Below are 71,820 nucleotides of genomic sequence, written 5' to 3'. Positions count from 1 at the left end.
AGGTACACAACTTCTGGAGGCTGTAGAAAGAGCGTTCAGGGTGCCCAAGGATGCCGTCAGGATGTGGTTGAACGCTGCTTTACTGTCTGCATAGCTGTTCTTGTCATACACCAGTGCGTCTGGATGGAGCAGTGGGAATGGGGGGGAAAAAAAGAAAGGGGAATACTTCACAGACAAAAAAAAAAAAAAAAAAGCCTTGACGGAGTGAATGCATTTGGGGGTGGAGTGCCAAGCCGATGATTACTCTCTGATTGGTGCTTTAGCGAAGAGAAACGCCTCCTGAAACTTGTGCAGGAGGGACTGATTAAGCCCAGATGTCACTTGTGGAGTCAACCCTCAAAAAAAGTGGGACGTGCGATACGCCACAAAGCCCTAATTGCATAAAATTCTCAAAGTGAGCAAGTGTCTCCAAATCTTCACGTCTTGCAGAGTCAATGAAACGTAAATCTCAGGTTCAAGTTATGTGTCAGTAATGTGACATCTGTTGGCTGAAGTTGTTTTCCCCATTTGAACGTGTTCCTGCACTGACCCTTTTGAAGCACCACAGAGGCGCATAAATCAGCGTTTAAACTGTGCTCGTTTGAAAGGAAGTGTCACCCGCACACAAAAAACTCTAGCTTCTGGTGGAGATTTAGGGGTTGGCCTGTGACAGCTCGGAGGATCTCCATGGGAACCCGCTCGGTTTAATCACCGAGCGAGGGAAACACACAGCGGGTCTTGCTGCATGGAATGAAGGCGCCTTTCGGGTCTGGTCACAGAGCAGATCAACAGATTGTGAAGAACTTTCAGTGACAAAAGTAGAAACTTTTATTTACATTTTTTTAATAAAAATAATTTTTTTAAAGAAAATTTACATTTACATTTAGTCATTTAGCAGACGCTTTTGTCCAAAGCGACTTACAAATTGGGACTAAATTAAGCAAGTCATCATGAAGAGGCAAAAAACAACGCAAGAAGTGCTCAAAATACGAAGTTCAGGCATTATTCGGAGTAGCATAAGCCCGATAAGTGAGAATTTACAGGAAAATATATATATATATATATATATATATATATATATATATATATATATATATTTTTTTTATTTTTTATTTTATTTTTTTATGTAAGTGTAAGTGGCTTGCCTTTGCAGAATTCGTTACTATGATGCTAGGGTGTTATGGCCTGTTGCCATGGTGTTGCCATGGCATTGCTAAGGTGTTCTGCACTGTAAAAAAAAAAACGATTATATTTTATTTTCACAGATACCTTGAATCTATAAAAAGAAATACATTAGACCAACGGTATTGCGCCAAATGTTGTTCCAACTACACCGAAAAAAATTGTGTACAATTTACGTTAAACAGTTTTTACTCAATAAATAGTACATAGTAAATTTCAAAAATATTAAATAATTACTCAAATAAGAAAGAAAGAAACAACATTAAACATAACATTTTGAAGTTGAAAGACTAAAATAGCGTTGTCTTGTAAAAAAGTACTCCACTAATCTTTTTAATGTTTTATTGATCATAATTTTTCCAGTATACTCGAACCCGTTCAATTTCTTATTAAACAATGTTGCAGGGTTAGCATGCATTGCAGCATGAATAAATTATGCGGCTGCTGTTTTGCTATTTGCTGACTTAAATTATACGGTTGTTGTTGTTGATTTATGTCATTTTTTTATTTTTTTACATTAATTTTGTTGATTGTCACCATTATTGAGGTTTGCGGGTTGAATGTGCAGCCATGTAAAACTACTTACCAGAAATTCTTGGTTTACAAGATTTCGGTATTTCTCTTTCAAAGGAAAAAAATTGCAGAGTTCAAATACTGAGTGTCACTTGAAACTATGGGTAGTCAGAGCAAAACTCATGTTCATTTCCTAAGTATTGGTAAAACAATCATTAAGACACTTGTTGAGAAAATAAAAATAAAAAACCTTAAAGTGCAATGTCAAGTTGTTCAAAACCTGTATGAGTTTCTTTCTTTTGTTAAACATTATAGAAGATATTTTAAAGAACCAAACTTGAGAAACTTGACCTTGACAATTCAACATAAATTGTTTAGTTTTTTTCAATTACGCGTTTATTTTATTTATTTTTTGGATTTACTGATCACTTTTTTACAGTGTACAGGTTTGAAACAACATTGAAACAAAATGATGACAGAATTTAAAATGTTTGGGTGGACTATCTTTTTAATTCATGTTGCATTGATTTATACATTTCTCAACATTTTTTTTTGTACAGATTGCTGACTGGCCCAAGTCAAGAGTCCACTGCCAAGGATCAATATAAAAGCACACCTCTCTTCAACAAGTCACATGAATTTGAGGTATCCTTCATGTATGTAGCATGAATGTTGTAGAAAGAGTTACACACCTAAGTTTGGGGTTAGTGGTTTTGTCCAAATTCCACTAAGAATGAGTAATAGCAATAGTGACGCTTGCCTTATTATCAAACACCACTAATAGTAAAGCATATACAGCAGAGAGAAAGAACACAATTCACTGTCCTACATATTTGGCAATCACAGAGCTAAAGCTACATCAACAAAAACCTCATAAAATACTCCAGACCACAAACTGCAATCAACTTTTGGACTGATTTAAATTAGATAATTAATCTGGCGTCTAAAAACTTGTAGATAGCCATTGCACAACGCTGTTGAACAAGGACTTATGAAAAACAAGTCATTATTTCATTGACCTCAGAGAGGTGGGGCAGTTCTGTGTTTTCCAAAACGTCTCATTAGGTTTTTCTTTGAAGCATCCTCTCGAAACAGGATTAGCCCCCACAGTCCATCCCCACATGGAGTCAGGGGTCGAATACGCACTCGGGGGCCCCTGGGATTGGTGTTATTACAAGGAGAGGGGTTAATTATCTAGATAGCAATGAACCTTCTTTTTTTTTTCCAGAGACCACAAGACTGCCTGATCCATTCCTTCTTTCCATTCATCCACAACCCGTCCCATACGTGTCACACACATACACAAGGATGAATTCACTATCCCTGCCCCCATCCCATGCACCGATCACCCCAGAGTTGCTGTTTACATTTGAGTGGGTCTCACTGAACTATGTAGCTCAGACAAGCCCTTTTACAAACAGCTCATCAGCCCATGTTTCTGCATGGATTAAAATACCATATAACCATGCTTGTATGCGGCTACACCAAACCCATCACGGGTAACAAGACAGATCCACTGTTCACGGGGGTCAGCGTAGGAGATAAATAGACAGATAGATAGAGTAAATTAACTTGAACTGCATGCTTCATTGATATTGTGTCAATGTGAATAATGTTGTAGTCCTAATTTGCATAGGCCATGGAAACAATCTAGTCTGTAGGCACGATGTGTGTCAAATGTCTATCAACATTTATCTCTATTGATTGATTGGTTATTTAAGTCATATGACTGAACTTTAGATTCCATTGACAATGTATCTTATACTGGGGGGTGTGATTTAATGTGGGGAAGAACAAATACATATCGTTTATTCCTGTTGGAATAGTTAAGCATTTCCAAAAGATTTGGGCATTTTTAGAAAGAAAAATATGCTTAAAATGATTGATAAGTAAGTTAATTTAGTCTGATGGCATTGTTTCCCCCAACAGAAATGATGCGTTGCTGATTACTGTATCAAACTGGAATAACTTGATGTATTGTTTCTCATTGTTCTCAGCCTGGCCTTTACAAAAAGCTCTATTATACTATTATAAACTTAAAAAAAAAAGTTTTTTTTTTTTTCTATTATTTTTGTTGTTTTGTTTTACAAATTTAAGCCTTGTAAAATGTTTTTGTAAAGCTGGAATATCATTTACTGTATAATTTACTTCAGCCATCAGGAGCTTCAGCCATTGAGTACGTCAAGGCAGTTTTTGAAGAATACTTCACTGCTTATGATGGGTAAAACAACATGGAGAACAATACCAGTGTCTTTCAGTCTATGACAGGCAAGTGCTATTCTGTTGATTCTCTCCAGAGACTTTTACAGTTTCAGATAAAGGCACAATTAACACTGCGTGGAACAAATAATACAAATAGTAAAAAGCATCATTTGAGACGGATTGTAAATTGAGCAAATTTGAGCTATAATGGCATTCATCATCTACGTGCAAGGCAAAAAGCAGTATAGATACAGATGGAGGTAGAGGAGAAACTGAAGTGTATTGTAGTGAAAGTCCCCCCTCCTTCACAGGTCCAAACTTCAGCGGCTTAGAAGCTCTCTGGGAAACTCTGACCATTGAAAAGACCATCTGGTCAAGTTCACTGCTGGCTAATTAGCAATGAGACATTCAAAGGTTTTCTTTTCACCTCTGTAGACAGCAGACTTGTAAAAAAAGAAAGTTACTTGCAGTTCAGACAAAATAGATGGAACAAATAAGAGAAGAGGTGCACAAATGACAATCTGAGAATTCTGTTTTTATGTGAATGCTAACAACATGGACTACAGGATTCATGTTATTTGACTCCAACAATACACATGTAGAATTATGTGTTGTTCAGTGTGTTCAAGGTTGAAATGCCCCAAAAAAGTACAATATTATAGTCAACTGCCAAGCTAATGTATTGCCAATATTAGGAAATTCACACAGTTACTGGTTACACTTTTATTTTTAATTTTTTTTATTAAAATGTGTCCAAATTAGCCATCACCTCTCAAAAAGCAAAATCTGGACTTGAATATGGTGATTGGTAAGTATTAGTTCTTTGTAGGAAATGAAGAAATAAATATACCATAGATACGCACATTATCCAGCATGCTTTAGGGTCAAATCAGAGTAAATTTGATATGAATACTCGCTAGGACTCTGAAAGTGTATTCAGAATGTAATACAATACATATGATTTTGTAAATGGTTACAGAGAAAAACTGGGCATCCCACACTAAACTATTGAGGATCACACACTACCAGACTTCATCATTTCGAAACACAACAAACTCACACAGAAACATTTGTCTTGTTGCTAAGAGACTCATGAAAAATGAAAACAATGTGTTTACTAAAATAAGCTCAATATATAAAACATTTGATATTGATAAATAATCTGTGATTTTCCAGTGAAATTTGTCAACTCCTACTGCCCAAAATGTGCAGACTAGCTTTGGCTTTCAGCAACTATGACGACTTCAGACTGTTAATCAGAGAACAAAGTAGTGTAGAGTGTTCCTGCCTTTACAAATATCGAATACAACAGAAGGGTTGTTTTCATTTTGTGCAACAGTTTGTAAATCACATGACGAACTGTCTTCTCAAGAAACTGCGTAATGAAGTTGATGAACTAAACAAATTAGGGCATTATCAAATTGTACAGTCTACTCAGGCACTTATGTTCATGTGGTTAGAAGGGTGGGAATCTTGCGATGTTGTCTATCTCGAAAATTTAATTTAATTCTGTACAAAGAGGGACACAGTATGGCAGAAGTTCTAGATGTGTTTGGTTGACACAATATATTGAGGCATTGAGCTGTCAGGATATTTCTAGTACTAAGAGTATTTCCCTATCCAAAAGGCAAGCTGTCAAGACAGTTCGTAGTTATCTGGAGTTGTCACTTTGATTAAAGGCAGTGAAACTGGCCAAAATCAAAAGCTCTCTGTGATGTTGGATGTAGATTGGGGGGGGGTACAATGAGTAAATGGGAACTGCTGTACTGGAAACAATTGTCAATGAAACATTAACAGTGTTATTGAAAAGAGGAAAGAGCGTTTTGAGCATGATCAAAGAAGCCATCTCATGTGACAGTGCCTCTCCTCGTCATCGTTCTGAAACTCTCCCATATGTGGCCGTATGACCCCGTTCCAGATTTGCCGTTGTCATACACCGAGCGCAAAATCCATCCTTGCATTAGGGAAGGTGGTCAGATCCTGTCCCGTTTTTCCACTCCTCTTTTTCCAGGCCCTTACAACACTAAGCTGAGCTTAAAAGTCAGCTGACATGATCAAAGATACCAAGTCATATTCCAGCTAACGAGACCAGAGTGTTCCCGATGCATGGAGGAGACCTCCCAGAGGACGGGAACCTGCGGCGTGCTCTCCGACATGGGAAAGGACCGACTTTTGTGGCTCGAGCCCCATTACCGTTCACATAATTGCTTTTTCCATTGTAGTCGCCCACTCTTCCTCCTTTTGCCTTTATTGTACGCATACAGCTAAGGGAAGCCTCTTGCATTCATCCCACTGAGATAGAGAGATCTTTTCTTTCACCCCCCTTCTATAATGTACATTTGGAGGGTTCGTGTTGAGCGCGCTTCTGAAGACATCAGAGTGCACTCAACGGCAGCGACGTTTGGAAAGGAATGAGAACAACGGGGGTCCCTTTTATTTGGCTATGCACTTATCTTGGTCCGGATGGGCTCTTTGTTGCCCATGGCCAGTGAATTGCCACTTCCACCTGACCGACAGAAAAACATCAGGCTGGAGTGGTGCCTATAGAAAGTTGTACTCGAGAGTTTCCACCTGGGCTGAAGGGAGGGAGATAGCCAATTCGGTCCCTGCGAATGAAGAGAGCGAGAGTAGCCAACGTCAACATGCCCTTCAAGGGGGCCAAGCCCTGGGGCAGAGCAGCTGAGTTGGACGAAGAGGTTTGAAAATGGGGGATTAGAAGGGGAATGTGTTGGGCTAATCCACCATTATGCCACGGGCCTCAGGTCTTTAGTGACCTCAAAGAGTAGAAGGGCATTCTGCCGCCCAGAGAAAACCAGAAAACTGTCCGAGCAATGCCTAAAGGTGCATCACATTTAACAACCTGTGAAAAAGGTCAGTAGTGTAGAGATGTATGAAGCACAAGTCACTTTCAAACCAATCAGCTTTCTGTTGGTCAGTGCAGCAAATTCGTGTGACCAACTTGAACACGAGTGAAACTTGCATGAGGAACTTTATCACCCTCGTATGAAACTCCCAGTCGTGCAAATTCTTAGGCCCTGTCCCAAATAGCACACTTCATATGCACTTAAGGTCTTGTGGACTTATAATGGCTGCCACATGCGTGTGTCCATTAGGGTGTCCCATTTGTCATTTTAGGTTTCAGTAGAGTGTTCACGAGCGCCCCCTTTCTGGCCGATATGTGCCCTCGATGCACACTTTTGCACTGAAGCAAGCTCTGCAGAAGACTTCTACCCGACAGTCAAGCGGCATTACGTCACAAGAGTTCGTAGCCGGAGGAAGATCGTAAAGGGCTTAGGGCTTAATTTGGGACAGGGCCTTAGGTGGAATAAAGGGTTTTCACTCACAACATTTCGCCTAGCAACTGTAAATGTGACTTAATGCAGTGATAGTATTTAATTTCTCCTTTTTTTTTCTGTCTTTAACACAAGACAAGTGATGCTAGACCTTCCTGTTGTATCCATGACAATCCAACATCTTTGTTTGACAGATCATCATCCAACATAGACGATTCACAAGAAATTCCTCATGGCATCTTTCGTGTAAAGTTTTTGCTTTACCTAAATTACCTGTAAATTGATTTCCAGCCAGTTTCCAAACAAGGGCACCCGATTAATTCTCATCTCATCCAATTCAGTGCACTGCGGGGTTTTTTTTTTTTTTTTAGCAAAAAAAAAAAAAAGCATTCTGTGTGAACTTCATTCATTCTGTGTGAACACCTGACCTATAAATGCTAACTCTACCATTGCCAGCGCAGCACCCACTGCTTTCACAGGCAGATGGACTTAGTAGATGGACTGCATTGTTAAATGATAGACTCTCACAAAACTTTATTATTACATTCTCATTAAATCGCTGGAAAAACAACCATGGTGAGGAAAAAAGTCACACGCAGTTAAAAAAAAAAAATATTGTTGCCACACATGATTACTGACATCCATTGCTTAGAAATGACATTACATAGTTGATATTGAGATGGGGGGCCACTGTTTTCAAAGGCAATCTCAATGACACCATGACTTTTCCCTTCTACCTCTTATCACAGGTCACTTCTTCTCATATACCTGCACCTCCTACTGTTTGAAGACATTCCCTCCTCCAGCCAGTAAGGATGAGCTTTATGGTTCCCCAAGCACAATCACACTCACTTGGAGACTGTCCCAGCCCGGCACCGGAGTGATCCAAGTCTTAGGGGAAATAAGACGACAGTTCATTGCAGCAACCACTGAAGTCATCATTCAGGCATCCATCAAAATATACCAACAATGCCACCCTCTGTCTCCATTTAGACAAGATTTGGTTAAGATTTGAAGCAACTTGGTTAAAAAATATGAGAATACATTTATGTGGATTTATGATTTATGATTTTAGAAAATGTGAGCTGTCAAGGGTTTAGGGCCTTTGCAGTTGAGATTTTCAGCTAGTGTTAACTACAGAAGCCCTATAGTCCATGCGTTATAATGTTTTGTCATTATCTTTTCTTAATTTTCTTGTGATTACAACTCAATCCGACTTGACTTGTCGACATATTGTTTATTTAACTTTTTCAATCGTTTTTTCTTGGTCTCGTGGTAAATTGAACTGTCAAGCAGGATTTATCTAGTTAACTTTTATAATAATTTTCATTGGCTCAAATAACTACTTAAAGTGATAATTCACTTTTTCAAATGAAAATTCTGTCATCATTTACTCACCCTCAACACTGTAAAAATGTATATGATCAATAAGTTATTAAAACATTAGTTTTTTTATCTTCAAAATAAGTTAAGCAATTTTCAACAAGTTGTACAAGATTCCACTAATTTAATAGCCTGGCAAACGTCAGACCGGGAACCACATGTCCATTTTCTCGTATTTGAGGCGTGGTTTACGAATGCCCAGAGCCGTTTATTGGGCGCTACGAATGTCTATCAAATGCGCCTGTGCGTAGCTCATAGCCAATCGTTTCAATTATACCAGATGACGTATGTAGAGCGACAGAAATTCGACGAGGAAGAAGACGAAATAAACTTGCGTTCTAAACTACTTAGAACACTATCTAAGGCTGCATCGAAAGGTAACTTCGCGTCTGCTGCCATGTTGGATCCATAGATATAAACAAACTGCTTCGGTGTGTTGCATAAACTTCGTCATCGTCTTGCTGCTCCCTCCCCGTTCTGTGATTGGTTCCCTTTTTGAGGGGAAAATCTGGTCCATGGTGTCCAGGCTGCCTAGCAGCGTGAATAAAATCGCGCTGCGCACAAGGCAGCATGGGGAAACCCAGGCTACTAATTTAAGTCAGTTTAATGTAATTTAAGTTGAAATGACTTAAACATCCAAGTTGATTGTACTTAAAAATTTAAAACAGCAACTTTTTTTTTACTGTGAAGTTGTTCCAAACCTGTATGAATTTCTTCTGCTGAAAACAAAAGAAGATATTTTGAAGAATATGGGTAACCAAACAGTTGATGGGCTAAAATTACTATGGAAGTCATCGGGCCCCATCAACTGTTTGGTTACCCATATTCTTCAAAATATCTTCTTTTGTGGTTACCAGAGGAAAGAAATTCATACAGGTTTGGAAAACCTTGAAGGTGAGTAAATGATGACAGAATATTCATTTTTGGGTGAACTATCCCTTTAAAACTTCCCTGTGTGTTTAGAGTCACTGCATTGCAACTAATTGGCGCTATTAATAGAAATATTAAGAAAGTGATGTGATTATAATGAAAAGGATCAAATTAATGTCTAACTTTTGTCCTGTTGCTCTAGCTTCATGGAAACACTGGCCGATTCCATGTCAGATCTTGTTAAGTCTGATGTTTTTCTTTTCCCGGCTACCTTTTCAAGCCGTAGAGTTGGAATTAATTTCGTCAGGACGTGTCCTGCTGTGTCCGGCTAAATCCTGTCCTGGGAGAGACGTGCTGAGTCTGTCTCCGGGGAAACAACCACTAATGGATACTTTCAACCTCCTCACTTTCAGCTAACGTTTCTTCTGTGAAGAGAAAACAAGAGAAACGTTGCCTATTTAGTCTCAGCTGACACTTTTTTTTAAAGGCCACATCATTGACTTCTCAGAATTGGTTGTGTTTCTTTCACTTTTACTCCTCTCTTTACAGGAAGGAGCAGTTGTCAACAGATTACCATATTATGAGACCTGGTTTAGACATTTACTGCAGTGCCCTACACCTCACCTTACTGTAAAAATGTATATTGGCAGCGGGTTCCTGTGATTTCACTGACTCTGGGGACAATTAACTCTAAATGAATTGTGCCCGCTAATATTGTTGTTTATTTGCATGTGCTGTTTGCATTTGATTCACTATACAAATATGCAAATCAGGTAACGTCAGAATATGTGCTTAACGTAATTGTTGCAGGTGTTGTGTGCTAGGTGAATGGCGCTGACATTTGTGTGTAAGGCGTAATCATTAATAAGCCTGCATAGAAATTTAAATATTTAATTTAAACACTAATGATTCAGTGCTATTTCAGCTCATTTAGTGCTTAGTTAAGATAAATTGAAGGTGGTTATTGAATAGGGATGGGTCATGACGGTCGACTAATCATCCAGCAAGTTGAGTAGTTGTGTCAACTAGTTTTGTTTTTGTTTTTCAGCTGGGGAAAGATTTTATTTTAATTTTTTTTATCCCCTTTAAAGTCCTTGCACATTCAAATAGACATATTTTGCTGTTGCATTTCATACAGCTTTGGAGGGAGTTTTTTTAGTCACTCCATCTATTTTCTAAATGGAGTTATTGATCTTATTGGAGTGTTATTTTAGTGAGATACTATTACAGTTTTTAATTATTTTATATTTTCTGTTTTCATTTAAAATTTCACTCAGATGTACTGTACGTTACAATATGCAAGAAAAGACCTGTTGCTACTTCCTTTAAGATTATCATGGTAAAAATAATCACTTTTTTGCCACACTTGATCCATTTTTGAATGCAACAACATGTCTTATGTGAAGTCTTCCTGAAAGTTGTCCAGTCGTACCAGCCTAATGGTTTCCTAAAAACCAATTACTCAACTGATCGGTCAGACAACCCAACAACTAATCGATGCTAAAAAAAATTTGTTCTGCACATCCCTTTTAGTGAATAAGACACAGGTTGTTTAGTGAATTCACCCCTCTGTGTCCCATAAGGCTTAGGGACAATTGCCATTATAAACGTCTCATACTTACATACTCCATGTAAGACAAAAGAGCTTGTATATGAACACAACAGAACAAGTTTCATACCGCTTAGTATACGCACCACAGATTACTTCTGAGTGAAAAGGCGTAAATCCATGTAGTACTGTATTGTATGCCAGTCACAGTGTTAAGGCTTTGCTTTTCTATTCTGTCCGAACAATAGCTTGCCACATTCGCCACAATCCCTGAAGCAGACAATGTGGTCTGTGTCTGCTAGAGTTTGTATGACACGGCGGGCAGCCCAACACAAAGACGGCATACAGTGAAGACACACGCCCGAGAAAAGGATGGTAAATGCTCTCGTTCCGCCGTCAAACATGTCAGAATGCAAACGAACTTCATGTGACGGTTCCTTCATGGAAGTCTCTACATAAGTCATGCATTTTGGTATAAAGTGGCATGCGTCACAGTTTGAACTGACCGACAACAATGCTAATTGACCCCAACCCTTATGCACACAAAGTCAATGTCCTCATGTAAAGGTCAGATGGACACGTGTGGGGTGTGTAAATGACAAAAGAAAAAGAGGCAAGACTACAGAAAGTGCTTCCAAAGCCATTACCATGGAACTCTGAATTATTTTGCATTTGTTTTACATCTCATCAGCTCAAACAAAAGACAATGGATGTGTGGTAACAGTAAAGGTCTGCACCAAGCATCTGAACACCCAGCAATCACAATACTGTAAAGTCCTAAGGTATGTAAAATCAAACATATTTCAAACCATGAATGCATGAGAGTGTGTGATCATTACTAATGGCTAGCCTTTTTGCCAATTTCAGGGTGGCTTCCCATAGTCGCTGCCAACAAACGCTGTTACACAAGACTACCAACATCATCATACCCTATGTGCAAGGGGCAATGCAATGTCTATGTATATTTTATAAATAAATACAAATTAAATTACAGTTTTAGTTATTTTAGTACATCAATGTAAATGAAAATGAGAAGTGATACTTTATAGCTGAAATAAAATAAGTTCTGCATTATATACTGCATTATATTAGCAGATACTACCTTTTACATGTTTGAAAATCCAACTAACACCATGTAGTTTAAGGTGATAGTTGTGCTTTAAAACATGGTAGCTTGTCTATAACTGGTCCAAACTGATTTAGTTGGTCTGTGGCATCAACAAACCAACTATCGAGCCCTATTTTAACGATCTAAGCGCATGGTCTAAAGCTCACGGCACTAGTTTAAACAACGGGAAAATATTCGGCGCACCCACCTCATGGTCTAAAAGGGTTGTCCCTATTCTCTTAATGAGTAATGGGTGTGTTTTGGGCGTTATGTGCAATAAACCAATCAGAGTCTCATCTCCCATTCCCTTTAAAAGCCAGTTGCGCTCGCGCCTTGGCGGATTGCTATTTACATGGCGAAATTTGCAAGTGGAAAAACTGAACGCTTCTCTAGCGAGGGAAACGGATCGGCTTGTGTGCGAGGTTGAAGTGTGCGAGCAGACCATCTACGGGACAAAGTGTACGCGCGTTGTGGACCCGCCTATAGGCGAACATTACTAACACACTCTTTATATAACAAAAAAATTATAATTGCCTCAGTCAGTTGCCTCAAAATAGCAACGCTCCAACAATGCGCCTGAACACACCTCGTTTTCAGACCAGCACGCCCATGAGCGCACGTATTTAAACAACGTGGTGCAGGACGTGAAAATGATAACTACGTCGGGCTGAAACTGGCAAAACACTTCAGCCTGGCGCTGCATTGTATCATGTTACAAAACACATCTTGACCACCTTAAGCTGCCATGACCTGTTTTTCCAGCAGAAACCTTGACCTATAGGTCCTCGTGGCATCCTAAATGGATGGTCATCCCCCTAAACCACTTCAGACCAGCTAGAAACCAGATAACTGTTCCAATGGAGATCTGCTAACTGAAATACACAACAGAATGAAGTCTTCTACCATAAAACTTATACTGACACTAATATCATTGGTGTTACAGACATCTAAAGTGAAAATAGACCATTGTACCCATCGGTCCCTGGCATTCTGCTCATGGCTAGTTCTGCCCACTCCTCAGCAGTGGGAGGTACACAAGAGGAACTGTTTGTACCACTAACAAGGGGAGGTAAATGGACATGAGGGGTCTCATTGCTGCCACAGGTCACCTTTCACGTTCACCTCCACTATTCAGCTGCCAGCACGCTCCAGGTGGACTATTCAATGCCTCTTTGCAAGCTGTGGCCTAATATGTAAGAACAAACCACATTAGAATGAATTGTAACAGTTGCACTCATGCTGTAAAACTTTGTGCATTGCACATTATATAAGAACTCAGGCCTTGCTCCAAAACAGCTAAAACCAGCCTATGCTAATTGGTTGGTCTTAGTTGGTTTAAGCTGGATTTAGCTGGTTTAGGCTGCTCAAGCTGATCTCCCAGCCTGCTCAAGCTGGTGTTTAGCTGTTTTTAGCTGGTCGGTCAAGCTGGTCTCCTAGCTTAACTAGCTAGAAGTGGTCAAAACCCCTTTAAAACCAGCTTGCTAAACCAGCTATATGACCAGGCTAGAAGGCCAGCTTAAACTAGGCTGGTTTGTGCATGTTTTCTTCTAAGCTTTTAAGATGCAAATGACTGCGGTGATCTGCAAGAACATGACGTATTTCCTCAAAAAAGATTGAGTAAACCACCAAAACAATGGGGTTTGGTTTACTAGCCAATTCCTTACCACAAAACTTTAATATTGGTTAATGGTTAGCATGGAAATGCTAAGTATGCTAAATAGCCTTTGCTAAAAATGCTTACATAATGTCCTAGTAAGATTTGTTTAGCTACGAACCATGATTTGATAATTGCTATTGCTATTTAGGTGGAAGGACATCCTCATTTCAGAGAGGTTTTTATCACACACAAAAATTAGATACGAGTCAAGATCATCAATATTTTTTATTGTTTTCCTCAAAGCGAAAGGCTGTAAATTTGAAATGCTGAAAGCTTAATGCTAAAAGGAAATTTTGTTAACTTTGAAGAGATGATGACCGCTAACAGACACGAAAGATTTCACATAAATAAATGACTGATCACTCCAACACCATGATCGACTCACTTGATTCATATGGAAATACCTGATTGCCGATATTGCTAATAGCTTTTTGTGATCTTGGTGGTTATTTTCCTCAGTTCTTCTGCAGCAGGTGCCAATATCTTTGTTATAGATATAAAAAGTATTTTTGACGCATAGATTGTCTAATGATGTCTGATAATTGTGCAGTTAAGTCATTAGCCTGATGATATTTAAATGAGAGAGTAGTCGTCTTTCTTTTGCATCATGGTTGTGTGGGTCTGGATCTAATCACATGCAAAATCCATATGGCACGATACGTTAATAAAAGGACTTCATTCTAATCTAGTTGCAGCAGTAAATGACTTTGTCAAGCAGATGGAAGAGGACACTCTTTGTTAAGGAGTAATTGTAGGTGTCCTAAAGAAATCTTTGAATATAATTGCCAATGCACTTATCCAGAAAATTGCTTTGGGTGGACCGAGCATGAAGAAGAACACAAACAAAATACTTCAAATAGTGAAGGAAAAAGTGAAAGAATAAGTATTGTGAAATAGCCATTGTGCCATTTCAGGATTACTGTTTTATATAAAAATGCCTCAAACCAGTACAAACAGCCTTGTGTTACTGAGGGAACGTACTTGGAGAATCATTACAGAAAACACAATCTTTGCTGCCACCTAGTGCAGTGTTACGTCAGTGCACATTCATGAACTAGTGTTTGTTAAAAGTCACTTTAATATCCTATGAAGAAAACTGAAGTTATGGCTGAGTTATACCTGAAATTGTGTGGCTTTTTGAAAAGAAGAGTGTTTTGCTTGGCAGAAACAAAACAAGTAAAACAAGTAAAAAAAAAAAAATATCATGTTTATTACATTAAAGAAGAAACCTAAGCCATTTCCAGGGAATATTTTTACTTGCCCAGAACAACAACTGCATTAGCAACATCCCACAACACTTTAGCATTGTGCCTGCAAGTTTTGCATAGTCAAGCACCGCTCCAAAAAAAAAAAAGTTTTGCAGTGTTATATTTTAAAAAGAACATGTTGCTTTTATTCAGGAATTATAATGGGAATGCAAAGTGGTAAATGCAATCTCTGAAAGCTGCCATACTCTTTCCAGGAGTATGAAATGTTACAACTATATTTTGGTTCCTGAGACAAGGATAGATTTAAATATAATTCAGGGCAAAACAGAAAATACAACACTCAACTTGATTGTCACCCACACTGCGCTCTCATACGGCTTTGATTTCAAAAGTTTTAGAATTTTTTTCTAAAACTGATCCATCAGCACTGCTCCATCACTGATTAAAAAAACCTAAAGTATAAAACAGAGAACATCTGAGGCTCATAACTCATCAGTGAGTTTTTCAGCTGTAGAGTCTTTAGGTTCTGTGATCTTCGGCTTTGTTTTCTCATCATTTGCAGAATTTTTAACAGTTGCTTTGCCTGTTTTCTTGCCCGGTGTTTTCTCTTTTCCATCTGACGTTACAGGTTTTGTCTTGTTGGCTGTTTTTGATTTCTTTTTTTCTGCTGTTGTGGTTTTTGTTTTGTCTGACTTTTTGCTCTTTGTTTTGTCTGCTGTAGCTTTTGTTTGGGTTGGCTTTTTTGATGCTTTGACCTTTGGTTTTTCGCTTTTCTTGACCACTTTGCCATCAGTTTTGTTGTCTTCAGTAGCTTTGCCTGGTTGTTCTGCAGGCGTGCTTGTCTTTACTGTGTCTTGCTCTGTTGTTTTAGCAGGAATTGTTCCATCATTTTCAGAGGGTTTCTCTTTACTGTCCGTTCCTGTTTTCTGGACGTCAGCTTCAACTGGGGCGGAAAGTTTCTTCAGAAGTTCTTCAGCCTGTAAACGCTCCTGTGGAGCGGACCCAACAAAATGCAAGGTTAGAAAATGAAGAAACCTTTTTTTTTGGTAACATTATAAATGTCTTTACTGTAACTTTTGATCAATTTAATGCATCCTTGCTGGATAAAAGTATTGGTGTCTTTTATTTTATTTATTCAATTAGCAAAAAATATTTTAATAGCCTTAGCTTACAATAACAACACTGGAACAGACCCCGTGAAACACACAGTATTTCCGGTCCCACTTTATATTAAGTGGTTTTAACTACTATATACTAACATGGAAATTAATCATTCGATACAATGGACTTATTGTGTACATACATGTTTTTACATTGTACTTATATTTTAAAAATACCTTCATGTAATTGCAGCTGTAATTAATTTATGTAATTACATTTATAATTAAAGCTGCAAGAAGCATTTATCGGGGTTCAAGCAGTTAAGACCTTTAAGCACAAACGCATCAAAAGTTATTAGGTTTTATTTAGCAAGCATGTAACCACTGATATAATAGATGGAAAAGACCATTTACAGCCAATACAGGCAATGTACCATAGGAAATATAGGGTTTTAAAGCTTTTTAACAGTTATAGCGCCAACTATGGTCCAATCTCCATATAATTTTGCATGCTTGTTAATGATGTTATGTCACACATGCTCATAAATTTGTGTCTGGGACAAACGGTCTAAGAGTTGTGAGCGATTTTGTACTTTTGGTTGCTGTAGCGCCACCTATGGGCCAATCGGGGTCATACTCTGATAGGTTGTCCCCAAATTGAGGCCTACCATCTGGCCAGGTTTCAAGTCTCTATGCCTTACGGTTTGGCCTGCACGATCAGTTTTACAAATCCTTACAATTACAATAGAGTTTCAGCATTTCATGCTTGAACCCCTAATTACACTGTTGACCCTTCCCTTACACATTAACCCACCCTTAAACCTACCCCTAACCTTACCTGTATCACACCTCAATAGCAGTTAAAGTGTTTTACAATACAACATGAACACAATAAGTACATTGTACTTATATTTTCAATGTTAGTACATAGTACTAATTCATGGGTTTCATCAGGTCCCTTTCCACAGGTGTATAAAATCAAGCACCTAGATTATGAATGCAGACTGCATTGTGCTTGATTAATACACCTGTGGAAAGGGACCAGATGAAATCCATGAATAGCCACTTAAAGGTATAGCGGAGGATCTTTCCAAATTTTAGATAAGACCCGCCCTCTCCACTTTTTGAAAAGTTTGATTGATTCACCAGAATGATTGACAATTAGGAGGACCAATAGTTTAGACTACCCACCAGGAAGTAAAACATCCTCCGCTATTCCTTTAATATAAAGTGGGACCGTATTTCCTATTTTACTGCTTTATTTTACCATTCACAAAAGTGCACTGAGAGTTAAACTTGCCTTCTCATTGTGCTGAGGATCCAGAGTGAACTGAAGCACTAGAGCACACCTCTGGCCTTTGGTTACGGCGGTGACTCCATGAAGGTTCTCCTGTCCAGCTCTGAATCCCACGACTCTGCCGCACTGAGGCTTCACCAATGCCTGAAGAGATGGTAGAGTGAAATAATATCCATTCTAGAAAATTCATGCCACAACAGCAAATTTTATGGACATTTAGTAGAGCATGCTACCTCATAGATTGACTCTACTAACTCTAAAACGACTCACTAAGCATTGCTGGGGAAGCAACAATATACGCATACTGATTTAAAGTAGATACAACTTTTTATAAATTAATCACAAAGACAGAGAAAAATAGAAGTATTTATTTAATGCAATGCAATAAAGTAAACACTAAATCAACCATTTTTTTAAATTGGTTCATTGAAATGAACTGTTTGAACAAACTGATTTGCTAAAATGAATCAGACTTCCCAATGCTGTTTGAGAGGAAAAGCATATTCCAGGATGAAGTGCTTGGTTAAAGCTACGCTAGTTTTAGCAGCTGAGCTAGTATCACGCGCCACTGAAAAATATAGATATGTTTGTAGTCACTTTAGTTACAAGTGAAACTCGAAAAATTTGAATATCGTGCAAAAGTTCATTTATTTCAGTAATTCAACTTAAAAGGTGAAACTATTACAATATATTACATAGAAAATTACATGCAAAGTGAGATATTTCAAGCCTTTATTTGCTATAATTTTGATGATTATGGCGTACAGCTTGTGAACATTTTCAAAATTTCTGAGATTTTGAATTTGGGGTTTTCTATCTTATATAATGAGTCTATATAATATATTAGTTTCACCTTTTAAGTTGAATTACTGAAATAAATAAACTTTTGCACGATATTCAAATTTTTCGAGTTTCACCTGTAGTTAGTTAGTTAGTCCCCTACACAGCTCACTAGTTTGAATGAAAATTATGCAAAACATTCAGAGATCTTACAGAGACTGTTTTGGCGTCCGGCTCGGTGAAGATAAAATCTCCCCCTTCGAAGTCATCATTGAGGTACAAAACGGCACTACAAAACAAAACAGAATGCATTAGTGAAAACACTATAACTAAACAACCATAATGCTTTACTGGTTCTTCAAGTGGCAAACCTGTAGCCTTGATCGTTGTATGCTGACGGCTCTCGGATACACTCGTTGAGCTCAGAGATGAGGAGACAGTCCGCCCGGTCTTCCTGTTTCTCTGGATAGAAAGAGAGACCAACATATGCTTGCTTAAGAACTAAATAGGTCTGTGTTCAAGATGCAAAAAATAATGTATATCTTTCTTAAAAAGTCAGTTTACCAATGGTGGATCGGCAAACCAGGTTTGAGCTGGAGTAGTAAAGGGGTGATTCCAGACCAAAGTAGGTTTCCAAACCCTTATGGACCTTCTCATTGAGATCGAAAAACAAATGAGCGCCCTTCAAGGGGACTAGACCCTCCTGGGGCAAAAAACAGAAACAATTAAACATTTAATGATGAATTAAAATACAACATACCTGAAAGAGTATCACACTTTTATTTACAATACAGAGTCTGCATAATCTAAAATCAGCTCCATACCTCAAGCTAATGTTTTAAAACAAAAGTTTGAGGTCAGAATGATTTTGTAATGTTAAAGAAATGAATACTTTTTTATTCAGCAAGGATGCATTAAATTTATCTACACTGAAGACTGGAGTAATGATGCTGAAAATTCAGCTTTGATCGCAGGAATAAATTTCATTTTAAAATATATTAAAATAGAAAACAGCTATTTTGAATTGTAATAATATTTAACAATATTAATGTTTTTACTGTATTTTTGATCAAATAAATACAGCCTTGGCGAACATAAGAAACTTTAAAATGTAAAAAGTCTAACCCGATCCCGAACTTTTGAATCAAGCCCAACAAAAATAGAAACTAAACCACTGACCAAGCTTTATCACACTGATTAGAACACACTGCAATTATTAGTTTCTTCTTATTAGTAAATTCACTGAACGCAAGATGATTTTTTTTTACTTCTGTAGTAAAGTATGTCTCACCTGGAGAGCTTTGAGAACTGTGATGTCCTGAAACATCTCACTCGCTGAATGAGGGGACGGTGTTGCTTTAAAACCATCTTGAAGAGCTGCTGCCTGCGAGATTTCATTCAAGCAACATAAAAAGAGAGAAATATTTGGTTGATTGCAGCAAACGAACATCTTTGTTCACTCTTTTGGGAAAAAAAAAACGTACACCGGAGAGGCGATGAAGTTCCTGACACTCATCAGACGTGGTTACGCCATCCAGGACGACTCGCTGAGAGCCGTTCAGGGCAGTGGATGTCATGGTTACTCTGATGTCACCAAACGGGAGTTTCTTGTCCGTGTCTGGAGTAGGTGCTGGTTTGATATCTGAAATAGCATCACTGAATTAAGATGTGCATGTAAAAGTGGAGGAAATGGTCATGTGACTTGTTTATCCCTACATCTTACCGTCTTTTACTAAAATGGAAATGTCTGATGATTCTTTAGTCTTCTCTTCCACGAGTGTCTCGATCTCTTTCATCAGGTTCCCAATCTCCTCTGTGATCCTCGCGGCTGTTTCTCGGTCCGCCCTGCGAGCACGAGAGCAAACCAACGTCAGGTCACTTGAACTTTCATGGTATAATTACTAATGTTTCAAATAAATATAATGTTGAACTTTATATTCACAAAAAAATCCTGAGTAAAATATAGCACGGTTTCCACAAAAATATTAAGCAGCACGACTGTTTCCAACATTGATCATAATAAGAAATATTTCTTGAGCAGCAAATCAGCATATTAGAATGATCATGATCATGTGACACTGAAGACTGGGGTAATGATGGAATAAATTACATTTTGAAATATATTTAAACAGCTATTTTAAATTGTAATAACACCTCAAAGATAAACTTACTTTTGTTTGTCTCTTAGTTTCTTTGGCATGACATTCTCAGGGGTCCATGTGTCCTGAGATGGAAAGAGAGCAAGATTTTATCATAACTTGTCACTGAACACAAATAAATATGAGAAGTACAGCACTGCACGCATGTTAACACTTACTGGATCAACAAAAGTTTTACCAAACATCTCATAGCCGAAGTAAAGGAGCTCTTTTTCCAGCAGAGACCTCTTGATGTGCTGCTTGACAACCTGCATCAAGAAGAAGAACACGATGATGTTTTGTTCACAGTGAGAGAAGTCTGCACAACGTAACTCCAGTGATAAAAACATCATTTTAAATGTATTTTCAATCGGCATGACAAATTAACGTGCTGTCGATCAAAAGCATGCTTGTGCAGACGGTACCTCTCTGGCTGTAATGTTGCCGGCTTTTTCGTCTCCCAGCACGGCGGAGTAGTACGCCAAGTTCTGAGCCATGACCGCATCCTCAGGGTGGAACAGCAGGAATGTTTTCGCACACTCAATGGCCTGCTCGTATTTCTCACCTGGGAGAGAGAGCACATATATAACACATGATGCATTTACTCCAGTGCAACTAACTGCCATGCAAACTTTGGCGTACTTAAATATATCTTTAAAAAAATCATATTTATGCTAAAGCTGACAGTGTTATTTTTGTATTATTTATAAATGATTATATAGTATTTATTAGAATTTTAATTTACTTGTATTTTTTTCTTGTATTAGTACTTTTGTCATTTTATTTTTGTCATTTTGTTTTTTCAGTTTTTTTAATATATTTTCAGTTTTAGTTTTAGTAATTTTAGTTGCAAATGCAAGATCTATAAATCTCAGATTTATCTGGTTTTTATATTTATATTTATTTCAGCGCTGATTTTTTTTTTTGGCAACACCAAAAAATAAAGCCTTTATATCTCATTATAAAAGTGTTTTTAATGCCTTAAAGGGATAGTTCACCCACAAATGAAAATTCTGTCATCATTTACTCACCCTCAAGTTGTTCCAAGTGTATAGGCTAAAAAAAGACTATGGAAGTCAATGGCGCCCAAAAACAGTTTGATTATTGACATTTTTCAAAAGATCATCTTTTGTGTTCAGAGGACAGAAATTAATACAGTTTTGAAATAACTTAAGGGTGAGTAAATGATGACAGAATTTGTATTTTGGGGTGAACCATCCCTTTAATTAATTATGCCTTGTAAGGCACCTTATAAAGCATTGTATTGTCTCATGAATAATTGTAACCACATTATAATACTCATCTAATAATTCAACTCACCTTTAGAAAGTATAATGCATTAAACACATGACAAACAAGAGATTTCTGATGTAACAAGGAATCTGAAAATATGGTTACAATTATTTATGAACAGATGTAATCCATTATAACGTACATATGAATACCTTTATAATGCATTATGCATCAAGGCTTTAAGTAAAGTGTTATCACATTTTTACTAGTTTTGCCTTTAGTAAGCAATAACAACACTGATATCTGGTATTGAATCTGATTATGCTGAATAAGAGTGTATCGTACTGTTATAGTATGAGAACTGAAGGTAGTTAAAGTGTGAGGGGAGGAAATCTTCAAAAGGCTTCTCTCTTCCAGCGGTGGATGCCAGCTCCACGACACAGTTCTGTTTGCAGCTCAAAACGTGAAGGTAATGATCTGTGATCAAAGCAAATATAGACATGAATACTTCAAAAATCCATATTTATGAAATATTTAGTGAAACAGAAAAAAAAAGGGAAAAAAATCAAATAAGACATCAAACACCGTGAGATTTCAAAATTACATAAATTATTAAATCAAAGAGAATCTTCTCCATGAGAAACAAGCACAATCTGGTGTTGTTAGCTCAAAATCAGAAGCATCAGAATCCCACATGCCTGTCATAGCTTGAAAGAGGTCGGCGTGGTACTCCATGTAGTTGTACCCTTCATATTCGAACGCTCCTTCGCAGAGAACTCTGCAGTCTTCATAAGCACTGAAGTATTCTTCAACAGCGGCCTCAAAGTGCTCGATGGCTGGGGCAAAAACTTCCACACTGTAATGTTTCTTGCCTTCTAAAAATTCTGCCTGAAAACAGTTACAGTGACAGTCATTTATACTAAAGCATTATAAACTATCTATCCATCTATCTATCCATCCATCCATCCATCCACCTATCCATCCATCCACTTACATATTCATCCATCTACATACCTATTCATCCATCCATCCATCTGCCTATCCATCCATCCACTTACCTATTCATCCATCCATCCATCCATCTGCCTATCCATCCATCCACTTACCTATTCATCCATCCAACCAACCAACCAACCAACCAACCAACCAACCAACCATCCATCCATCCATCTACCTATCCATCCATCTACATACCTATTCATCCATCCATCCATCTGCCTATCCATCCACCCACTTACCTGTTCATCCATCCATCCATCCATCCATCCATCCATCCATCTACATACCTATCCATCTACCTATCCACTGAAGGGGGTGGATTGGAATCCACTGCTGCTTCAATGTATATGTAATGAGTGATTATAATCAAGGTATTAATCAATATTTTTCATTCTAAATATCAAATGAGTTGAATGACTTCTCTGGAGAAATGTTATTTTCATGTATTCTTTTTAATGTCAGTATTTGATATTTGAATGTAGTAACAGTGCTTGCCTATTTATCCCGGCTTCCAGAAATTAAATAGGAACTGGTTTTGTGTTTGAGTTTGTCTTCAACGTTCAAACAAATAGGGGTCATTGAAGTCTATAGTTTAAGGGACCATTTCTCAGTTAAAGCCTATATTTTCCAGTTAGACTAAAATGTCCTATCCTGAGAGAAAGAACTTGTTATCTTGGTGTTTTGAGACGAGACTCCTGTTTATAGTTAGAGCCTGGCCAAATCCAACCTTGGAAATGGCTGTGTGTTGGTGTGTGTGTTAGTCTTCTTGGTTACAGGTTAAGGAACCATTGGCATTGTTTTTCGAGACATACTGGCACCCAGCAACTCAAATCTGCGACCTGGAAGGTCACGACGTACCTGACTTCAGGGTCTGAGTGTCAGCTGCATAATCAGTTTATCTATTTCTTAGCCAATGAGAATCATTCAACCTGTAAGCAATGACGTAGCTTAGACCTTGGAAATGGTATAACTGCTGTGATCTTTGTAACTGTAAGCGGGGCGGCCTACGAACTCCTGTGTGAGTCTTGAAGCTGACTTCTGCTGATGAAACTGCAAACTATCTTCAGTAAAACTTTTCTTCTATTTTTTTATAATTCTGACTCCGGGTCTTCTTTCAAACATCTGGTCCATGGGTCCTAAACTGTTAACCCCTAACAGTAATGGTGGAGAATGCGGCGGGCAATTATTCTTGGTGACACCCCTGGCAAATCAGCAAACAAGGTAGAAAGATGTTATTGTTTGGTAGTACTGTCTGAATGAAAGAGATTGTGAAGGGGAACGGAAGAGCTTCACTCCGATGAGGAGAGTGAAGATTAATTATACTAAGTTAAAAGTATAAGAAGTCGCTGATAGCATTGTTTAAGGTTTAAAGTTAACAAGAGCAGACAGCGCAAGTGAAGCGTGCTCTGTGGGGGCCCCGATGGGCATTGTTGGTGTAGCAACACCCCAGCAGAGTACGTCCCTGGATTGAAGGTCCAGGGCGCCGCAAACCTACTCCATCTCTTCCACCTCAGATAGGGGATCCCCGAATTTAGTGAATCAGGCAGTTAGGGATACTAACAAAAATAGGGTTGTTTGCCAGGGATGCATCAGGAATGATCCCGAGAGAAAAATAAAAAGTTGTGACCCAAATTGGCGTGGACCAGTATATGTAACTGTCATGTTGGAGTATACTTTGCAGTTTCATCACGCAGAAGCCAAGCTGTGTTGTTCAAAGATCGCCGCCTCCATTTCTGCAATAACTTCAGGTGAGTTTGAACTGTGATTAAGATATGGCAGACAAATTGAGTAACTTGATCAATAACCTGAACAGTCCTGAAACAAATAGAGAGTGAGACAGAAGAGAGCAAACGCTGTAAGCAGCTGTGCTCTGAAGCTCTGACTTCAAAGAAATGTGAAATTAATAAGAAAATGGGTAGTCAGAGTTTTGATTCTGTTTGGAAATTTAAACAACAACTTGACTGGCTAAACAAAGAAAGAAACTGAAAATGTTAAATTTTTAGCCTTGTATTGCTTCCGATGATTACAAAAAACAAGTAAATGTAATTATGGGTTGGGGATCATTTCCTTGGACAAATGTGATTCATGTTAAACAGAAACATTGTGAAAACCCCTTGGAATATGTTGAGTGATTTTCTGTGCAGCTTATGAAAATTAATGTGCTGCCAATGATAATGATGAAGATTATGATGCGGCTATTGCAATTGAATCCGCCACTGATGGACTGTCAAAAGAATACAGAGAACTGCTTATCAGTGGCTCTGTTTACATTCCTGATTGGGACACACTGCTTCAAGGGGGTGCAGTAAGTTGGAGCCGTTTGCAAGCTCAATGATCAAACTATAGGCAAGGTGTCTGTTGCTGTAGTTGAGGCTGACACATGAACCCACCAGATGACAGTGTTTTAATTATGGTCAGCAGGGCCATTTAGCCAGTAATTGTAAATGGCCACTCAGAAGGTGAGAAAATGTGAAAGTAACAGACATTTCTGGTATTAATGTGGGTTTGAAAGTAGATCAGTGTTTAAATGACGATATCAAAGCTTTCGTCTAAAGAACAAGAGATAAAAACAAGGTAAAAAAAATTGAAGTCTTAAGGGAATCCTTTTGAAGGAAAGATCTATAATAATCTAAAAAAAAAAGTTCATATAAGTGAATTAATGAATACAGGTTTATGTAAAATTACAGATAATGACAAAAAATATGAGTTGCAAAATACATAAAAGTAACTAAAGGGATGATTGTGTTTTAATGGAACACTTTAAAAGGGTTTAGATGATATAGAGAGACTAATCTCACGGATGCTTTACAATGATAACTGCAAAAGATGTATCACAAGCGGAGAGTGCTATAGCCTCCTCAAAGTTAGTGTGAATACTAATTGATAGTAATCAAATAAGTAGAAGCAGTATTACTGGATTAACAGTTGCTAAATGTAAAATGTGTAGAAATGCATCTGATTAAACAAACAGCTTGTTAGTGTTGTGAACGTGGAGGAATGGTGTTGACCATGAAAGAACTAGGAGCTGATGTTTTGCTTTCAAAAGATAAGCTTGTGATTGGCTGAAACAGTTTGCTTATCTGAATCTGGTGTGTGCTGTGGCTGAAACGGCCAGTGCGACAGAGACACGATCTGAGTGAAAATTTGTAATGTCTAAATTCCCTGATGTGGGCAAAAGACAAATATAAAAAATGGTTGTTGGAAAATACATGCAAATTCTGGCAAAGATGCCTAACGTATGCATAAAGTTTGATTTTAGAAGTTATGAGAGTGCAGTGTACCAGTCCTAAATGCTTCAGAGTCTCTCTCATTCAATGTCAGCTAAAAGCTGTTATCTGAGCCTGTGTCATAAATGATAATAGGCTATTTATAGTAAGGCACAGTGTTTTAGTTGAAAACCACAGATATGGGGATGTTAAAAGAAATCATGCTACAGGCATTTCATACATTTAAAGGGTAAATGTTTTAAAAGTAAAACTGAATGACTTTAAAGAAGTCTTAAACGATAGAAGACGTTTCTGACTAGTTTAATTCAGGGCCAGTAACTTCTTTGTCTGATTTTAGCCTCCACCATGAAACAGGGCTGATGGCTCCGGCTACAGATGTAACAGTACACTGAATAGACGGATGTGATTAAAATTGACTGAGATTTTGCTGATTCGGACAGATTTAACAGATTTTTGTGATTAAATACTGTTGTTATTAACCTGTCTCCCTGTGTTAACACTATTAGGCAGTCCAGAGTGCTCTGGTGACTCTTGAATGTGCCTTTCCTAAGCTCCAGAAAACAACTGAGTCTGTTGGGGAAAACTGATTTTGTGATGGGAAAGAGCGGTAACCAAGTGTGTACGAAGTGATTACCCCAAAGACGGGTAAGATCCTTTGGCCAAAGGTCAACCTAAGACAGGGGAAGTCACGCCACAAACACTGGGCATCTCCATAATGGGGAGGTGTTTTTATGTGAGAAAGGTATTAGAGTTGAGCAGGTGACTGTGAGGCCAGCAGCATCAGCAGATCACTGAGAGGACGGATGGGCTGTGAGGAGTTACGGCACGCCTGACCCAGAAAATGTGAGTTCCTCTAATACCACTCACCAGAAAACCGCATTCATTGTATGGCTTGTTTTTCATTATGACAAGTGTCTGCAACTATGCCAGGGGACAACACCCTGAAGAGAAGAAAATTATAGATTAAGAGCTAATGGGAATGGGCTTTCAAGAGCCAGCTGAGACCATGAGGGGACTGTCATTATTTGTTGTGGAGACAGTAACAAAACTTAATTTATGTCAGGAACATGATGCTGGTTGCCTTATGGGCAAGGGAAAAAACTATAGAAGTGTTGATATTGAAATAATATGTCTGTAAGATAGTTTTAACTCCTGAAGGTCATTAGACATGTTGGTGGCTAAAGATGAAGACAGCTTGTGATGAGTTAAGAGAAATTTCTGGATAACAAACGTTAGGTGAATTGAGTATTTAAACTAAAGATAACCTTAGAAAAGCATAATGTATTTTAGATTGTTGTAATGGTACTAATTTGAGTTAAACATTTGTATTTTAAAATTTGTGAACTATTAAAGGTTCTAGACTATGATTTATTTAGTTACAGTCTTAGGGGGCTGTTGAAAAGATTATTTGTTTATAGTGAGAGAGACTGCTGAGTGGAGGAAGGGTACTCTGTCTGTCTTTCTGTTATCGGCCTGATAAAGCAAGCTGAAGCAAAATAATGATAATGAACCAAAACAACCCAGCTGACTTTTCTAAAATCAAATGAATAATGAACAGACGTGCTTTGAAACTGGTAAAGAGACTATGTAAAATTAGGTAAAATCGAAAGAAAAAATGTGAAGTAAATATTTTTAGAGTTAATATAAAAAAAAAGTGAACATTGAAAATGAGCATTTAACATGTGTGTCTAGAATGAGTGCGTGTGATGGTGACAGCACTTCATGTCTTGTATGTGTTAGTTTGAGGTACTATTATTTCCAGATTTTGTGAATATTGTGTCATTAACCTCTGGAATGAGTGTTTTATCATTAAAGATGGGTTTAGTGAAACGACAAACTTTAAAGAAGCTGATCATTCTGAGTCAATCTGATGAAAAGACGATGCAGAACATTTGACAAGCTTTAATTGGATTTGTTTTCCAGCTCTGTCTGCTATTGGTAATTATGACTACTTTTGTCATTTATGATGTTGATCTGAATTACTCTCTGGATTAGTATTTATGTAAATTGGAATTGTGAAGTTTAAAATTGTCATCCATAATGGGGTAAAAACTCTTGTCTAAATTCAACTGAGGGTCTAAATTTAAATAAGACACCTAGGTGGGATCATAATGGTAAACGTAAAAATAATAGACTTGATGGCAGAGAGACAAAGTGACACATTGGCTAAGTCACTATCCAAATTATCCAGAGAGAGCGCCCTCTATTTTATGAAAGGCCGGTGGGCAAACAAAGGAGGAGTGGATATAACTTCTAAAAAGTTTTATTTCTCAATCCATTAAATGGATGTATGACATTAGATGTCTAAGAAAACTACAATCTAGGTAATAAAGGTTAAAGAAGAATGCAGCTATATGGCTGTCTTAAGGGTTGAGATCCGAGTAACATAATATTTTGGTTTGTGAAAAACAGTAAAGATAAGTGGGACTGAGACAATACTGATAATATTTTTTGGATTTTCAGACTAACCATTTGATAGAGGAATACTGTGAGAAGTAGTTATAATGAAAAATAAAGTTAAAATTAATGTTATGAAAACAAGGGTATAGAAGAATTAATAAAATACCATGATTTCCCTTAAGAGGGAACTTTAAGTGTCACTAGACTGACAGCGGTGAGAGACTCGATGGAAGAGGGAAGTGAAAAACAAAAAGGTTGTTGTATGAGACGTGTGTGGGGAGATTGTAAGAAAACAATAATGTACTGGTTAGATGAGGCAGAGCGAAAAGAAAGGAAAAGGATGCAGAAGGAACTGGCATGTAGGGAAATAGGGAAAGATGAGAAGAAATATAGTAGAAAAATGTATGTTATGAAAATAAAATTTCTGATAGAATGTATGGAACTATTTATGAACGCCTGTTCAGTCAAATTAAGTTGAAATGATATGAAAAGCGAGGTTCAGATAAAAATAATAATGCATTGAGTATGATTAACAGGGATTAACGTGATGTAAAGATAAGGAATGAACAAAGGTTTTATTAAGTAGAATGGGGAACAGTTCTATATTTTAGTGGTAAAATAATGATTGAAATGATGATGTGAATTTGTTTGTTTTTATTTCTATTTTTGAAGAAAAAAAAAGTACAAGATGTTACATGCTATGTGACTGTAAACTGAAGGATGAATTCAGTAGAGACTTAAAGTACTTGGATTATGGGTTATGGATTATTATGGGTCTTAATTATTATTATTATTATTATTTTGTTGTTGTTGTTGTTTATTTTCAGTTTGACAACCATTGTGTTTTGAACCTAAAGGGTCTATAATGGTGGTAGTGAAAATAATGGATTAACTATATTTCTTAGTTTATTATAAAAGGAATTGGAAATTATAAAAAAAACTAGTGCATGTATCCTGGTTTTTATGATTATAGACAATGTCTGTATTTAGGATCTGAGTAGTGACTGCGGGTCTAGCCCATGCTAGGAATACAGCAACAGTGCTTGCTTATTTAGCCCGGCTTCCAGAGAATAAATATGTACTTTTTTGTATCAGTTAGTGGATGATAGTACCAAATTCGCCAAGATGAATAACAGCTGTGTAAGACAGCTATGTCAGCAGGTTCTGGAGATCAATAATACTATGTGCTATGTGGGATATTATGTTCATGTTAAGTCTTTGAAGGAAAAAGATTGTCTGTTTTATATTTTTTTAAAAATGTATTAACCTGACAGAGGAGCATGTGTCAGAAACCAAACATTTTGAAGCAGCCTTTATGGAAAGACCAGATGTGGTGGTATTGGACCCCACATTGGTCTAAAACGGGGGACTGAAGGGGGTGGATTGGAATCCACTGCTGCTTCAATGTATATGTAATGAGTGATTATAATCAAGGTATTAATCAATATTTTTCATTCTAAATATCAAATGAGTTGAATGACTTCTCTGGAGAAATGTTATTTTCATGTATTCTTTTTAATGTCAGTATTTGATATTTGAATGTAGTAACAGTGCTTGCCTATTTATCCCGGCTTCCAGAAATTAAATAGGAACTGGTTTTGTGTTTGAGTTTGTCTTCAACGTTCAAACAAATAGGGGTCATTGAAGTCTATAGTTTAAGGGACCATTTCTCAGTTAAAGCCTATATTTTCCAGTTAGACTAAAATGTCCTATCCTGAGAGAAAGAACTTGTTATCTTGGTGTTTTGAGACGAGACTCCTGTTTATAGTTAGAGCCTGGCCAAATCCAACCTTGGAAATGGCTGTGTGTTGGTGTGTGTGTTAGTCTTCTTGGTTACAGGTTAAGGAACCATTGGCATTGTTTTTCGAGACATACTGGCACCCAGCAACTCAAATCTGCGACCTGGAAGGTCACGACGTACCTGACTTCAGGGTCTGAGTGTCAGCTGCATAATCAGTTTATCTATTTCTTAGCCAATGAGAATCATTCAACCTGTAAGCAATGACGTAGCTTAGACCTTGGAAATGGTATAACTGCTGTGATCTTTGTAACTGTAAGCGGGGCGGCCTACGAACTCCTGTGTGAGTCTTGAAGCTGACTTCTGCTGATGAAACTGCAAACTATCTTCAGTAAAACTTTTCTTCTATTTTTTTATAATTCTGACTCCGGGTCTTCTTTCAAACATCTGGTCCATGGGTCCTAAACTGTTAACCCCTAACACCATCCACTTACCTATTCATCCATCCATCCATCCATCCATCCATCCATCCATCCATCCATCCATCCATCCATCCACTTACCCATTCATCCATCTATCCATCCACTTACCTATTCATCCATTCATCCATCCATCATTTACCTATTCATCCACCCATCCTCCTTTTCATCCACCGTCTCTGATATATTCAGATTAATAAACATTCCTCGTACCATGTGCGGTCTCTCCTCCAGGTCCTTGAAATCAGTCTCATGCACCCCAGCCATCATCCTGTAGTACTCTAAATTCTGTTTCATCTCGACATGTTCAGGGTTTGCTATGAAAAATGTATTTGCTGCTGCCACTGCCTTGTCAAGCTTGTTTATCTGTAGTTACAAAGAGAACAAAAATATTCAGATATTGGTTAGAAAACACTCATGCTTTTCAAGTTATACTTTAGAGACTAAATTGTTCCTAGAATAATAGCTTAGCTAGCTAAGCATGACAAACTATAAAAATATTTAAAAAATGTATATATATGAAATATTATCATTATCACCATGGATGTTGAAGTCTAAGTCATAATTTTCTTTTCAGTTCAACAGCTCACTCTAATTGTTATGGTAATAATATGATATTTTTTAATGCAAAACTTATATGTATATTATACACACCGACACACACACAAACTTATTTAAATTTTTTTTATAAATATATACACATTTCTTATATTTTTTTGTTTGTCATGCTAAGCTATATTCTAGCAACAGTTTGGTATAACTTTGAGAGCATGATTTTAATGCAAAAATGCATTTACATAAAGCCTAGTGGTCTGAGGCTCACGGGCCCGATTGTATATATGATTGTATATCTCATTTTAAACCATAATTTTAATAAGCAGTTGTATTTTAGAGCCTCTCATAGGAGTTCTGGAAGCATTTGAGACTGCAAGGCTCCACCTAAAGACGTGCAGTGGTGGACAGTAACGAAGTAAATGTAATTCGTTACTGTACTTAAGTAGCTTTTTTGCGTATCTGTACTTTACTGAAGTATTTAAATTTGGGAAGACTTTTACTTTAACTCCACTACATTTCAAAGTCAAATATCTTACTTTTTACTCTACTACATTTTCAAAATCAGTCGTTCCTTTTTATTTATGAGTGGATAAAAACTTAACTGGTCAAACGAGCCACCTATCACAGTAGCCTACAACGTGCGCGCTTTGTTTTGAACTTGCCTTGGCGGTATCTACTAAGCGCAAACCAGAGCCGTTAAATAAGAGAGTTGCGACCATAGACAGTATATAAGAGGTTGCGACACACACGGCTTGGTCGACTTGAACCGGCGCTACACAGACCGATCAGTTTATGACATCAAAGTATAGAGCGAAATCGCGAGAGCGATTGAAAAGCATACAGAGCCATCTACTCTCTAATCGCTCTCGCGGTATTTTAATGTCATTCACCGATTGGTCTGTGCAGTGTGCCGTTTCAAGTCGAACAAGCCTACTGTGATCTCGCCGCCGCACGGTCATGTGATTCGTGTAGCTCTCAATAGTTCCAAACAATTTGTGTTGCCAATGATTTTAAGCGGGGCAGAGAGCAGCAGCTATTATTGCAGCAATTATCGGTAAATACTGACGCATAATGAACATTGCTTATTACGTTGACACTAAAATTACTTGCATATAATAGCATTTTTTTTTTCTGAGGAGTAGCAGAAACACTGCATAAATACGTTTTGGTGTTTAATTTTGTAGGGAAATTGGCTGCTCCCATAATGTAGTGTGTATATAAATTTATTCAATGGCATTGTGCAGGTTTATGTGAATGTATCATAACATTAGGATGTTTATAATTATGACCATAGACGCTTGTGAAAAATATGTACAGTAAATACTGTAAATGTATTATACCTTATGGGAACAGTCCCCTTCCGTCAAAAATTAAACACACAAAAAATGTATTCAATTCAATTCAATTCAATTAAAAAAAAATATATATATATATATATATATATATATATGACTAATTAATGTCATTTTATTAATAGATTGATGTGCCAAGAGTGACATTAGAGTCTTCACGTAGACTGAGTTAAGCAAGAGTCTTGTGACAAAAATTATAATAGGACATTATAGCCATAAAAAAATCATAGTACTTTGATACTTAAGTACATTTGAAGGCAAATACTTTTGTACTTTTACTCAAGTGAATGTTTAAAGGCAGCACTTCTACTTTTACTTGAGTAATATTTTACCTTGAGTATCTTTACTTTAACTCAAGTACATGGTATGTGTACTTCGTCCACCACTGAAGACGTGGCACAGTGAAGTGAGTTTGGGGGGGTTGGGGAAACGTGGATGAGGCGATGAGCTTCTCAAACATTTAACCTTTCAATGCTATCTGCACTTTAAACACAGTTATGCACATATGATGCACATTTATGCATCTGATACTAGTAACTCGATGTCCTCTGTTTACAAAAAGCTCGTCCAATGAGACGCACTGATTTTGTTCCCATTCCGGTTTACTTTTTAAATGCTTTTGCGTTTTTATAAAAAGTTTGTCATGCATTTAATTCATGTTTGCCTCTTTTTTTACCTTAAAGTAAGCCACTTGCAGATAATTGTAAGGCGTCCTCTTCTTGAACTCCTGCTCAATAGTTTCACTAACTTTATGAAGTGTCGGTGGTCCCAGTTTCTCGCTTTCGCATGCATTCACACAGTCGGCCCGTTTGAGAATCGTCTGGAAAAACGTTAAATCCCCCACGGCTCCGGTTCCTGGCATCGGGAAACCTAAACCGGGATAAGAATCCCCAAAAGCGGTGTGATTCGCGCAGGATAAGCGGCAGTGCGTCTGGATTTTACGAAGCGCTCCTTTATTCCGCAAAGCTCTCTCCATGTTCAGGATCACAGCCAGCCAGTCCTGCTTATAATATGCCTCCACCGCGTTGTCAAAAAGCAGATCGTATGGCTCAAATATTCCATTGATTTGGGGTTCACACAAGGTGAAATGTACAGTGGAGAGGATTGAGATCAGGGACAGTGAGGTCCACATCTTGGAGATTGTAGGCCATGTGAGGTAGAACTCGGTTTTGGAAACTCTCCAGTCTGCGAAAGTCTTTAGAGAGGGAGGAGCTCCAGGACTGTGTGAAAGCCTGTTTAAATGGGTGGTATAATGCCCTTTTCACAAGATGTAAAATGTGTCTTTGATGTCCCCAGAGTCAGTGTGTACGGTATGTGAAGTTTTAGCTCAAAATGCCCCTAAGATATTTTTATATAGCATGTTAAAGTTGTCACTTTTTGAGGGTGAGCAAAAACACACCGTTTTGTGTCTGTTCCTAAAAATACAAATGAGCTCCTGCTACCGGCACAGAGGGGCGGAGCTTCAACAGCTAGTGTCATTTTACCTCACATGGACTGAAATTTTGAAAATGTCAAAAAACTTTTAGCCTTTTATGTTCAACCCGAAGTCAGATGATGTCAACGGAGTCAATGATGTAGAGACTCAAGAAGAGGTGACAACATGTAGAATGCAACAGGACGTCTCTGAATGGTTAGTTGATGAATTTCTGTAGCTGATGTGTGGTTATCTTCTACTCATTGATTAGCATATTCTGTCTTGATAATGTATAAATCGTGTGCAGGGGGCGGGGTTTATGTAAATTTTAGGGTTAGTGATGTCACTAACCCTGGAGCAATGTCCTGTAGTCCTACCAGCAGTATACTGGAATATGAAGAATTTATGACTTTGTATATAATTTTCCTCTGCCTGCTAGAACTTTCAATTCTTTCATCAAAGCTTTGTCTCCAAGTTATGTGCATTTATTTAAAACACACCTTTTCTTTAATGAGAGAAAAACAATTATGGCCAAACTTTTATTGGATGGAGTTAGCCTTATTGATAAAAAATGTAATAGTAAACTTATAAAGCTATTGTTACATTACACAGTTTACACATCCCCTCGATGTAAATTTTTCTGGAATAATTTCTTTGACAGTAGGCTATTCACTGGAAGAGGGCGTGGTTACTCCCAGAGAAATATTGTATGTCCAATAAAATTAGAGAGGTACACTTTAAGATTCTTCATAATGTTTACCCAACCAACTCACAAATGCCTCTTTTGTTGATCTCTCTGACCTGTGTGTATTTTGCAAAGTTGAGGAAGAAACTTTGCTTCATTTATTATACCACTGTAATCAGGTTAAGCCTCTTTGGGAGAGCTTGGGTTGTTATCTTTCTCACTTTATCAAATGTGATTTTTCATTGAAGGATATATTCCTCTATTTCTCTGGGAGTGACTATGCTATTGATAGTGTTGTCAATTTATTTGTGTTGCATTGTACATTTTTTATTCACAAACACAAATTTCTCAAGACTTTGCCTAGATTTGATGTCTTTATTGCTGAGATGTCCCTTATTGTAAAATCTCTTAAACTCATTGATAACAGTAAGAACAACAAGTTTCTTACTATGTGCGGTTTTTTCTTACTTGTTGAGGAGTCAGTTATTGTTTTTGTTTTGTTTGTTTTTTAAACGTATTCAATGCAGTGCTGTTTCTTCTTTGTTAAAGAATTAATAACGAAAAAAAAAGAAAGAAAAAAAATAGTCCTTACCAGCCATTTGTTGTAGTCCTTAAAAAGGAATTTCTTTAAAAGCAAATATCTCCCTTTGAACTTTGAGCGTTGTAACTTTGCAGATGTTGTTTATGCTCAAACAGCAACATTACACACTAACTAAAGTTAGAAAAGTGAAATCATAATCAACCACCCCTTTAAGAACTGGGACATGTAGGGAAACTATGTGAAAATGGATCTAGACACAGATTTGAGTGACTATTGAGGCATTTTGAACTAAGATTATAAAGTATGTATTAGTGCTGTCAAATAGATTAATCGCATAAACATAAAATTATTTGTTTATATATATATATAAACAAATAATTTTATGTTTATGCGATTAATCTATATATATATATATATATATGTGTGTGTGTGTGTGTGTGTCTGTGTGTATATAAACACACAGTGTTAGTAAGTATATGAACACTTAAGGTGTTGTCTATTTCTATTTTTACATTTCATTTGCTTTTCTTTATCAGTTGAAAAAAAGCTGGTAAATACTTAACAGTAACCTGCAGTCGTTATCAAACACAATTTACTAGGCTACTTAACAGATCAGCAATTTGTGTACATTCTCATATGAATAGACTACATAAAATGCAGTAAAAAGCATACTTTATTCGTTTTTTATTTTATCAAGTTGAAAATATTTGGGATCTTTTAAACCGTCATCAATCCCCTTGGGGGATTTATAAGTTTATAAAATGGAACGTTTTTATTCAAAAACAACTTATTTTGAAGTTTTACTAAAATTAAAATTTCACAGCCTTTGTCTAGTTAAAAAAAAAAAAAAAAAAAAAAAAAAAAATATATATATATATATATATATATATATATATATATAATGTAGCAAGGCAGGTAATCTGGGAAATACCAAAAATTACACTTGTTTCGCAATGTGTTGTTTCTTCTCATTGTTGTGAGAAATCCAAACACCAACCAGCCTGAAATTGTTTAAATTAACTTTGTAAAAAATAAAATAAAAACAGCTTGCATAATTCAGATAACAGGAAAAGTCCAAAAGTGGCGTGCAAAACAAATAATAAACTTGTACAGACTTGCAATTTTTGGTTTTATAATCTTCAAACTCAGATCTTTCATAACTGCAGAAAACTCACGTTTCTACATTTTCTACAGTCAGCGTAACACGATACGCGAAGGCTGCCTCTAAACATGCACAATCGCTTAGTGTTTGAATACTCGAATTATAAATAATGATATTTCTTATAATATTCAAAATTATTATCATAGAATCATGTGCTATAGTTTAACCCCTCATTAAATATGTGTGGAAATTATTAATGACAAAAATAGAGGAATCTTTATACAGGCAATTATCACGGCTACTACTCGAGGCAACAAACACACTAGGACCCCAGAAACGCCTCCTCCGTGACTGGTTGTGCCAGATCTTTTTTGTGAGACTGGCGAGAAGTCTCGTGTAAATTTGCTCAGAGTTGAGGGATAGTTTATTACAGAATGGATAAAACTGTCAGTCTGCCACTCCAACCCAACAAAACCACCACGGGTAAGACAACGGCTTTCAATGTTAAATTCAGAAATTATATGAACAAGTTATATTATAGTGTATTTTTTTAACTTAAGGTTGTTGTCTGTTTTGTCAGCCAGTGAATGATTGATTGAAATGTATTGATTGAGTTAATCTTTCCACCGAACCATATTGTTAGCTATACGTTGAAAACATATGTTAAATGTCTTTGCTTAAAAGTATTTTCATTGACAAGCAAAGTTGTTATTATAAGCTGACATAGCTTTTGTAATGTTATTAAATGTCCCATTATTGGCTCACTGTAAACACAACATACATCAGAGTGATAATTAGAGTGAAAACAACGTTTTCAGAAGTTATAATTGTTCGATTTCATTCACACAAACACTACATTAGCCCTGCAGGCTTTTTGGTAACATTTGGAGTCAATGTGGAACTTGGCAAGTAACAGTAAAATATTAATAATTAAATGAGATCATGAAGAATATTTGCTTTTTTATATACGGAGTCCCAAAATGTATTGTGAAGAAGTAGTTTTTTAAGATGTTAAACTCTCTGCTCTGCCTGTCATGAGGTGTTTTTACTCTCGAGAGCTTATCTAACCGGTTGCATAATTACCTTACACAATTCACCATAGTAGTTTCCTAATGAATTACTGTGGTATCTCAGATCCCAGTGTAGGAAGCTTTTGAAGTCTTTCTGTCTTTTTTATGGAAGTGGCGGTTACATTGAAATTTAATATAGTTATTGTAGTAACTATTTCATTTTTGCCGAACTATGAAATATGGTTACCATAGTACAGTTTTATAAGATTATTCTTTGGATTTTATGCATAATTTTTACTCTCAATACAAAAACATGTCTTTAATATGGAACAGGATTTTGCATGTGGACATTAATATGTTAATATTACAGTAACTTTGGTGGAGACCAGCAGTAACCCAAGTGGAATGACGTTAGTGAGTCCCTACCAGACTAACCGGGTTGGGGATCCCATGAATCTAGTTGCCCTGGCACAGCAAGTACAGAAGGTAAGTGATGCTTTTTAGATCACACTTATGATATACAATTTTATTATCTTTTAATGATGGATTTTTTTTTTTGTGGGAATTTTAGGGAGATGAATTTATCAGAGCCAATGCTTGCAACAAACTTACAGTCATTGCTGACCAGATAAGATACCTTCAGGAGCAAGCAAGAAAGGTGAGATTGAACTGTCAAATCAAATGACCATTTCTTTTATACAGCAGTCTTATAAATGTCACTGGAGTTGTATTGGGAGCAGCACTGCAATATGTGTTTTAAAGGTAGGGTATGCAATTTCGGAGAGGCTTGCGATAGCAAGCTAGTTTTGAAAGCATAAGATCCCACCCTCCCTTCACAGCACTCTCTCTCCTAAGCCACGTCTCCTCCAAAACACATGAACGCAAACACAGCCAGAGCAGATTCTGCAAAGCAGGGCTCAGTAGTTTCGGGATTTCTTCGCTGTATTGTCGCTTTTTGCTCGCAGGTTTCTCTCTAGAGCTCCCCCCACAGCTTCGGAATAGATATTTGACAACACTGTTGTAAAAACTCGTTGGTGATTCTCAGACACCAGAGGCTATAGATCAACGACATCAAAGCAGATGGGACATTCTTTAAAACAGCGTGAGGGAGCGCAATAATGACAGCATTTTAGCAGATTTCTTTTGGCCGTAAAGCAATCGTTTACATCGTGAGACCTGATATCACGCGAGACTTCCTGACGCGGCGGCTGGCGACCCGCCGGCTCAAAGTTGCAAGTGCGGATTTTCCGCTCACGGGCACCAGGGGGGTGCGAAACGACCACCATTCAACTCGAAATAAGTAATATAACCATTCCAATGACTCCGAAGCTGTTCAGTTAAGATAAAAAAGTTACTTAGGGACCGTTCGGTATTTATGGAAGGGGCCACCGGAGGAAAATAGGGGAGGGTCATGTCTTTTTATTCTTTGTTGAGGGGAGGGTCATTCAACTTTTTTTAGTCTAGGGGGAGGGTCACCCAACTTATACATGAAAACAGCAACATTTCAAAGTGGCTTGTTTGGTGATATTTTTTTCCATTTAGCTCCATGTTGATCTCGCGTTATCAGCCCCCCTTCGATATCAGATGGGTTTGACCCAACAAAAATCCAGTTTGGCGCTGTTTGACAGTGCGCGCGCACTTCAGTTCGCGCTTAGAAAAAATGCATCATGTCAGAACAGAATGCCAATGAAATGTTTACCCGGCAAAGCTTTAAAGCACGAGCAAATAATTAACTTTTGTGATTGCGAATAAGTGCACAGTGTCCCGTGAGTGTAACTCTACCACTGCATTAACATGTGATGTGAACGTCGAGTTTTACAGTATTGCGACTGAGGCGCCAGAACTGCTGCTGATAGAATGTGCGCTGATAGCGCGATACTACCATATTTTAGTTCCATTCTTATTTTGTTTCCACGATGTGTAAGATGTAGGGCTACCACATCTTTAAATTACTATTAGTATTATTTAAGTTAACATAATAAAATACGTAGACCTACACCACGTAAACTAGTTGAGGATAAATTCGTTAAAATTGGGCGATTCCAGTGTTATAGACGTAACATTTGCAGTCAAAACTTGAAATATAAATTCTCAGAAAATGCATTTAATACCAATATTTTGGAGTAAAGACATTAGAAAAATATCAGTCTACACATTACATTTTATATTTAATATGAGAGAAATACACATGTGACGTGACGTGACAAAAAAATCTTTAACTTTTAGGTGGCAAAATATGTTTTAGTAATTCTTCTATAAATTACACTGTGCAAACCAAAAGATATATACCCACCGGATGAATAAAGATCGGCCTCCACAGAACATAAAATATTATTTTTATTTTATTTTTTGTGTTCGCATTTATGTAAAAAAAAAAAAAAAAAAATTGTTACGGGCGTGACAGTTCTCCATTACGGACATGACTGCTCTGAAAGCGACTTAAAAAATTTCACAGAGACCTCAAACAGAAAGCACAAAGCCTTTCTTTAAAGTGAATTTCGTTTTTTTATTAATTGTATCTTAATTTTAATCAATGTTTCATCTGGATTTAATAAGAAGTAAATATAGTAGAAAATAGATAATCACGGAGGCGCGGGCGAGTGAACTGGACTCTTGTCTCATAAATGAACCGAAACTCAGCGTAAGGTATGCTACTTGCCTCACAGACCTGAGAAATATATAGAAAGCTTGAAATGTCTACTTTTAAACAGAACAATTCAAAACGAAGGAAAACAGACTGCTTTCTGCTTATGAAATGTGCATTTCTCTCTGGCGCGTTCTGAGAAGATCGCGACGCATCGTCAACTTCATCTTTGCAGTCGACACAGAAAACACTTGTTTATTAATAAACAATTAAAATGTTTCCTTGCTATATTTGACATATTAATAATCATTACTTTTGCTGGTTCTTTGTGACAGCTTTTAGATGCTTTATTGGCAGCGCCACCCACATGTTCACCATCAGCACCGAAAACATGATTTTTTTCAAATCTAAAATCAAAAATCGTGATACGAACCGAATCGTAGGTTTGGTCTATCGTTACAGCCCTAGTAAGATGAGAAAGCAAGAGTTTATGGTTTAAAAAAAAAAAAAAAAAAGAAGGCTATCTGAACATCTTTGCCAAGCGCAAACCAGTACAGAAGTAGGCTAATCAATAAATTATCGGGGAGGGTCATGCCTTTTTTCACAAAAATTTTGGAGGGTCATAGAAAAATGTATTGCTGGCGAAGGGAGGGTCATGTCTTTTTTGACAACAGATCTCAAAACTCCTCCGGTGGCCCCTTAAATAAAAAACGAACAGTCCCTTAGTTCACCTTTAAATTATCTCATGTATCAAAGCACATAACATTACAATAATAATGAACGTAAACCACTTCCAGAGCGCTTACTTGTACCACGTGACTGCTGCAGAGTAATTTCGGCATTGATAGTGTTGCCAGAGAAACGCATATTTCCGAGTCTGAGGACGTGAACAGCTCCTGGTAGAACATCACAGGTTGGCATCTTGTAATTTTGGGTACAACACGGCGTGAACGTAGAGGCTCGTTGTTTTGGTTTAGGAGGAACTGTAAAAGTTGGCTGTTTTTTTTTTGTTGTTTTTTTGCGCTCAGTTACTGTCTGTCTACAGCTCTGCATCACCTCATGCAACGCGCTGATGATATGTGATGTCTGTGCAAGCAGGTGCCAAGGGTATGGAAATACATTTGTTGACAGGCTGGTAGGACATAGTATCATTGGATGAATGTTTTTTGGTCCTACACCTTCCACAGAAGAAATATGTACATGTTTTAATATCTAGACCACTTCTATTATTTATTGCTATCAGGATGTGAAGAGTTTCAACCAGTATAACACAAAGTGTTTATGAAAAAAATGGCCTACCCTACCTTTAAATATATGTGCCAATATAATAATCTGAAATGTGACAAATTAATAATGGTTAAATCACTTCCTGTTTATACTTCAGGTTTTGGAAGATGCCAAGAAAGATGCTGAGCTTCACCACGCCGCCTGCAATGTTGTGAAGAAGCCAGGAAACATGTATTATCTTTACATGCGTGAATCCGGACAGAGATACTTCTCGATTCTGTCTCCTCGGGTGAGTCGATTGCCACATTATGAGTCTCTTGGTCTTATCAGTTGTTATGAGTGAGAAGTGAGGTCAATCTGAATTGGTTGGTGCTAAGTAGTAATGATAGTGAAACAAAATGTTTAGTATGCATTACTGTAATTGCACTATAACCTCGGGAATAAGGAATTGTGCAGTGTTTAGTAATGAAAGATGTAATTAAAAGTCACTAGCACAATTATTTATTGTTTTCTTAAGCACAGTACAATATTTAACAGCTAATTTAATATAATATTATTTCAAACTCTTACAGGAATGGGGTCCCAATTGCCCTCACAAGTTCCTTGGCGGATACAAACTCCAACACGACATGTCTTGGACACCACAAGAGGAGGTCGAAAAGCGGGACGCTGAAATGGGCATCATGGACAAACTGTTGAACAGGCAAATCGCTCTACCAGCCTGCACAGAGCCCAATTTTGAGGGTATTTCAGAGTGAAAGGGCAAAGCTCACTCATGGACTGTCTTATCTGGTCACGGGGGCCAACTGGTCTTATAAGATGCTAATTGGTTGTTAATATACTGGATAAATTGAATTAAAATTCAGTTTTGCAGACTTGATTACCTTGTTACTACTGCTGAACCTGTCATTCAATCATGCATTTAATGTCTTTATGGTCATATTTTTCCATTTTAAATGCTGCTTTCTCAAATGTATCTTAATTTAAGAACTACATCTTTTTGTAATTTGGTTTTCATTAAACGGTTCAATTACAGTGCCTTGTATTGATTTTGTGTAAAGCTGCAGAAAAGCACTGCTTACTACATGAAACAACACAACATATGTGCTCCTATATACTTTATTAAACGCATTAATCAAAGATTTTATATACAAAAACAAATGGTGTTATATCAACACAAGGAAGCAATAAAATAAATTGAATTGGTTAAAATCAACTATGTAAATGAAAACATGCAAAGCATCCATTTAGCCATCTGTTCCTGTTGTGCTACAATGATCAGTAATGTTTTGGAGGTACGAGTTCACAAAGGGTAATAGCTCCCAGTTGTCCGTTGCAATGCTGACCTGAACTGCGTCCTCAGCCTGTGTGATCATCAAAAGGACATGGCACATTGGTGGAAGAAAGAACAAGACTTTCCATGATCCTTTGCTTTTCTTGTCTGTAATCAGGTAACCCTGAAAATGTGTCTTGATCAGATCAGCTAGACTTTCATCTCCAGTTTTGAAACAGAACAGACTAATGGCAGATTTGTCAGGACTCCCAGAAGCTGCGGCCTCCCAGATGCGGTCGAACACTTCCTCTTTACATGCACGTGATGTGTTTAGCGGTAACGGCAGAGGAAGGAATATCTCAGGGAATGAAACGCTCACGTCAGGCAGTTGGCTGTGCCAAGAGCGTCCATCTTGGGTGGTAAATATTGCACTGACGCATAAAGTAGTGGGGTAGGGTTGAAATGGTCTGAGCTTTACGTTGACCTCAGGTGGCTTTCGGTCTCTGAACACGCATGGTACATGTATATCGCTTACCTTTGCGTAGTTTAAATCTTTCAGCTCGAAATGCAGACAGATTGTAAAGACTCTATTGAATAAAGTGTCAGCTTCATTTGCATGAGTCAGATTGTACCTCAAAGTGACCTCCGACCCAAAACCTGGCACCTGGAACTGTACTTGATAAACCTCCAATAAATTCTTAGTCTCTTCTGTTGCCTCCAACGACTCTGAGCTTTCCGAAGAGCTTTGCAAGGATTTTTCCTGCACCTTGACGAGTCGCAAAACATGCCGCTCAGTTTTGCGTACAGTCAGGTTACTGGCGATCCCCTCGCTCTCAGCCATTGTGGCAGAATACGACCGCTCTTTGGCACGGCCTCCATCGGGACCTTTGGCGAGAACCCCCGTCAGCTTTTCCCATGAAAGATTGGTTAGCAATGAGTAGTAGAAGCGAGCGTGATCCTTAATGTCCGTGTCGTCATAATGAACCGATATGTATTGCAAAAGATCGGCCAACTCGATAAACACTTGATCGATGGAAGGGTGCTCCAAAAGATTGCGACAAACCGCAAGAACTGCGTTTCCAACCTGCCATTTGCCTCTTTCACACAAGTTGGAGTTGATGAGAACATTGAGAAGAAGGTAAATGGTGTTCCTCTGGGTAATCTGACCCTCTTTAGCCACTCTTTTCAAGACTTTCAAGTGCCAGCTCAAATTATGAATTGTCAATTGCAATGGAGGCATTTCCATAATGCATTTCTGAAGCCCTCTCAACAACTTAACAGACCAGACGTGGTCGCCGAGACACTCCTGGATGCGATCCACGAGGCCAATCAAATTTGGAGCCAGTCGGCATTGTCGGGAATACATGTCGCATAATTTGTCGATAAGCTTCTCAGAGAGTTCTTCCATGCCGCTGAAGTGCATGAGAAAAATATACACAGCCCTGAAAGAGGTCACCACCACTTCTCTGCTACCATCGCCGTCTACGATCTTCAAAAGGGCCATTATGTGATCAAACAGGTAGTCGATCCCTTTGTCTTCTTCGCCCTCATCTGCTTCTAGGTACACCAGACAAAGAAGGTTTAGTCTGCAGAGCATCGTAGCACTGTCGTTAAAAACCGTTGGAAGAAGAGATGCTGCAAGACGTGGCGTAACCAGCACAGGTAAACTCTCTTCTCCGCTGCTGGATATGGGCCGGTTCTCAGGGAAGTGCAGGATGCAGTCCATGTAGAAGAGCTTCTCAGGAATTCTTAGGAGCGGATGCTGGGCCGTGCTCACAAGACGCTTGAGCAGGAAGTTCTCATCCTCGGCGGTGAAAAGGCTGTCTGTGAACGTTTCTTTCATGAAGAGTGTGGCATGCATGAGCTCGACTTCTGCAGTTCCGAAGAGTCTCAGAAGTTGCGATTTGAATAAAGTTGGAGAAAGTCCTGGCACCATGGCGACAACTTCTACAAGCTCCCTGAGCAGGGCAGACTGGGAAGTGGGCGTTAGCAGGTAAGACTCCTCCAAGAGTGAAGACATTACAGATTTGAGTTCCTTACAATCCAGTCCAGGTGGCAATCGTGGGACTTGCACCATCATGTTTATTGGCAAGAAGGTCAAGCCTAACTGATTACTTTTCCATGCAAACCCTTCATTTCCTCCTAAGATGCTTTTAAACTCTAGGTCAGTAACATCTTTTTGGTTCGTCAAGATCCATATGGCGTTCTTCAGCCCTAGTGTATACAGCATACAGTAGGACTGATGCAGAACTGTAGTTTCTTGCTGTTTTAGAAGATACAGGGCCTCTAACTTTTGAGAAAGAAGACCGGGGCTACAGGTTTCCATTTCTCGGAGGCAGTCGCAGGCGGTGGCCCTTAAAGGCTGCTGGGAAAGCCCACATCTGTAGTCATTGGTGTCCTGAATTGTCTGAAATAGAAGGTCCAGCCAGTCTTCAGCCATCTTTGTGTGTGTGGCCAAGCAGGATGTGCATATTATCACGTTGGTGATGGCCAGCATGATATTGCACTTGAGGCTGATGGATTTCTGTGGCGTGTGAGAGTAGACTGACAGCAGTTCAAGGGCCGTTTCTTCTCCCACAGAAGTAGAAGGACAGAGAATGGTTGGATGCTCCAGTAGCACAGACACAAGGAGTATCTTATAATAAGGAAGAGAAATAACAATATTAAACAAAACAGAGTTAATTACAGGGAAAATGCACACCATTTCAACAAAGCCATACAGGTTATTGCAAAAGCTGCAAACATTGTAGAGAGAAACGTAGAATGAAGAAAATGTGATGGTAGCATGTTTGTTCACTTGAAATATACCAAACTGAATAGTGAGTTACGCCTCTGGCTATTAAACAGACATTCAACATAATAGAATGTTCAACATTTTATATTAATTCATATTTATTATACATTTTATATATTATCATTTTATTATGAAACATGTAACTAAACATTATAAAAGAACAATAATATAATATACTATATTTTTTATATATTAAAATGTTAAATTTTGAAATATACACGCACGTGTGTGTGTGTGTTTGTGTGTGTATATATAAATGTGTGTGTGTGTGTGTGTGTTTGTCTGCTTTCATTACCTTGAGTTGATCATTGGCCTTATCATTCCGCAGTTCGTGTATAAGTTCAGCCAAGAAACTCTCAGATGTGGTGGTGGCCAAAAACTGAGATGGACTCAGTAGAAAGGCAGGTATTCTCTGATCCCAGAGATCCGCAATAGTCATTCTGGAGATAAACTGTGACTAAAGATCAGAACAGAAGAATTTATGTCCATGGCAATGACGCTATATTTATTTAATTATGTACACAAACATTCAAATAAAAAGTGCATTCTTTTAGTTTAACTACTCACCTATCAGATAACACTTTAAAAACATAAAAAAAAGCAAATTACTGTGTTTAGTCCATCTATTGACGTCTCTGAAAATCATGTGCTCTCTGGCTGTCATATGATAAACCAGGTAGTGACAAGAATCTGTATACTTTAAAATAAAAGTCAAAGTCGCCAATAATTAAATATTCCATAATAACTATGTCAGGTTGTTTTAGTTATCTTATCTAATTGTGTAGTTATTATATAGATAATATAAAAACGTTTTTTTATTAGAATTTTCTATTAATTTTACTCATTATTTACGCTAACATTACTGAGATTTAAAAGTGGACTTTTATTTTGACACGGTGATGTGATCTTGTTTTTTGTTTGACTGCCATCGTGTGGTGTTTTAAGTATTTAGAGAAATAGGTCAAAAAGCAACCCGAATTAAAAAACAATTAAATAAGTAATTAGAAATTATAAGATCATACCCTTTACAATTAATAATAATGTCATGGAATTTAAAAAAAGGTGATGTTCATCTCATATTGAAGATTAAGAGTTCATTGCTGTCATTACATATTGGTCAAAGTCAATATGTGCAAAACAATTTAAGGAATAAACGTAATATATATTATGGTAGCAGAATATACATGTATATGAAAAGAAATGTAGGCCATTCTAGTGATTAATAATATGTAAATTATTATATTATATATTATACACATATTCAAAGGAAAATATATTCAAAGACATAATTTTACATGTGCCTATCAATGCTGTATTCATATTCTCATCATATCTTTATTATTAATAATATTTGATATACATGATTATCAGTGTTTTTGTTTTTGTTTCTTGTAGAACAAATTAATTAACTAGTAAATGACACATGGATGTTTCTTTCCCCTGCATGGACAACATCCTCATTTATCTTTTCTACCTCCCTTTTTAATTAAATATTAATTGAATCCTAATCCAAATAAAACTATCTGCATAAGGGGTATACTAAGAAGTGACAAAACGTTACATGTATTCTGTTAGCTTTGCATTAACTTGTATCTTGAACAAAATATATAATAATAATAATATATAATAAATAATAATAATAATAATAATTTCTTAGTTGTAATGAAGTGTGATAGAGTGACGCAGCGCGCGACTCGCCCCTGCTCTTCAGTTCTGGAAACCCCAAGCGCGCGGATCTGCCAACGCCCGGCGCAGAGAAACAAACAGAAAGGATACGGTGAGTGCCAATGACGCTCAAAATATTAACCATATTTCTCTTCCTTTGACCAATATTAGCGTTTGATCTAGTGGAATATCGAGTTATGTATATGTACGGTATGATTATATATATTTGGATGGAGTATTTAACGAATTAAACGTGTTAAATGGCACCGGACGACAGTTAGCACAGGCGGCTAAACGAGGTTGAGGAGAACCGGTCAGATTTGACCATAGGCAGTTTTACAATCTTCGTCGTGTTATTGAATAACATGTTTAGTGTCTGTTTTAATGTAATAATTGATTTGTATTATGTCAGTAGTTAATATAACGATCTTTCTGGCTTTCAATCTGTCATCCGTTGCAGTCGCCTGTTGACGACGGATAGATGTCATAGCAGCTAATTATTTTATATTTTCATATTAGCACGTTATTGCTAATTTATTTTAAATACAGATGGATTTATTCTGTTTGATATACTGCATTGTGCAGTCCATGTTTGCTCAGTTGAAAGGTTGTGTTTTGATGGCCTTCAGTTGTACAGCATCATTGGAAATGGAAGTATGCTGCATTTATCTATTTTTAATTATCCTGCGTTGAACCTCAGTTTGTTTGTTTAACATGGATGATATTGTCAGAATTGTGTAATTGATATCCGCAACATTTTGCAAACTTCACTGCATTTCAAGCTACACCATCCTCGATAGATAGATAGATAGATAGATAGATAGATAGAAATGAATAGTTTGAGTGATTTGTGGTTCTATTGGGGGTCTATTGGTAGCTAACCATTGTTTCCTGCTACCAAACATCTTTTGTGTCAGGGATGTCTCTCTAACACGTATTAATTCTATAGTTTCATGTGTTTTTAGCACTGCTATTGACTTATCTGCAGGTTCTGGGTCTTGAAAATTAAAAGAGAAGCACTCACTCAGCATTACTGGTCAATATTTGCATCCTTAGTGCTGTTTTTGGTTTATTTCTCTTCCTCCTCAAATTAATTTAAGTTACGGGAGGACACAGCATACATTTTACTTGTATCAATGTGTATTTTGCAACAAGTTCTCTTTCGCTTCTTGTTACTGAGGAAATGCTTTTCCTGCCACAAATGAATTGTTAAACTATCACAGGAAGAAGGCAGGACTTGAACGAGAAGAATGGGCAAATCTAGCATCTAGAACTGATCTAGCCTTGTGCTTTAAAGTAGAAATAGATGATCATTCAAATCATGTTTAACTGATATTCTCGCTGTATTGGTTTAATTATGTTCTGTTGACAAATGACACCCTTTTGTACAACCAACAACATAATTAAAAATAACATTTAATATGTAGTGTTGACCATTACTCATGTTCTTACATAACTGCTATTTCTCAAGTGAGAAATTTGTTGCTTAACAATTTGGCAGCATAGCAAAACAGCATGGCTCAAATATTATTTATATTATTGTTCATTTATTATTGCTTATAACTAGGAGTTCACCAGTGTATCGGGCAATTAATCGGTATTGATCGAAAAATAGCCGGTGATCAGGTCTAATTATATCCTGTTGATCAAAAGGGGGTGGAAAAATTATTTTAAACTGCAATTCAAGAAATGTGTGTCGAAATTGTCTCTTGTGTTGAATTTAGGGCTGTTGAATGCGTCAATAACACACTAACAGTTTAAAAAATAGCGACGTTAAAGCAGACTATTTGACCAAATGACTCCCCTGTAATTCAAGCCTGGGTTGCCAGGTTTTTCTCTACACCAAACATCTCCCATCCAGTAATCGCAAAGCTTTGTGCTTTACTTTTGATATGAAATCTATCAAATTCTGTCAATTTTATTTAAAAAAAATTTAAACAAAAGGCCTAAATGCTGTTTTGGCGCTCTTAAATGTGATGCTGTAGTTTCTTCCACATTAATACAAGTTATAGCACAAAAAACATGCATGAATATCAAATGTAATGCTGAAAGATACAGTACAACTAACCAAAATGTATCATGTCTCGTAATCGCTCAATCAGTGTTTCAAAAGTGTGAAAGATTTCAGTGAAACAGCTTGTGAACAATGTCACTTAACTTTGCATTTCCCTCAGGAAAGTTATCTAATGTTCTCTATAAATAAATATAAAAAAACACACTAGAGAGTAGCTTGTTTACTGTTTATCATGTAGCCTATGTATGTATGTATGTATGTTTGAATTAATTTGTCATGAAGACAAGCGTTAATGAAAACTACCTTGTGTACAACTGAGTTGTATACAACATTTCAGTTTTTGTGTAATTATTATGTCTGGGGGAAAAAAAATAGCAGTTAAATATAATAGTTTGTTTTGTTGTCAATTGTACCTCTAATATTATAGTAATGTACCAATCAGAGGCGTGTCAGAGTGTCTCTACTAATAAATATGTATAGTTAATTTCTATTACAAAGCTCTTTTATTACGCTATATTGTCAAAAGTTGAAATAAAACGATTCAAAATTGCTTCTGTATTTCATTTATAAGGCTGTTCATTAGACTTGTCAAAAATGGTGTGTTGTAATTTCATTCATAAAAAAAGCAATATTGGTCATTCACTTCTCTATACACAGCACTTGTCATTTTATGTGTGTATGTGTGTCAAGTCTTATAAATAGTGGTATGCAGTCAATTTTTCCCCCATTTTTAAAAATAAGGGTGGATTCAGGGAGAAAATAAGAATAAGAGGTGAGATTGATTCAAAGCACAGGCTTGTCCAAATGTACCCTGGTTTTAAAGAGTGGGGATTTACAGTCTGGGTATGCACATGGGTCTGGATTATATTGCTTTATGAAGTCTATCGCTTGAAGTGAGCTGAAGTTTGGCCTTAATAGAGTTATTTCCAGTACAAAACTTTCCACTCGCATTTGTCCGCATGGAAATGTTCTCTCGGTATGATTGCTCAGGATGTCATTGGCGTTTTAAAATCATTATATCACACAGTTTTGAGCATGCGAGTTAATCCAGGGGAGACTTTCCGAGAATGTTTGTAAACCCACTGTAACGGCAATCTTGTTTAACGAATTACATTTTTGATTAGAATTTGTGTTGGACAGGTGACAGCACCTAACAGATCCCTGCACTTTGATTGTGTGTTTTCCTCTGACAGTAGAATGAGGTCAGGCCTTGCTTCCTCTGATTTCGGTGTGCGAGGGGAAGGAAACAGCCGGGATGGGCTTCCATCTCCTCGTCCTGACCATCTGTGAGCTTGAAGGCTCACCCGCTTACTGCACACAGCTCTGCAGAGGCTTAGCTTCTGCTCAGGCACGGCACACGCAGTAGGAAGTGCTTCTCTCGGTCTCACGCTTCAGTCACACGCTACCCCTCCGCACACCAAAGGAAAGGGATATTGCCGTATTATTTTATTTTGCCCCCATGTCTCCTCTCCACAGGCTTGGGATCTGTGTTGTGTGAATAGTGGTTTAGCAGCATGCTGACCCGCTGTAAGCGATGTGCTTAAACCAATGACGTTATGCTTGAGTTTAAAGCCGCAGTGACCCACAATCAGAGCAGGGGAGGGGCCGACTGGGGCCAAATGTGAAAGATATCCGAGACTAAATTTAAAGAGGAAAGAACTTTGCTCTGGAGCTGTATGCATAAACTCTTTCCATTGTGTTTGTGTCTAAATACAGTTGAGCAAATTGAGGTTGGATTTAGTTTGTCTTTCGTATACTTGCATGTGAGAAAAATATGGGTACTTAAACGTATTAATCAAAGTTTATAGATGATGCTGTGTCAAACTGCAGTGTGTGTCTGTCGCTGATGCTCTTCTAGTAGGGATGTCAATTTACATTCCCATTATCGTTTAAATTAACAATCGATTAATCATCCCTATCTTCTAGTGTGCATACTTCTGAAACAAACCAACAGATTTTAAATTTAATAAGCACTGAAAAGCTCCCCAAACACTGGTTTGCCTATATATATTTTTCTTTTTTTCTTATTTTTACCATTTTGTGCAAGTCTGTGTAAAAATTACAGCAAGTATTTCCTCCATGTTGATAAGAACTCCCTGCTGATATGTGTGTTAATGTAAGAATAATTGTATTGTAAGCTGATCTAGAATGATCTTGTAGTTGATGCTCCTAGTCTGCGATCAGAACACAATAGTAGACAAAACACTAGCTGTGTTTACATGGACCCTAATAATCTGATTGCACTCGGACTTGTAGCACATTTGGAATAAAAAGTCACAGGTAGCCTCGTCAGTCGGAATGAATTGACCGAATCCGATATTTAAACCTTACGTTTGCCAAATCCGATGTCTATTTTTCTAAATATAAAGTCTGCATTTTAAAACAAAGAAAAGAAGAAATGATTGGAGGATGGTTAGTATGTGCCAGCAGTGGGAAACTATATTCCTGCAGTGTGCACGTGTGATCAAATCCAATTTGAAACTTGCGACATATAAACATGCAAATCAACCCCATCACTTTATTTAGCGTTAATTTAACCAGTATGTTTGTATTTATCAGAATAAGTTAATTCCAATTGAAACAAAAGGTGTCAGTGTAAACGACGTAGCTACTGTTAACATTTTACGGGTGTTCAATTTTCAGTCTGGTAGTAGTATGCACTTAGCTTGAATACGATAAGTTTCAGGGTTCAGTTGTTTCCATCAACCCTGGGTAGGTTTGGTCATATATATGGCCATAATGCATTTAAGCAAAACTGTCTTAGTTATTGCACAAACCATTTGAGTGGATGCATATAATGTGCAACATCACCAGTAACATGTCAGACTAATTAAAGGAAATGTATTACTGTGCGAATGTAACTGTCTGTGAGGCATTGAAGAGTGTGTAATTGATTTGAATGATTTATTCTGTCCTCAGCAGAAAGCGGGGACTGATTAATTTCTCACATTTTGAGTTGATCACAGCCAAGACTCTCACAGTTTCTAATGTGGGTGTTTTATACTTGCAGACCAACAACACCTTTGGTATCTAACGGCATGAGAGATTCTTCCAGTCTGTTTTGGTATTATACAGACACATTTAGATGATTCGATCATAAAAAAAAAAGGGTTTCTGCACCTGCCGCCACTGCAATTTATTACAAAAACAACTGTTGCATTTATGAATCTTTAGCTACACCTTGTCATATGGACAACAGTAAGTGAGTCTGATGTTGATTTAGTAACCATTCATTCTGGATTCATTGTAATTCATTCAAAGTACTGGCTCATTTGGTTGTGATTCAGTCAGCATTGCTTGCACTGTATGTTTGTCTTGTGGTGCAGGAAACACTGATTTAAATCATATGGTCAGTTCAGATCATGCAGAATAGGAGGCTGAATAGAAGAATGATTTGTGGCGTAGTGGTTAAAGCTTCTGAAGTTTGAATCAGGCTTGCAACACATCCCTCATTCTCTTTCTGCTCTCCTTTTAAATAAATGTGGTAAAATCCAAGAAAGATTCAATTTTTTTTGGTTCTTTTATCTACATGAAGAAATGAATTTGATTAAAATTAAAGGTACATTTTGTGATGTTTTCTGTTGCCTGCACATTACTCTGCACACATGATATTAAGAGGACCTGGAGGTGTTGTGTAATGCACATGTGCTATAGTGTCTCCATTTACACCTTTTGAACTTGAGAATGACACGCCATTGGAGAGCAACTCTTGACTGAATAAAGTTCAACATGTGTCTCATGTGAACGCTTTTGTCTTTCATTGCAGATCTTGAATGAGAACAGTGGACTTGTAAAAGCACAGCTATGCAGACGATTAAGTGCGTCGTTGTTGGTGATGGTGCAGTGGGTAAAACCTGTCTATTAATCTCCTATACAACTAATAAATTCCCATCTGAATACGTACCAACGGTGAGTAACATTTTCCATTTCTCATTCACTTATATAAAGTCATATTTCCTGCTGCATTTCAGTGGCTGTAATTCTTTTATTGTATAAAAAAAAAGGTTTTCCTGAATTTACAATGGACTTTTTCTTTGCTTGCTTCCAGGTCTTTGATAACTATGCAGTTACGGTTATGATTGGAGGTGAGCCGTACACCCTTGGGCTGTTTGATACTGCAGGTACGGTACAACATTTTTCTCAACATCTTAAACTTTCATATTATAGCCTAGTGATTAACATTCATTATCATTAAGTTTTATTGAATCGGAAGTAAATTATCTGGCTTGTACAATGGCTGTATGCGAGGGTGGAGCTCATATGCTGATGGGGAAAAAAAAAACATTCATGATCGTCATTGTTATAAAAATTAGACCTCAGGAGCTTTGGAGAATTCCATACATTCCTGTGGAGGGTGGTTGAGCTTGGAACTGCTATTTTGGTGGATTGTGGGACCAGAGTCTTTTGCTGTGCATGTGTTCAAGTGCAACATTGACCACATGACTGAATGACGTCCGTCGGCTGCTCAGGATCGCAAACTGCATTCTTAGTTTTAATGTATCCTGTTATTTCCATGTCTCTGCAGGTCAGGAAGATTACGATAGATTACGACCCCTGAGCTACCCTCAGACAGATGTCTTCTTAGTCTGTTTCTCAGTCGTTTCACCTTCTTCGTTTGAAAACGTCAAAGAAAAGGTGAGCTTGAATCATTCAAACCAGCCAGAAGCAGACATTGTGTTAGTTGCATTGTCTATTTTTTGTGTCATGCAATTTTGTCGATTAGTTATCAGTCTGGGCTGTTTCTCAAAAGCATTGTAAGTTGATCTTAGAGATCATTGGTACCAATGGTTCTATGATCTACTTAGGCTTTTGATGCTTTTGAAAAACGCAGCCCTGGTCAGTATATTAATCAATTACATGAGTTAATTGGAAAAAGTGGCCTGATGCTTTATGCTTTGTCCTTCAGTGGGTACCTGAGATCACCCACCACTGTCCAAAGACCCCCTTCCTGCTGGTGGGGACGCAGATTGATCTGAGAGATGATCCTTCTACCATTGAGAAGCTTGCCAAGAACAAACAGAAACCCATCACTCCGGAGACGGCAGAGAAGCTGGCCCGCGATCTGAAGGCTGTCAAATATGTGGAGTGCTCCGCTCTGACGCAGGTAAGGGGGTCTTATAATACGGCACACCTCATATATGTTCATGAACGTATATCATCTACATTACAAACAGAAACTGCCTTTTTAGTTGGTCATTTATTTAACATACTAAAATATCCTAGACGCTGAAATCCATAGATCTAAAGAATGGTATCTCTTCATTCTCATTGGTTAGAAGTGTCTTGATAATATAGTGTTAATATTTTACATTTGATTGTTGAATCAAAGCTTCCAGGTGTGTGTTTTTTTCGTATTATGTATCTTAACAAGAAAGTGGAAGCTTCATGGCACAGGCTCAGAGACATTGGTGAATTTTTATTTGTTTTTGAAAAAAGGATCACGGATTGACCTTTGGTTCGGTTGGTGATCAGAGGTCGATCTGTCATTGACCAGCTGTTCTCTGCCTGGTGATGCGTGCATATTACAATATAATTCAATATGCGATAGGTGATTCTTGTCTGGTGGCAATATTCATATTATAGGCAACATAAAACAGCACATAGAAAGTGGGCCATGATGTTATTGATAGTATTATTTTGCATCCATGTGGCCTTGTCTATGTCAGCAAAATTAGTGTTAAGTGGTGAAAGTTAAGTTAGTTTTTACTCATTTAGAGTAACATGCATTGAGCATTGCACAATAAGGCCAAGAATATATATTAAAGTAATTATGATTTCATGTTGTCTTTGGCTGGATTGTTTTGATTTTTAGGAAACAATGTACTATTTTTTTTATTTCAAATATTTTTTTTTTTGGATTGCTATAGTTGACTTAATAAATGTCTGCTTGCAGTTTGTTTTAAAAAAAAGAACAGTGGCGAAAGCAATGCAATACATCTTGCAATTGGCAACCTAAATCTGATTTTTGTTTTTAATCTACCACACCAATGCATCCATTTCCTTAATAGTTAGTGTCGTCTGTAGGCCTGCACGGCATCTGCTCCTGTAGATTTGTTTTAGTGCAACATACTCTTCAACAAGCAGCCTCTCTTCCTTGCTAGCTGCTGTCCTCTTGAAATGTGCTAGTTCCTCTTAAATCTCACCTCTTCTTCTCTCTCTTTCTCCTGTTTTCTGTCACTGCTAACATTGGTGCTCTATTCTGTTTCCCTTCCCTTCTGTGTTCATAGCGAGGTCTGAAGAATGTATTTGATGAAGCTATCCTAGCTGCCCTCGAACCTCCTGAAACGCAGCGAAAACGGAAGTGCTGTATATTTTAAACCTTTCTCTCTCTCTCTCTCTCTCTCTCTCTCTCTCTCTCTCTCTCTCTTTCTAACACCCCACTCTTCCCCAGATGTTTGCTGCTTCCTTTAGTTACCTCTTGCTCCACAGAAAAGACAAGTATCCCAATCTCTTAAGTGACGTCATTAAATATGTATCTTCTTTCAACAATACTAAAGGATTTGCTTTTGCTATTTTCCTTTTTCTACTTTATGTTGTCTTTGGAGATTGCTAAAGTTAGACCCAGTTCTTGGGAGTGACATTTTGTCTCCTTTCTTCAGATTATTATTATTATTTGCACTTTGATTTTCAAATAAAAATGTGGAAGTTTACAAGGAAGGGTTGCATATGTAGTTTTTTTGCTTTAAATACTGATATGTTGCTTCAGACATTGGATCATTTAAAGTTCATGGTCTTTATTTGATTGTTACTGTTATTTAAGAAGCAGCGAAAGGTAAAATAATTCAGTTCTTTGCTGCTCAGTTTATTTGCATTTCTAAGAATCATTCCTTTTGTCAGTGTATTTATTTTGTACTGCAACAATTGTATCATATAAAGTTAATTCTAAATCTTAACTTATGGCTACAGTTTGCAGTTTGGTGCCATTCTTATCCATACAACGTCTTGAGAGTTTAAATGGCTTAATATAATCCTGTGAAATATGTGCCATTAATAAAGGACAAGCTGCAATTGCCATTACTCAATGCGTCTCTCTCGTTAATTATGCATTAATGCTGTTTTAACGGTTAATGTGTTTTTTAAGACAGAGTTGGTGTTTTTAAATGGCCAGGGTCAATTGATGCTAATGAATTTGTGGCTGGCTAATAACTTAAGGATGCATATACTAGCATACTTAAATTGAACACTATTAAACATTCCCCACACTGCCTTTTTTGCACAAAGCGCAATCCACATCTACCTTCCACCCGTTGTTTTCTGATAAATCCTTCTCACTATAGCTCACACAGTGGGGTCTTGTCACAGCCTTCGTCTGAGACATGCTAACAGCGCTGGACTGGACAATAACTTCTCAGACTACTCTTCTGAGGACGATTTCCTCGAACAATGTCTTACTTATTGTTTCCAAGCACCCAGCACTTCCTCCTTGCCCCTAATCTGGGCATGTGCACAGAAAAGCGCATTGTACGTACTCTCCCCTGCTTTAGCTGTCACCTGACCTGTCAACAAACAAAAGTGATCTGAAATTTCATGAAAGTGTTGTTCTTGCTCATTACACCCAGATATGGCCAGTCTTATATTATAACACTTGCATTCTTTCGCAGATCATTTGTCTGTTTGTTATTTCACCCAGAGGCTTGAGTTTCTGTTTGAGCAGCCCTTCACCTCACCAACCCTTCAGTCTCTGAGCCTGTGTTTGCTTGCACTTCCACTTTCTTGTTTGACTCCTTGTGTCTGAATGACTGCTCCGCATGGCTGATTCAGTTGATTTTCAGTTCACTGGTTCTGATCTAAGTAGTTGCAGCTGAGATATAGAGATGTGTAAAGTTTATGGAATTTTGGCCAACCAAAATGATCTTTACAGGCCAATTATTGAGTAGTTTGGCTAATTTTATTACTCTTCCAGGTACCAATAAGACTGTAACTCTCATGCTCAATTTGAAAGTGCATTTTTGCCTTTTTAAAAAAAAACCATTTAGCAGATTTTCTTCCAAAATAAATACCGAAAATGCACAAATTCTGTGTGGACCTAGTTATGAATAAACTTCCTAATTGATTCCTTTGCTCTTGTTTGGCTTATTCCCATTTGCTTGGTTCCTCTGTAAATGTTACTTTTTGGCACATGCATTCCCTACGCATTTAAATTTATTTAATGCCTCTTACCCATTATTTCTATGATGCTATTATATGTTGCATTTTAAGATGTCCAAAGTCATCCAACCATGCGTCTGTGAAAGAAATGATTTAGTTTCCAACCCACCCATCGATTTACTTTTCTTCTTTTGTGTGTGTTGACCCATGTTGAGTGTCCATCTCTCCCTTGCTTTGTGTTCACAGAAAGGCCTAAAGAACGTATTTGATGAGGCGATTTTGGCAGCCCTGGAGCCCCCAGAGCCCAAGAAGAAGCGTAAATGTGTGCTGCTATGAGCAGTTTCCCATCTCCCCCTCCCTTCTTTGCTCTGCTAAGGCTGGTCCACAGCTTTACACTTTAAAAAGCAATGTGTAAAAGAAGTGAGTTTCAATATTTGCTCTGCAATAAAGATATAAAGAGTACCCACCATACACATGCACATATACATATACACATGAAAAACACACAACCCACATGCCCATTAATATAAAAACCTAGAGGGCCTTTTCTAGTTTTGATTCCAGGAGTCTTACTTCTGTACTTCATGGTGAGATTTAGAGATGCTGCCTTGGTTTGCCAGCTGAATTTTGACGTCTCAGTGGGTTAATGTAACGCATACAGTAGTAATGTTTCGCAGACACTAAAGTCTTGAGGAGATTCAGGTTGTATCCATTTCCATTGTGCTGTGCAAATATTTTGTACAGCGTTTCAAAATGGCAACCGAATCACTCTGACCTGGTCTGAAACGTCACTAGCCCAAGAAATAAAACTGTAGAATTATTGTACTTTGAGACGCGTTCGCAAGTCTACCGTAATCCCTCTTCCACCCTTGAACAACATCACCTGAAGTGCTTAGAAATAGCTCCTTATTCTTTGCCAATATTCCCATTTAATAGGCATTCGAAGACAAAAGCCCTGTAAATGGTTCAGTTATTTTCCGTGGATAACTTGGACTCCATATATAAAGGAAATTGGTCTATCTCAAGCAGGGATCTTTCTAACAGTGTTAGCAGAACAAGTGGGGTGTTCTAATGCGTTGCTAGGGACCATGAAAGCATTTTTCCAGAACTTGTGATGCATGTTGGTAAGCCTCCAGGTTCCTTTGGATAGGTTAACATTAAATAATAATAATGTAAGCTGACAAAAGATGTTGTAGGCTCCAGTTGTTTTTATTTTACCAAATGTTTTGTTTTTCCTTTGTGATTATTTTTTTTTATCTCATATTTGTTTTCCTCAAATGTTCATTTCACTCCTTTTGTTCAGTGGCTGGATCCCAGCAATTCTCTGATCCACCTGTGTTTTTTTATTTTTATTATTATTAAGCAAGCAACTTAAGTTTATGTGGTCGTGCAAGATAGCCTCTCTCACAGACATTAAACTCTCAACAGAACCAAGTTTACTAGTGCAACACAGGTGGATCAAAATTGGTTTGATTTCCAGTCTTTCCCCCTCCCTAGTTATTTGTTTGTTTTGTTTTTGTTTTGGTGGAAACCAAATGCTCTGTATGAAGTCTCTCCTTTGTACTGTATATGCATTCTTTTGAGAAAAAAATATTAAACTTATACCTTAATTGCCTTTATCATGTTCCAATCCCTTTCTTAAGGTGCTGCATGCATTATAAGCTGAACACAATCAATCTCTACCCAATTGAACATCCTTCCTAGAATGCCAGTGTATTTTTCACTTTTTAAATGGCAATTTCTTCATGGATTTTAGTTTTTCCTCAAGTTTTTGGACTCAACAAGACTGCTTTTGGCCAGTCTGATTTTAACACAGCTGCTCTTGTGAGTCCTTTCTGCCAGCAGGGTGTGCTGAATAACCAGATAAGTAAAAGGCAGTCTCTTTGTCAGTGATCTGTAGCAGTGAACATTTAGTGAGCATTTTCAGCCTTTTTGTGTGAAAATGCATATATCCATTCAAATTTGCCCTATAATAGCAGTATTTAAAGGGTTAGTTCACCCAGAAATTATCCCATAATTTACTTGCCCTCAAGCCACCCTAGGTGTACTTCTTAGGCACTTTCAGCCAAACACAATCAGTTACATTGTGAAATATCCTGTCTCTTCCAAGCGTTATAATGGAAGTGGATAGTGCCTGAGATTTTGAATCCCAAAAAAGTTCATCCATCCATCATAAAGGTAATGAAACATTAATCAACTCACACAGTTGTAAACGGAAGCTCAAGCATGTTCGCTTGAGGTGTGAGAACCAATGAGGTTTGTTCCTGTTACGCAGCACGTTTGAGCTTCAGCAAGAACCAATGAGGTTCATTCTCGTGTTACGCAGCACGTTTGAACTTCAGCAAGAACCAATGAGGTTCATTCTCGTGTTACGCAGCACGTTTGAACTTCAGCAAGAACCAATGAGGTTCATTCTCGTGTTACGCAGCAGGGGCACGTTCAAGTTCAAAACGGTGCGCTACGGTTTCTGGGTTGAACGTCATGTTTCCTGGAAACGGCGTGCACCGGTGTGCAACGGGGTTTGAGATACGTTTTCTCTTGTTTGGTGGGTGTGTCAGAACTGCAGTCCAATCAGCAGCAACATGCATATAAAGCACGCGGTATTAAAGTGAACTCGCACAATGGGTTCAAGGAAAGTAATTTACAAATGTGTTCGATGCAGCTCGGTATACGCAACAACTGAGGATATTAGAAGACATGTTTGTCGTAAGTTTTATTCTAAAAATATAGGATATCAACATGATGTGGTTGTTTATATTTTTAGCTTCATTGCAAGTGTATGACATTTGGTATAGAAATAAACAATGGTAATTAAGTGCTTTTCCTAAAAATGAGAGAGAAAATACAGGGTATTAAAACATAGAAAGGCCTTCTCAGCTGCCATAGTTGCAACTCTTGCATCATCGGAACAGTGTGTTTAACGCATCACCGTTTCTGTTTAAAAAACGTGCAACGTTTTGTCGGGGCTGAACACAGCCCAGGTTTGAACTTCAGCAAGAACCAATGAGGTTCATTCTCGTGTTATGCAGCACGTTTGAGCTTCGGCAAGAACCAATGAGATTCATTCTCGTGTTACGCAGCACGTTTGAGCTTCGGCAAGAACCAATGAGGTTAATTCTCGTGTTACGCAGCACGTTTGAGCTTCGGCAAGAACCAATGAGGTTCATTCTCGTGTTACGCAGCACGTTTGAGCTTCGGCAAGAACCAATGAGGTTCATTCTCGTGTTACGCAGCACGTTTGAGCTTCGGCAAGAACCAATGAGGTTCATTCTCGTGTTACGCAGCACGTTTGAGCTTCGGCAAGAACCAATGAGGTTCATTCTCGTGTTACGCAGCACGTTTGAGCTTCGGCAAGAACCAATGAGGTTCATTCTCGTGTTACGCAGCACGTTTGAACTTCGGCAAGAACCAATGAGGTTCATTCTCGTGTTACGCAGCACGTTTGAGCTTCGGCAAGAACCAATGAGGTTCATTCTCGTGTTACGCAGCACGTTTGAGCTTCGGCAAGAACCAATGAGGTTCATTGTCGTGTTACGCAGCACGTTTGAGCTTCGGCAAGAACCAATGAGGTTCATTCTCGTGTTACGCAGCACGTTTGAGCTTCGGCAAGAACCAATGAGGTTCATTCTCGTGTTACGCAGCACGTTTGAACTTCGGCAAGAACCAATGAGGTTCATTCTCGTGTTACGCAGCACGTTTGAGCTTCGTCAAGAACCAATGAGGTTCATTCTCGTGTTACGCAGCACGTTTGAGCTTCGGCAAGAACCAATGAGGTTCATTCTCGTGTTACGCAGCACGTTTGAGCTTCGGCAAGAACCAATGAGGTTCATTCTCGTGTTACGCAGCACGTTTGAGCTTCGGCAAGAACCAATGAGGTTCATTCTCGTGTTACGCAGCACGTTTGAGCTTCGGCAAGAACCAATGAGGTTCATTCTCGTGTTACGCAGCACGTTTGAGCTTCGGCAAGAACCAATGAGGTTCATTCTCGTGTTACGCAGCACGTTTGAACTTCGGCAAGAACCAATGAGGTTTGTTTTTGCGCATCAAGCAGGTTCGTTTGAGTTTTTGATTATGTCTGTTAAGATGCCTGTTGATGCCTTTTCTAGTCTTTAGATTACATGTACAGATTACACTTTGGTGTTTGGGTTCTATTGCATGTCAACTTAATTACCATTTAGATATAAATGTGATTTCCCCCCCGCCCCCGCTCTCTCTATTTATGTCATTTAGTTTCTAATACGTCTCAGTAACCTACTCCTGATGACATTTGTAATTTAAGAAGTGCTGGTGGATTGATTTTTGTGAGGGGAAATTCTTGTATAAGATGGCAAATGGCATAAAAATTGCACTGACTGCAGTTAGGGGAATCTAATGATAAAAATCTTGGCTTTCTTGTCATGTTAAGTGTATTATCCATACCTCCATGCAAAATAAGTTTTTTTTTGTGGTTTTTTTATGAGACTGTCCACTCAAGGTTTACAAATGAAGCTGGGGTCGATGAGTTAACACATTCTTCGAGTGTTTTCCGTGATGGCTGTCACCGTACACTTGTGTTAAACAGCGCAGAAAAGCATGAATTATGAAGTGAGGAATGGCAGGCATTCCTCTGTGATGTTGGTGGGGGTGTCCACCTGCAGGACTTCACTCATTATCAGCTTCATTATCAGTGTGCAGGTTGGACCTACTGACAACTGTGCCAGAACTCTGATACAGATGATTATTGTTATGAAAACATCACCAGCTGTGCTGCCGTCATCGGGTGAATCTCGGGTAGCTGCCCTGCTCGTATTTCACTCCAAAAAATCAAAGGAAAAAATTAAGGTTTTCTTCTTATTATTTTTACTACTATTATTTATTTATTCAAAGATTAAGTCTTTGAAGTCAGTTAAGTTTTTTTTTTTTTTTTTTTTTTTTTTTTGCATTGTGTGGTAGGCTTATTTTCATCACAATTAAGCATGTTTTCTAGTTTTTATAACCATTATGCAAATAATAATACAATCTCTATAATCTGAACAAAAAAATATAAAAATTAAAAGTAATAATGCACATAATGACAGTATCTGTTGCTTTATACTGGTTTTAAATTTTAAAAATCAGTCATTTATTTATTTAATAATAAAATTTGTTTTTAATAACCGCACAAGTTCAATTAAACCATCAAAATACAAGGAAGAATAAAGAACAAAACACTAAACTTGGTTAAGGTATTGATTGACACAATCATTTGGCCCAAAAAAAGGGCAAACCACAGCTAAAGTTATTTTACTATGCAACAAATTAACCGGAAAAAGCATACATTGACTACAACATAATCAATTATTAATTTTTAATTGGTTCTCTCTTGTTTTTGCATGTGCTCAGAATTTCTTCATATAACAGCATGACCAAAAATTAGGTCGTCACAATTTGCCATGTTTCATTGCGTTATCACAAAGCAATCGACTCAAAGCCCAACTGCGCAATATGCTTAAATCATAATGCATTTTTAATAATGTTTGATTAAAGGGGAAAGATGGTGTCAATATTCCTAGGCTGCACATTACTTTTGTTTTGACCACTTCTATATATATGCAAGGCAAGGCAAGACTTTTATATATATGCAGCAATTTAAAAAAAAATCGAAATCTTTGGTAACAACAATATACACTACTGATCAGTAATTTGGGGTCAGTAATTTTTTTGAAATAAATCAATATTTTTATTCAGCAAGGATGTGTTAAATTGATAAAAAGTGATAGTAAAGAAGATTTATATTATTAGAAAATATTTTTTTATTTTGAATAAATGCAGTTCTTTTTAACCTTTTATTCATCAAATATATTAGGCAGCAGAACTGTGTCCAACACTCATAATAAATCAGAATATTAGAATGATTTCTAAAGGATCATGTGATAGACTGGATGTCACATGTGACACTGAAGACTGGAGTAATGATCCTGAAAATTCAGCTTTGCATCACAGGAATAAATTATATTTTAAAGTATATTCAAATAGAAAACTATTATTTTAAGTTGTAATAATATTTCACAATAATACTGTTTTTTTTCTGTATTTTTGATCAAATAAACGCAGACTCGATAAGCATTAGAGACTTCTTTCAAAAATATAAAAAAAGTAATGTGTCCAAACTTTTGACCTGTACTGTATATATGAATGAATGCAAATTTTTCCTGCAACTTTTGCACCCAAAGCACCTTTAGTTACATGTTATGATGCCAATCCAATTTGTATAGGTATATCCTTTAATGTTTTCTTTACTTGGTCTTTAAGTTCTAGTTTTCTTGTGTCTTTTAAGAAGACAGATTAGTTTTTTCTTGTGGGCAAGCATTTGTACTCGGTGACTTGTACAGGTGTATCCTCCAGAGGTGTGATCTGAGGTCGTCGTGATCCTATGCAGGTCTACCCCATCACTTCATGCTCTGTACTCGCAGTTTCCAGGTGGATGATTCTGCAATGTTAAACTTTTATCTGAGAATAGGGGTGATTTGTCATCTGGGCAGGACTTAAACAGATTGTCCAAACTGTCCAGAGCTCTTGCATCTCTCCTGTCCCAAATGCTGATTCTCATCCAAAGCAAACATTAGGTTTGACGTGAGCTCTGCCATGCTCTTCTTGGAGAGTGTTGTGATGTCTCCCTCAGGATGGCATTTCTCTTCATCATGCCTGAAGGGCCAATTAGAGCCAAAGGCTAAACCTGGAAGGCCACAAGAATCACGTAAGCCTCCAAAGACTCATAAATATTAGCGGTAGAGGTGACAAATGCAAGTCCATGTCTTTCAGTGATGGTGTTGTCACTGAGGTGTCAAGCGTAAGTCCGCATGTGGAGCGATGAAGCCGCAGATAAGCCAGGAGAGGGCTGGGTTGAAGCCTCAGATGTGCCAGTCAAAGCCAAACACGTTTGGGATGTGTTGAAAGGTTAGGCCGTGGACTGCAACAGCTATGAGCGTTGAAATATTACCGAGTCTTAAATCAAAAAGCCACATCCCCTGCTCCCCGCCACCCTTTGGCCATCTGTAACGTGGCAACAAGCAGAGCTTAAACTCAAGTCCTGCACACATACCAAGTCTTTCTTTATGTTGGATCGTCTTTGGGAACATGTTAGTTTCACACTTTTTTCCCTCTTGTCTTTTTTTGGGACATGAAATACAGCTAATATTGGTCTTTGCTGCTACTTTTTACTTTTTTGTTTAGATGGTGATATTTATCTATGAATCATATGATCGTGTTTATGTTACTCAACTGCACTCCAAAAAATATTTAGGCCTAAATGTAAGATTTATATATTTGAATTGCATCTAAATTGGATTGCACAGCTAATAAATCTGTAAGTGTATTTAAACTGAATGCATTTTAAATACACAACCAGGTTTATATATTTATCAATCAATCCAAATACTTGTATTTTTGAGATGAGCATTTCTCATCCGACTTGTGAAATGTTTCATTTGTTAATGACATCCCAACATTTGACAACTTTTATTTAATGTATTGCATTTGAAGTATATCTTATGTATGATTTGCCTGGGGAAAAAATGCACATGAACTTGATATTTGCTATGAGATTTGAACACTTTTTTTCCCGAATAAGCACCATAGCTCAATAACAGGGTTTCAATCGGAATGTTTTTATGCAGATTAGGGATATAATAAAAAAAATGGAAACATCCAGGTGAAGCAAGAATTTACAAATTGAGCATTAAAGTCACCATAAAATTATTTTAAACGAAATATTACAGTGTTTATTTTATTAATTTTTTTGTTCACGTACCTTTATCAAAACTTGAAAAAAAACAAAAAACATTACCATTTAACATATTTTAATCAGAAAAGTTATGCCATTTCACTTATATTTACATCACAATACGGGAGTAAGAATCGCAAATTTCCATTTCACAAATTTCCATTCCACTTAAAAAAAAACTTGTTTTGGGTGGATAATTTTTTTTTATTCAATAACAAGTTTAAATGTATTTACAGAATAAATTCCTAGATTTGCACCAAAATAGTCATGTCCCATGCTATATCCTTTCAGGCATTTGACACCGAACATTAGCAAACATGAAGTTAGAGCGTTTTTTCCTACAACTTCCATTTCTATTTCAGCGCCAGTTTCTTCAAAATGAAGAGAACGCATGGACTGGTAATGCTGTGTGTTCACACATCGTTCACGCAAAGCATGCGCACTAACCACTTGGACACGGCTTTGACAGTTTACTAATCATTGCATGCTCTTCCATCCTCTATGCATGTGTGCCATATTAACACCATCGTTTTTAATATTTTGTTAAAGTCATGCATTTTCTTCATTACTTTTGGGTCTAGCTGAAAGTAAAGAATTTTTGTGCATGTCCCTCATCAGTATTTTCGGTAACACCTTTTAATAAGCTGCCATTAGTTAACTATTCAATGCATTAACTAACATTGAGCAATGCGTTTGTTACAGTATGTATTAATCTTTGTTAATATTAATCAAAAATATTGCTAATATAGTAATTCTTAGTAATTCATGCTTCTGAAGTATCTTTCACTGTTAGTTCATATAGTCAATGTTAACAAATTGAACGTTATGTGTAAAGTGTTGCCGTATCTCCACAGTGAATGTTTTGAGTGCAGAGAGGCCAGCAGTGACTCCTCTAATCCCTCAGTTTAGTTTATTGTGAAACGCCAGTTCTCTCGTGGTGTTCAGATACATGTCGCGTCCATGGGCCGTCTCCTTCGGTCACCACCGAGTGAGTAAGTACCCCTCAGGTGTGTTAGATTGTCCCATCTATCCATAAACCCTTAGCTTATCTGTTGACAGCCTGTCCCGCCTGCTGACCATGCTTCCATATCATGATGCAGAACAACCATGTCCAAACTAGAGATACCAGCATGCAGTTGCAGCGCAGGTGGCTGTGAGATCTCAGTTGGTACGACGGCATGTCTGCGGTTGATAGATTAAGTGTAAGGCCTGTTTACGGCCATATCCTCTTTTTTATTTTGGTATTCATGATCTCATGACAGTCCCTACACCTGTGTCCGATCACAGGGTCTGATATCTGGCCACATGGAAAGCACCTCCATGGTTTTAGTAATTGCATCAGCACTGAGATATGTGGATACAGATTTAGATTCCTGACTGCCGGGCAGAGAGGGGCTTGCATCAGGTTAGAAGGCCTTATATATATATATATATATCTCCATGATGGATGAGCCACTGTAGAGGAATTCTCTGTGGTTCATACTAAAACAATACTTGCTATTGAGCCGCTGCCCCAACGTGAACCTTCAAGTCATTCATGCTGTTCACAAAGACGACCATTAGCGCTTAACTCCAAATATGGGGGTTGTTGAGTGTAAAGGTGCACTAAGTAATTGCTCTTTTAGTCTTAAATGCAACCGATACCTTGCATTAATGCAGCCATCATTTTTAGTTTCCTAAGGGTTCCCAACATTTTCTACCAGTGAATTTCTGTTCATGAATTCTGCCTAAATATTTGTAAAAGCATTTTGGGGCGGATTTCCATTTTTATGATTCTAATTGTTATTGATGTGAATTTTATTAACTCTTGTGCCTTTTAAGCATCTCTCATGCTATATTATCAACAAATATTGGATTCAATCTTTGTCAACTTGTTCTCTTTTAATTAGCAATGGTTTTGTATTTCTTTTTGGAACTGATTGATCATATAGGCCTCGTTGATCTCAGTTAATGCAACTCATTTTTTTATTTTTGTTGGTGAATATTGCTTGAGTGTACTTGTTTTCACTTAAAACCTGTGCTAATTGAAAGAAAACAAGTTATTAAAACATAATATTTGGTGATTTAATATAGCATGTATAAGCAATTTTTGTTGACTGTCAAAAATGACCAAGTCTGCATGTGTAACAAGGTTAGACAAACAAAGTTGTTATATACCCTGTGTGAGCAAAGTCAGTAAGTTTTAGTCCAAGGTGATAACATGAACTAGCATTTTGGGGGAAAAGAGCACACCAAAGTGACATTATAATGTATGAATATAGTGCAGATGCTGCATGTTAGCCTGGAAATCCAGACCTAAACCTGAAAGATGAATGGTCTGGCATCGACTAATGAAACTCGGCCAGCTCGAGGGGCGGCACCAAGCATGCATTTGAAAATCTCACAGCACGCAATTGGATAACACTACGACCAATCACAACAATAAACCCCATACGCTTAGCTCCGCTGGTAGCTAACTGAGATTAGACTCTTGCCGTATCCGGTCGGCAAACAGCAAAAACGTCCTTCTTGCAAAGGAAGGATTCGAGCGGCGTCTTCTGTTCCTATTTAGATAAAAAGCCAAGTCTAACTCGTTCATTGTAGCGGCCAAAGCCGTTTCAAACAACTGGTGTTCATCCATAGCCATCTTGCAATGTTTACTGATGACTTCGACGTCACAGCGCTGTCGTCTTCAGTTTAGCTCGCCTCTGGCCCGCCTATATCAGATAACCCGATGTGATTGGTGCAGCTCGGATACAAGGGCATATTTAATGAGCATCATTACTCAACACCAGAGTAACTCGCTGAGCAAATTAAATTTGTGCTCTTGTGAGAACTCTGGATTTCCAGGGTATGTTACTGCTTTTTTATTTTTTTATTTTTTTATAAATAGCTTGACTGGCCAACATTCTTCAAAACAACTTTTTTATTATTATTCCATATAAGTCAAGTTTCAAGTGACATGAAGGTGAGTAAATGATGACAGTGTTTTAATTTTTGTATGAACTATTACTTTACATCCTTTGTAAATTACTTAATCTCTTTCATGTTAAAGGCAATTGATACTGAATTTGTTACTTGGCAGTAATGGGTGAGTTTACAGAAGAATAGTGATAGAACCAAATTAGATACAAGAAAGATAAATGTATCCAAAGAAAAACAAACTTTAGTGTGTAAATGACTAAAAAAAGCCAGTTTGTGCTGCTAGGGTGAGCCGAGATGAATTGAGATATAGAGTAAAGATGATTCCTGCTAAAATGTGAAAATATTCTAATAGATTCTGCACCAGAACTTGGTATCTAGATGATGTCTTTATGGGCCCGGGTCATTGCACAACCTGATGCTTTACCAAAAAAAAAGAGGGGAAGGGGGGGAGGAGTATGGCAACTGTCATCACAAACAAGAAACATCTGTCTCATTTGTGTAACTTGTTTTCTTTTAATATGAGAAGTATGTTGGTAGAGATCTGTGAGTTTTGAGGAAGGCCTGGGAGGAGAGAGGAGCGCTCGTTTCACTCCTGGATTCATTCTTCCAGACCTTTCTCTGCAGACTCATCCCCCCCCTCATGTCCTCGCAGGTGAGTTTATGTATACAGTGTGGAATGGAAAAATGAAACCAGTAAAATATTTTTTTTATTATTAAAAAATGTTAATTTATATTTTTATTTTATACTGTATATAATTTTTATTTTTTACTTATTTCATTTTGAGATGTATACATATAATTTTTTTTCTGTATTAAAAATTATAAAAGTAAATTATAATAGATATTTTATAAAAAATATAATTTACTTTTATGTATATTTTGTTATTTGTTTACATTTATTTTTGTATATATATATATATATATATATATATATATAATAAAATATTTTTTTATTTTTTATTCATGTGTAAATACATACAGTATATGTATGGCATATTCACCATTGACCACAAATAGCATATTTACCATTGACTTTTAATATCTTGGCTTATCAAACAAATGTTCCTGTGATGACTTCAGAGACCAAAGTCATATTAAAAGTAGCTGAAAGGCTAAAGCCCCTGATCTTTGAGTTCCTTTATTGAATTGTAGGTTGATAATTATGTTATGTCCCTGGAAAAGCCTTTCCAAATATTAAATTACTGTGTGGTATTTTCCATCAAAGAGGCGGTGACAGGGCCATTCTGTTGACAGGATTAGATTTCTCATAGTGAAATCTCCCTCAAGCGCATTTTACATCTATTCTCATACACACTGATTTTTCCACATTCAGGCCTGTATATTTGTCCCAAAATAGCCATAGGAGGAAATGTCTTACTGTCACAGATTGTCGTGTCATAGGTATTAAAAAGTCCCCCTGAAACATCCATGTTAGTAAAGCATGTCTGCATGTTACAGTATGAATTTCAAAACTATGCAGCAAAGAAAAGTGTTTTGGGCCCCAATATCTCTACTTCCACAAACACAGGATGTGCTGGATATTATGAGGATTTCTCCATGATTTCTCCAGCCTGCGTCCACAGATATGCCCCCTGCTTTAATATCCCAGTGCACAATAAAAGACAAACTCTCCTCTCTTTAAACCACATCTTCCTGTTCCTCAAAGCAGTTTATTAGTAACAGACATCGGTATTACCAAGGAAATAGGGAAGCCGACTTTAAAATGTGCATCTAAAATGACATGGTTGGATTGTTTTAAACTAGTGTGCACGCTCTCACGGTTTTCCAGCATCTGAAAAAAAAAGCCGGAGGTGGTTTGATGACATTTGCAACATCAATTAAAGGTGAAATGCGTCAGCTCGTTTGAGGGTGTAACCTATACCCGTCAGACTGTCAGGCCCTTCATAGGGAGGACAGTAGTATCCTACAGCAAGGGTGGAGTAGTCTGATCGCTCCTGAAAGAAACATTAGATGTAGCAGACATTTATGCAGTGATGCTTTATTATTCAGGTGTGTATTTACCATGTTTTCTATATGTATTTAAAGGTGAAGTCTATTATTTCTGCACCAATCTGTTTGATTGAGCAGCCCGACTGGGATGGACACAACATTTGCTCAGCCAATAGAGTGAGTGTTTGTCTTAAGCATGGAAGACCTTTTTTTAATTTTATTTATTTTATTTATGCAGCTCAAAAAGTCAGTACTTCTGTATCATTGAATGGTTTAATGTTCATTATATCCAAGAATTTATTTAAATGTATAATTTTACAGTTTCTCAAATTACTGTGTATATATACTGTTCAAAAGTTTGGTCAGTCAGTCAGGTGTGTGTTTTTAAAAAAAATTTTTTATAAGAAATTAATATTTTTATTCAGCAAGGATGCACTAAATTGATTAAAAAAAAAGTGTCAGTAAAGACATTTATAATGTGACAGAAGATTTCTATTTCAAACAAATGCTTTTCTTTTGAACTATTCATCAAAGAATCCTGAAAAGAATCATAACCTTATATTATAAACATTTATAATAATAGGAAATGTTTCTTGAATCAGCATATCAGAATGATTTCTGAAGGATCATGTGACAGTGAAGTAATAATCCTGAAAATTCCGCTTTGCCATCACAGGAATAAATTGCATTTTTAAAATATTTATTTAAATAGAATGTTAATTTATTTAAAATTTCACATTACTGTATTTTTTATTTTTTATTAAATTAATGCAGCTTTGTTTCAAAAACATAAAATCTTACGGACCCCTACATTTTGAGTGGTAGTGTGTTCCATAATAAAGGAATATTTATTTATTTAATAATTAGAGTGGAAAGTGGCGTTTAATTCAAGCTGTTGGACAACAGCTCAGCAAAGCGGTGCTTATGAAAGTCATCTCTGGGGCCGCATTGTTGTTATGCATGTCCGATAACCTTCATTCCTGTCATTAATCCATGAATAGTTTCTATAAATATTTATTGTTCTTGGCGTGATGGCATGACTCTGAGTTCAGCCTAGACCGGGTCACTAGCAGCTGCCTGACTGGCACTGCCCTGATCCCTAAACCATTACATGAGTCTCTAAAGCAGAACACAGAAGGAAGATGCCATTCAGAATGTTACCAAATTTATTCAGAGAATCTGTCGTAGTAGGTGTGGTTAACCTGGTGATCTCATATTAAAGGGATACTTCACCGATTAGCATTAAGCTTTGTATCAGTAGAAACCCGGTAGTATTTTCGAATGACTGTGCTTCCCTCCCTCATTACCCCTGAGACGAGAGATTTCTGTATTGTGTGTCTGGAGAAAAACCTCAGATGATGCAAAAATCGCCATTTAGAGAGTCCTCGTGGGTCAGCGAAGCAAGTGCATTCTGGGAGTTGTTGTCTTTCATCAACATGAGCCAAAAATACATTTTCTGTCTTTTCTCAGTCTAGAAGGCACCAACTTCTAAAATCATTTCACATTTGTACTACATAAATGACCCAATTTAAATACACATTCATCTTTCCAGCGGTGAAATATCCCTTTAACCTTGTTCTGAATTACTGTTCAGAAGTTTGGGGTCAGTAAGATATTCTAAGATAACATATTCTTCTTAAGATATTAGTATTTTAATATATTTTGCATAAAATGTAACTTGTTCCTGTGACAGAAAAGCTTTCAGAATCATTACTTCAGTCATCAGCGTCACATGATCCCTCAGAAAACATTCTTATTATAATCAATGTTGGAAACAGTTGTGCTGCTTTATATTTTTGTGGAAACCATGATGAATAGAAAGTTCATTTTGTTACATTATAAATGTCTTTATAATCACTTTTGATCAATTTAATGTGGCCTTGATGATATAAAATAAAAGTACCAATTTCTACAAATGTTTGGTTGCACTTTATTTTATAGTCCCGTTCCCCATGTACATATGATGTACTTGTTACAGTAATTACAATAACTGGGTAATACTGACCCTGAACCTACTCCTAAACATAACCTGGTTACACTTTTAGTCATTGTTACAGTGTAATTATTAGTGCTGGGCAAAGATTAATCGCGATTAATCACATCCAAAATAAAAGTTTGTGTTTGCATAATATATGTGTGTGTACTGTGTATAATTAATTTGTATATATAAATACACACATATGCATGTATATATTTAAGATTTTTTTTATTTATATATAAATTATTTATATTTATATATAATATAAATTATGTATTAATACATATACAGTATATACATGCAAATATTTCTTAAATAAATACATGCATATGTGTGTATTTATATATACAAAATAATTATACACAGTACACACACATGTATTATGCAAACACAAACTTTTATTTTGGATGCGATTAATCGCGATTAATCTTTGCCCAGCACTAGTAATTATATATTTAAATACTCTGTAACACTTTATTTTACAGTGTCCTTGTTACATATGTTACATGTACTTACTATAGTAATAACAGTAAATCATGCATAATTACATGCAACTAACCCTCAACCAAAATTCTAATCCTACCCTAACCCTAGTAAAGTACATGTAG

At 37.3% G+C, this 71,820-nt stretch overlaps 5 protein-coding genes across 7 annotated transcripts in view; 2 read left to right on the top strand and 3 right to left on the bottom strand.

Moving 5' to 3' along the window:
* cldn19 (claudin 19) overlaps positions 1-170 on the bottom strand; it is a 12,164-nt gene extending 11,994 nt beyond the window's left edge. Inside the window, exon 1 of one of the 2 annotated variants that reach the window (XM_082155650.1) lies at positions 1-170. This exon is cut by the window's left edge and continues 510 nt beyond it. The gene's annotated coding sequence lies outside the window, so the exon portion shown is untranslated. The other variant, XM_082155651.1, reaches the window with a different exon arrangement.
* A 14,752-nt stretch (positions 171-14,922) lies between these two features.
* Positions 14,923-33,443, bottom strand: p3h1 (prolyl 3-hydroxylase 1). The gene is made up of 15 exons (XM_082155800.1): positions 32,919-33,443; positions 30,549-30,701; positions 22,191-22,380; positions 21,838-21,969; positions 20,685-20,824; positions 20,439-20,528; positions 20,293-20,345; positions 19,845-19,966; positions 19,606-19,763; positions 19,413-19,505; positions 18,686-18,824; positions 18,493-18,583; positions 18,335-18,410; positions 17,345-17,485; positions 14,923-15,933 (listed from the first exon to the last, which is right to left on the bottom strand). Exons 1-15 carry the CDS (start codon positions 33,372-33,374, stop codon positions 15,427-15,429), a joined length of 2,541 nt encoding a protein of 846 aa, XP_082011926.1. The 5' UTR covers positions 33,375-33,443; the 3' UTR covers positions 14,923-15,426.
* Positions 33,444-36,325: 2,882 nt separating this feature from the next.
* On the top strand, positions 36,326-41,840 carry cUnh1orf50 (chromosome Un C1orf50 homolog). The gene is made up of 5 exons (XM_082156011.1): positions 36,326-36,467; positions 37,365-37,480; positions 37,566-37,652; positions 40,963-41,094; positions 41,378-41,840. Exons 1-5 carry the CDS (start codon positions 36,419-36,421, stop codon positions 41,561-41,563), a joined length of 570 nt encoding a protein of 189 aa, XP_082012137.1. The 5' UTR covers positions 36,326-36,418; the 3' UTR covers positions 41,564-41,840.
* Positions 41,841-41,908: 68 nt separating this feature from the next.
* On the bottom strand, positions 41,909-45,551 carry ap5b1 (adaptor related protein complex 5 subunit beta 1). The gene is made up of 3 exons (XM_082155783.1): positions 45,440-45,551; positions 45,168-45,329; positions 41,909-44,713 (listed from the first exon to the last, which is right to left on the bottom strand). The coding sequence occupies exons 2-3, from the start codon at positions 45,309-45,311 to the stop codon at positions 42,053-42,055; spliced, it is 2,805 nt and encodes a 934-aa protein (XP_082011909.1). The 5' UTR covers positions 45,312-45,329; positions 45,440-45,551; the 3' UTR covers positions 41,909-42,052.
* A 943-nt stretch (positions 45,552-46,494) lies between these two features.
* cdc42 (cell division cycle 42) lies at positions 46,495-58,258 on the top strand. Of its 2 annotated transcripts, XM_082156009.1 has the most exons (7): positions 46,495-46,649; positions 52,318-52,460; positions 52,600-52,672; positions 53,077-53,186; positions 53,458-53,655; positions 54,779-54,872; positions 54,905-55,568. In XM_082156009.1, the coding sequence occupies exons 2-6, from the start codon at positions 52,356-52,358 to the stop codon at positions 54,866-54,868; spliced, it is 576 nt and encodes a 191-aa protein (XP_082012135.1). In that variant the 5' UTR covers positions 46,495-46,649; positions 52,318-52,355; the 3' UTR covers positions 54,869-54,872; positions 54,905-55,568. The 2 variants fall into 2 exon arrangements, with proteins under 2 accessions (XP_082012135.1, XP_082012134.1); XM_082156008.1 differs by lacking the exons at positions 54,779-54,872; positions 54,905-55,568 and adding an exon at positions 56,886-58,258.
* The last annotated feature ends 13,562 nt before the right edge of the window (positions 58,259-71,820 follow it).

Source organism: Leuciscus leuciscus, assembly GCF_965113295.1.
Source record: "Leuciscus leuciscus genome assembly, chromosome: 23".
NCBI classification, from domain to species: domain Eukaryota; kingdom Metazoa; phylum Chordata; class Actinopteri; order Cypriniformes; family Leuciscidae; genus Leuciscus; species Leuciscus leuciscus.
Note: the sequence above shows the minus strand (reverse complement) of the source record. Positions and strands in the feature narration are given on the sequence as shown.

What these genes read in the sequence shown, in the direction of transcription:
- p3h1 (XM_082155800.1), bottom strand. Translation starts at nt 33,374, where the DNA reads ATGTGGACCTCACTGTCCCTGATCTCAATCCTCTCCACTGTACATTTC. An exon ending in TGGAGGAGAGACCGCACATG is followed by an intron (nt 22,381 to 30,548) that starts GTACGAGGAATG and finishes AACTGTTTTCAG; the next exon opens with GCAGAATTTTTAGAAGGCAA. An exon ending in GCAACATTACAGCCAGAGAG is followed by an intron (nt 20,529 to 20,684) that starts GTACCGTCTGCA and finishes TTCTTGATGCAG; the next exon opens with GTTGTCAAGCAGCACATCAA.
- cUnh1orf50 (XM_082156011.1), top strand. Translation starts at nt 36,419, where the DNA reads ATGGATAAAACTGTCAGTCTGCCACTCCAACCCAACAAAACCACCACG. An exon ending in TGGCACAGCAAGTACAGAAG is followed by an intron (nt 37,481 to 37,565) that starts GTAAGTGATGCT and finishes TGGGAATTTTAG; the next exon opens with GGAGATGAATTTATCAGAGC. An exon ending in TCTCGATTCTGTCTCCTCGG is followed by an intron (nt 41,095 to 41,377) that starts GTGAGTCGATTG and finishes AAACTCTTACAG; the next exon opens with GAATGGGGTCCCAATTGCCC.
- ap5b1 (XM_082155783.1), bottom strand. Translation starts at nt 45,311, where the DNA reads ATGACTATTGCGGATCTCTGGGATCAGAGAATACCTGCCTTTCTACTG. An exon ending in AGGCCAATGATCAACTCAAG is followed by an intron (nt 44,714 to 45,167) that starts GTAATGAAAGCA and finishes CCTTATTATAAG; the next exon opens with ATACTCCTTGTGTCTGTGCT.
- cdc42 (XM_082156008.1), top strand. Translation starts at nt 52,356, where the DNA reads ATGCAGACGATTAAGTGCGTCGTTGTTGGTGATGGTGCAGTGGGTAAA. An exon ending in TGGGCTGTTTGATACTGCAG is followed by an intron (nt 52,673 to 53,076) that starts GTACGGTACAAC and finishes ATGTCTCTGCAG; the next exon opens with GTCAGGAAGATTACGATAGA. An exon ending in AGTGCTCCGCTCTGACGCAG is followed by an intron (nt 53,656 to 56,885) that starts GTAAGGGGGTCT and finishes TTGTGTTCACAG; the next exon opens with AAAGGCCTAAAGAACGTATT.